The sequence below is a fragment of the Lithobates pipiens genome, unplaced genomic scaffold, assembly GCF_037356315.1.
Source record: "Lithobates pipiens isolate NorthernLeopardFrog02 unplaced genomic scaffold, aLitPip1_a1.2 Scaffold_1, whole genome shotgun sequence".
NCBI lineage: Eukaryota > Metazoa > Chordata > Amphibia > Anura > Ranidae > Lithobates > Lithobates pipiens.
The window spans coordinates 106824919-106897007 of record NW_027507685.1 but is presented as its reverse complement, the minus strand read 5'-3'; the positions used below and the strand labels follow the sequence as shown (position 1 = coordinate 106897007).

General features: G+C 45.4%; 2 protein-coding genes across 2 annotated transcripts in view; both read right to left on the bottom strand.

Annotated features, from left to right (window-relative positions):
- Positions 1-3625, bottom strand: part of NOX1 (NADPH oxidase 1) — a 65190-nt gene extending 61565 nt beyond the window's left edge. The window contains exon 1 of the mRNA XM_077470655.1: positions 3333-3625. Within this exon, the coding sequence (XP_077326781.1) occupies positions 3333-3377 (45 nt within the window). The 5' untranslated portion in view covers positions 3378-3625. The remainder of the gene's footprint in view (positions 1-3332) is intronic.
- Positions 3626-17865: 14240 nt separating this feature from the next.
- On the bottom strand, positions 17866-64279 carry LOC143961272 (endoplasmic reticulum membrane adapter protein XK-like). The gene is made up of 3 exons (XM_077470552.1): positions 63485-64279; positions 58457-58719; positions 17866-24383 (listed from the first exon to the last, which is right to left on the bottom strand). Exons 1-3 carry the CDS (start codon positions 63790-63792, stop codon positions 23659-23661), a joined length of 1296 nt encoding a protein of 431 aa, XP_077326678.1. The 5' UTR covers positions 63793-64279; the 3' UTR covers positions 17866-23658.
- Between the last annotated feature and the right edge of the window lie 7810 nt (positions 64280-72089).

Genomic DNA, 72089 nt, shown 5'->3' with positions numbered 1-72089 from the left:
AAAGGGATGCATGCCTTAGCTGCATTCAGCGACTGAATTGTGAGAGAAGCCTTATATTTCTTGATTGGGCGGTTTGAGTGATGCAACGGGCAAGCCATGGGGTTCCCCTCCAGGTCGACATCAGTCAGGTGCGTGATAACACCGATCACCTCTTGCCAAAAGGGTCCAAGTTTGGGACAATCCCAAAATATGTGGAGCACTGTTCCCCGCGCATTGCCACACCGCCAGCATGTACTGGGGACCGGAGGGTAAAAACGGTGTAGAGCGACAGGGACCCTGTACCAGCGAGTCAAATTCTTGTAGCCAGACTCTCGGTAGTCATGAAGGATTTGGTAGCCATGGAGGACTTCTGGGCAAAGTGAAGAATCTTCTCCCTCTGTGCATCAGTGAATTTGGTTTCAAGGTCTGATTCCCATTTTGAAAGGAACCCAAGCTCATACCTTGTCGCCGGTCGTAAATCAACGAAAAAGGCAATGACGGATCAGCTCCTTCTTGATCTACAGGTCTTCAGACATATTTATTTTGAGTTTTACCATTATGGATCCCAACATCTGAGATATGCTCCATTCAGAGCCAAGTGATGCACTTTTTTCAGCAGAGTTGCAATGCCTTGAATCTCCAAGCTCTTGTTTGCATGTAGTCACCCCTTGTACGGGAACCTCCTCCAATCGCATTGTTCCATTAAACATGAAAAGAGTGGGAACAAACCACATAGCGTAATCTGTTTAAAAATGTATTCCACCCCCCCCCCCCCCCCATACTTAAAAAGTGCTTACCAGCATAAAAAGACAACTCTCATTAGGTATCATAAAGTAGTACTGTTCAGCCCGCATGTGTGATCTCACCGCTACCCTGGTAATCCTGAATCGCGGTGAATCGCGGTGATGCCCGGGTCGAGTCACGAGCTGCCAACAGTGTAGAAGAGGCGTGTGGTCAGGCCCTAACACATTTCGTCATCACGTCTCTGTCATCACAGATGAAACACGTTAGGGGGGTGTTTGGAATAAAAAATTTAAACAGGATTCTGCTATGTAGTTTGTTCCCACTCTTTTCATGTTTGATGAATAAATGCGATTGGAGGAGGTTCCCGTACAAGGGGTGACTACATGCAAAGAAAAGAGTTTGGAAATACAAGGCGTTTTGTATTGGCATTTGTGGTGACTTCGGTACCTTAGGGGAGCGGAGCTCACAAGGAGTGGTGGTGATTGAATTTAGGGATCCCATCTTTCCTTAACACTTTGGTGGATGCATGCTGTATAACCCATCTCTGGGCCTCAAATTCTTAGAAGGAGCAACCCCCATTGAACAGTTTTAAGCACACAGTGTGTTTGGCACCGGGAGAGTGATGCTAATGCTGAATTTATCACGAGTTTCTTTTTTAGCATAGGATATATATGGACTTATTTGGTTTATAGCAGCAGCTTATGGTGTAAAGTGATTTTTTTATCTATTCCACATGGGCGCTGGATTCAGTGACATCCTGTTACTGATGTTTTTGTTTTTACTAAAAAAAATAGTACAAAAATATATATATATATATATATATATATATATATATATATATATATATTACTACATAAAAAATAAATAAATAAATAAATAAAAATACTACAAAATGAATACATATTTCAACAAATATATAAAACAGTAGTACAAACTCAAAAGATAATAAATAAAATAATGCATATTAAAAAAATATATAAGAACGAGTGCACAAAATCAAAAATCAAATGAGTACATATCTAAAATGAATACATATTTTAAAAAATATAAAAAAATCTGTACAAATTCAAATGATAATAAAAAAACACATATTAAAAAAATATATATAAAAACTAGTACATAATCCAAAAATACTATGAAATTGAATACCTATTTGTCATTTGCACAGAACGGGTGAATTGATATTTTTATAAATACGCCACCCCCAAGGGATCAGACTTTAAGAACATTTTAGTGAGGTCATAGATGCAAAAACAATTTCAAGGTATACAAAAGACACATACGATTTTTTTTTTTTTTTGCAAGCAGTAAAAAAAAAAAAAAAAAAAAAAAAAAAAAGACAGGGGTCTCAACCCTTACCTACTCTAAGGCTACATTCACAGCTGAGTGTATTCTGTTACTGATATTTTTGTTTTTACTAAAAAAAATAGTACAAATTAAATATATATATATATATATATAAATTACTACATAAAAAAAAAAAAAATCAAAAATAAATACATATTCAAAAAATAATACAAAATGAATACATATTTCAACAAATATATAAAACAGTAGTACAAACTCAAAAGATAATAAATAAAATAATGCATATTAAAAAAAATATCTAAAAATTAGTGCACAAAATAAAAAATCAAATGAGTACATATCTAAAATGAATACATATTTTTAAAAATATATAAAAATCAGTACAAATTCAAATGATAATAAAAAAAACACATATTAAAAAAAAATATATAATAACTATTACATAATCCAAAAATACTATGAAATTGAATACCTATTTGTCATTTGCCTCATTTGCACAGAACAGGTGAGTTGATATTTTTATAAATACGCCCCCCCCCCCCCCCCCCAAGGGTTCAGACTTTTAGAATATTTTAGTGAGGTCATAGATGCAAAAACAATTTCAAGGTATACAAAAGGCACATTTTTTGCAAGCAGTAAAAAAAAAAAAAAAGACAGGGGTCCCGACCCTTACCTACTCTATGGCTACATTCACACCTGAGCGTATTGTTTTCAGGCATTTTTTAGCGCTTCTTTTTGGGCGTTTTTCCTGTGTTTTTGTACAGTTCAAAAGTTCAACAATCTAAAAAGCAGAAAAAAACTCCTGTAACCTGCCTAAAAAAAGAAGCTTGTGTACTTTTTTGAGCTTCAGGCAACAGAACACTCAGGTGTGAACAGGGGCCATTGAAATGAATGGGATTTCGCTTGTTGGGCAGATTGGAACTTTTGAGATGAGCGTTTTCCCTGAAATGTTTTACGAGCTGAAAACACTCAGGTGTGAACGGGCCCTAAAAATAAATAAATGGCTTTAGATACATTTGGCATCTTTTGCAAGTTTTGGACATAGATACAAAAAAAAATAATAATAGAGATCTGTCATTTACCTCATTTGCACAGAACAGGTTAATTGATATTTTTATAAATACATCTGCAAGAGTTCCGATTTTAATGTTTTAGTGAGGTCATAGATGCAAAAAAAAAAAAAAAAAATGAAAAATGAAAAAAAATCAATATACAAAAAGATACATAAAAAATCTTTTTTTTTTTTTTCAAACACTTTTAGCGTGTTAAAAAAATAAAAAAATAAAGAGATTATTTCTTACCAGAACTACAGCAGAGAACCAATGGTTGACGATCCAGTTTCCCATTGTGGCGCCTTCTTATTTGGGCTCTTCTTGGGTACGTTTCCTGTTCTTTATGCAGAGCCAACTGCTACTATCAACTGCTGCTTTCTAGTCTCCCAATCCCCGATTGTGCCCCAGTACACTTTGACAGGTGAAGTCCCCAGTATGGCCGTGGAGGAAGTCTGCAGGTATTTATCACTGAGTCTTTTACTCCAAAGTGATGCAACCCGATATTTCCAGAGGTTGGCCCTGCCCTCGTCTGACGGGCACCAAGCTTAGAACCACATTGTAAGCATTCTGCATCTCCTAGTCACTCCTCCACTCTCCAACAGGTGAAATCCCCAGCAACACGCTACAGGAAATAATTATTGAATTTACATTTCGAAATGTTAACTCTTGACGTGACAATGTAAATACAGCATGGTATAGAAAAAGTCTCACCCCCCCTCCCCCTCTCCTTTAAAATAATCACATTTTGTTTCTTTGCAGCCTGACAATAAAGACAGACACCATCTTTGTTTTATCCAAATGTATTTACTACAACACACAAGTGAAAGATCTAACACCGACACGTCAGGAAAAAAAAAAAATACAGAAATCACCGAGTTGAAAAAGGATCACCCCCCCCCCCCACCTAAAAATGACTTGTAAACTCCAATAGGTGTAGCTAATCTATCCGAAGTTATGAATTATCCGCAAAGGACGAATGGCGCATCTAAACGAACGTAACGTAACAAATGAATAATAATAAAAACGTATTACTATTATTTATTATTAATTTGCTCCGTACCATCAGTTTTACATGCGCCATACGTTATTTTCCGATAATTCGGATAAATTTGCATTTGTTACGTTTACTGACAGCCAAGTTTGAAAGGAAACTCCAATACCTATAATTTATGTTTCAATGTTTTTATTGAGGGTTTACATTACAGAGCAAACAAAATTCACATCAATGTGGTTCAGTATTGCAACTAGTACAGTGCACAATTAAGTAATTCACCGGTCATTTCTTGGAACTCTTTCGGTAACAGTACAATTTCTACAACACCATCTAGCGACCACTACAACAACCCAACGGGGTCAGCAGTGGGCACCCGTCCGGTTCCCATTCATTAAACATAATTCCAACCTGGAGAAAGACAGTGCAATACCTATAATTTAATGGTTAGTTATTATTAGTTAGTTATTTGTTGTGAATGTTCGGATTTTCTTTCGAATTTACAAATTGCAATCATAATAAATGACCGGAAAAATGTAAAAAAATGAAAAAAATGAATAAATTGACAATTAACAAATTTTTCGGACATAACTTTGCTTTAATCATTTTTATTAAATTAAATTGTATTGCTATCACTAGGGGGTCGAACAAGCCCCTTTGTGATAGATTTGGGCAGGTGACAGAAGTGCCAGGGCAAGGTAATCCAGTGCCCAGAGCAAAGATGGCAGATTGTGCCCCCCCCCCCCATCAGGTATGCTCAATAGAGTCCTCCTTTACATCAGGTGTCACCAATAGAAACTCCCTTTTACATCAGGTGTCCTCAATAGAGTCTCCCTTTACATCACTTGTCCCCGATAGAGTCCTCCTTTACATCAGGTGTCCCCAATAGAGTCCCCCTTTACATCAGGTAGCCTCAATAGAGTACCCCTTTACATCACGTGTTCCCAATAAAGTCCCCCTTTACATCAGGTACCCTCAATAGAGTCCCCCTTTACATCACGTGTCCCCAATAGAGTCCCCCTTTACATCAGGTGTCCTCAATAGAGTCCCCCTTTACATCATGTATCCCCAATAGAGTCCCCCTTTACATCAGGAGTCCTCAGAGTCCCCCTTTACGTCAGGTGTCCCAATAGAGCCCCCCTTTACATCAGCTGTCCCCATGCTCCGAAGTTGTTTACCCCTCCCCGTCTCTACTTTGTACTGGGAGATTGGTACTTACAGCATGTCCACAGATTATAGTCTTTATGGAGACATCAGGGGTCTAAGACCCTCCAAAAGCATCTAATCAAGCACATATCATGCTTGGTTAGCTGGGAACAGTCAGCCAGGGAATGACAGTCTTAAACCAGAACTGACAAAATCATTATCGCTTCTCGGTTCATTCACCATCAAGGAGATCGGGGAACAGAAGTTCCGGACGTTGATGGGTGGCCTTTGATGTCAAGCAGGGCTCTGAATGTATTGGTTTGGTTTGCGATTGTATTTATTTTAGTTTTATTGACCAGAGGATACAATTGTTATATTTGTTTCAATGTTTATTGGCACTTTGTTTTGGCAGCAATGTACACATTGTATCCTATTTGCTCTTTCTACCCAAAGTGTTGCAACCGCCTGACATTTCAAGGGTTAGTCCTTCTATAAAAGTCACACCGGGAGAACAGGTTCCTAGAGAGAATGTAAAACGCCCACAGTTACGTGAAAAAGGGATTTCCCTCGTCATATGCTTTTTATGTCATGCAGAAGAGGAGAGTCGGCGGGGTTCCTTAATTATCTGATGTCATTGGGGGGGGGGGGCTCTGATGTGATAAGTCACCCTTCCATGTTAGAGGCCCCTCAACATGAATTGGGAATCTGATGTGGTGGGGGGACCTCTGACATGATGGTGGGACCTCTGATGTGACGGGTGATCTTTGAACTAAAGGAGGGACTTTGAATTTATTGGGGGGCTCTGACAGGACGGAGGACCTCTGATGTGATGGGTGGTCTTTGATGTAAAGGGGAGGGGCTCTCAATGTTTTGGGAGGACCTCTTAAGTGACGGGGGGGAATCTCTGATGTGATGGGTGGCCTTTGATGTGATGGGGTATCTCTTACATGATGGGAAGACCTCTGTGATGGGTGGCCATTGATGTAAAGCAGGACTCTGAATGTATTGGGGGGGAACTCCTACATGATAGGGGGGACCTCTCATGTGATGGGGTATCACTTACATGATGGGAGGACCTCTGATGTGATGGGTGGACTTTGATGTCCAGTGGGGCTCTGAATGTATTGGGGGGGGGGACTCCTACATGATGGGGGGACCTCTGATGTGATGGGTGGCCTTTGATGTGATGAGGGACCTCTGACATGATGGGAGGACCTCTGATGTGATGGGTGGCAACTAATGTAAAGCGGGGCTCTGAATGTATTGGGGGGGGCCTCCTACATCTGATATGATGGGTGGCCTTTAATGTAAAGGGGGCACTAAAGTAATGGGGGGGCCTCTGACATGTCTGATGTGATGGGTGGACTTTGATGTCCAGTGGGGCTCTGAATGTATTGGGGGGGGGGGACTCCTGACATGATGGGGGACCTCTGATGTGAGGGGTGGCCTTTGATGTGATGGGGGACTCCTGACATGATGGTGCACCTCTGATGTGAATGGTGGCCTTCGGAGTAAAGGGGGTTTTTATATAGAAGAGAGGATGCTAATGTGATTGGGGACCTCTGAAATTAAGATGGCTTTGATGTGATGGGGCCTTCTGATACGATTAGGGGGAACTCTAAAGTATAGGGAGGACGTTGATGTGATGTGGGCCATCAACATGTATGGGGTGACCCTAAAATCAAGGGGAAATCTGATGTAATGGGAGGACCTCTGATGCGATGGGGGGGGGGCTCTGGCATGATGGGTGGCCTTTGGTGTAAGGGGAACTTCTGATGTGATGGGTGGCCTTCGATTTAAAAGGGAATCTGATGTAAAAGGCGGGCTCTGATGTAATGGGGGGCTTTTGATGTAAAGAGGACACTAATGTAAATGGGTGCTCTGATGTGATGGGTGGCTTTTGATGTAAAAGAGGCTCTGATGTAATGAAGGGACCTCCAACATGATGGGGGACCTCTGATGTGATGGGTGGCCTTTGATGTAAAGGGTAGCTCTGATGTGATGGGGGGACCTCTGATGTGGTGGGTGGCCTTTGATGTAAAGAGGGCTTTGATGTGATGTGGCCCCCTGATGTGAAGGCGGTCTCTGATGTGATGGGGACCTTGATTATGAAGGGGGTGAGCTTGTGAAGCAAAGTTAATTTCACCAAGGTGACTGTGCGCATCGTCCTAGCCTCAGGTTTACCATTGATAAGTAACACTTACAAGTTTACATTTTTGGGGTGCCTCAAGATTTTGCAGGGTACCATAGCTTAAAAAAAAGGTTGAGAAATTCTGTCCTAAATAAACAAAATCCGTGTTATGGGGGTAAGTTATTTTAATAGTTTCATCACAATGTAATGCCCGATTGGACTTTCTCTGATGGGGTACTCCCAGGGATGCAACAATACCCTTAATCCAATGCTCCTCCAACCCTGATGTTTTGGGAATGGTGAAAAGAACATTTAGGAGAGTTAAGGGGAGAATGAGGACATGTTATGGCAGCATCATCCTTCTTTTGGAACCAAATCCCTGTCCCTTGAACCCCCCTAAAATGTAGGGAATGGCTGCGAGTGGAGCATATGCTGTTCATGGGTCACCGGCAGAGAACACACACAGAAAAATCATTAAAACAATGAAGAGTTGTTGGCAGAAGAGACATGCAAACCTCAAAAAAAAAAAAAAACTTTGACTTGTAAATTTCTTTTAGCTCCACTTAGTTCCCCAGATGCCGCCATATTGTGTATTGCAAATCCCCCCAAAAAATCTGACTTATCATGTAAAACCAATAGATGGGCTATGCAGTTAGATTTAAACAGAGGCGTACACTCTCTTCCAATTTCTGTTACAAAACCAGCAAATGAAATTATTTCACGCGTGGTTATTTGCTAATTATATTGTTGCTGGTTGTAGTGCTCAGTGACTAGGCCTACATACTTGTAGAGGTCACGTCTTTTATTCATGTACTGCTGGATTAGTAGTCCCCTTTAACTATTTAAAGTGGACCTTCACCCCCTTTCTTAAGGTCCTCTACCCTGTGTCATCCCACTTAAAATTGCAAAAAAAAAAACTAATTTTTAAAATAAGTTAGCACTTTTCTCCTTACATTCATACCCATAATCCTCGCCGACACAAGAATGATGTACACAGATACCACGCACGTGCAGCCATGCCACAAGTCTCTCCGGGAGTCCCTCATGGCTTTTCTGCACAGATCATGAAAACTGCTGCCTGGGATGTCTATGTCAAGGATAACTGGAGTAGGTTGGTTCAAGCAGTGACCAGTAGAACAGTAGGGTGCAGGGCCCCCATCGGGGGGGCAGTCCATACAGATGTAAAGGGGCCCAGGTGTCCTAAGGGGCCCTGATCTGTCTGGATGCCCGGTTCCCAAGTTGGCACTTCTGCCCCCTACACTAGTCCTGACTCCTGCTGGGGCCAACCGGCGCACTGGCTCCTGACTCCCAGCCAGTGGCGTTGCGCGTAGGGGTAGCTGGAGCACTCAAGCAGAAATGTGTGCCATGCCCCCTCCGCAACAAGAACTGTCTTGAAGATATAGCAGTTAGAGGGTTGAGACAAACCATTTAACACTGAGCTGGAGTATAGCTACAATTTGTTTGATGTACTTAAATCGGCTAGTACACCTGCTGTCCAAAAGGTGTCTCTGTTTCTCCTTCATCCAAAGTGGGGGCACTCTAATATAAGAGGTGTGTAACTGACCAGATCACCAGGGGAAAACAAAGTAAAAATCCTAAAAGAAAACAAATGCAGCCACCACATCTAAGTATTGGTAGGCTGTAAATTATATTCCTCTCCATTCACAGTGGATTTGGTGGGATGGGCAATGGGTGGAACCCTGGGGAATGTTGGTGAACAGGCCCCGGGGGCCCAGTACTTAAGCTGTGTAAGGGGCCCCAAAATTTCTGATGGCTGCCCTGGTAGGGTGACTCAGGTAGCTGTAGATGGAGTAGATTGGTTGAGGGAGTGGACAGTAGGATGGCTCAGATAGCTGTATATGGAGTAGGCTGGTTCAGGAAGTGGACAGTAGGACGACTAAGAAGACCATAGATAGAGATGGTTAGTTCAGGAAGCAGACAGTGGGAGGACTTGGAAGGCAGATGGAGTAGGCTGGTTCAGGGAGTGGACCAGTGGAGGCCCGTCCATTAGGGGCACCTGGGCGCTGCCCCTCTCCCATGTAGTCAAAGAAAAAAAATACAAAAATAAAGTAAAAAAAATTAAAGATTTTTTTTTTTAACCACTTGACCACTGGGCACTTAAACACCCTTAATAACCAGACCAATTTTCAGCTTTCGGTGCTCTCACATTTTGAATGACAATTACTCAGTCATGCAACACTGGACCTATATGAAATTTTTGTCCTTTTTTTCACACAAATGGAGCTTTCTTTTGGTGGTATTTAATCACAGCTGGGTTTTTTATTTTTTGTGCTATAAAAGAAAAAATACAGAAAATTCTGTAAAAAAATTAATTTTTCTTCGTTTCTGTTATAAAATTTAGCAGATTAGTAATTTTTTCTTCATAAATTTTGGCCCAAATTTATACCACTACATTTCTTTGGTAAAAATAAGTACAAATTGGTGGATATTATTTGGTCTTTGTGAAGGTTATAGAGTCCACAAGCTATGGTGCCAATATCTGAAAATTGATCACACCTGAAGTACTCACGGCCTATTTCAATTCTTGAGACCCTAACATGCCAGAAAAGTACAAATACCCCCCAAATGACCTCTTTTTGGAAAGAAGACATTCCAATGTATTTAGTAAGAGCCATGATGAGTTTTTTGAAGCTGTAATTTTTCCCACAATTCTTTGCAAAATCAAGATTTTTTTTCCTTTTTTTTTTTTCCACAAAATTGTCATATTATCAGTTTATTTCTCACACACAGCATATGCATACCACAAATTACACCCCAAAACACATTCTGCTATTACTCCCGAGTACGGCGATACCACATGTGTAAGATTTTTACACAGTGTGGCCACATACAGAGGCCCAACATGCAGGGAGCGCCATCAGGCATTCTGGAGCACCCAGGACAATTCTAACATTTCTCTCCTACATGTAAAAATCATCATTTATTTGCTAGAAAATTACACAGAACCCCAAAACATTATATATATATATATATATATATATATTTTTGTTTTTTAGCAAAGACCCTGGAGAATACAATGGTGGTCGTTGCAAATTTTTATCTCACACGGTATTTGCGCAGCAATTTTTCGAACACGTTTTTTTGGGGGAAAAAACAGTTTTGTGCTTAAAAAAAAATTTTTTGCATAATGTGAAAGATGAAGTTACACCGAGTAAATCGATACCTAACATATCACTCTTCAAAATTGCACAGGCTCGTGGAATGGCGCCAAACGTCGCTACTTAAAAATCCCCATAGGCGACGATAAAATTTTTTTTTTTACTGGTTATATGTTTTGAGTTACAGAGGAGGTCTAGGGCTAGAATTATTGCTCTTGCTCTAACGTTCGCAGCGATACCTCACATGTGTGGTTTGAGCACCGTTTTCATATGTGGGCGGGACTTACGTATGCATTCACTTCTGCATGCGAGCACATGGGGACAGGGGCACTTTAAAAAAAAAAAAATAAATTTATTGTTCATTTTACTTTATTTATTTTAGTTTGACATTTTTTTTCCCCAAAAATAAATTTTTTGATCACTTTTATTCCTATTACAAGGAATGTAAACATCCCTTGTAATAGGAATATGGCATGACAGGTCCTCTTTACAGTGAGATATGGGATCAATAAGACCCCGCATCTCATCTCTAAGCTGGGAAGCCTGAAAAAAAAAAAAAAAGATTCTGGATTTGATCGTATTGGCGAGTCGGTAGAAGCACCGGAGGGCGGCGGGAGGGGGGGGGGGGTGTCTATGGCTGGGTATTGCAGGGTATCACCGACTATGGCTGGGTATCTCAGAGTATGGCGTTGCAGAGCATTGCAGGATATTGGAGGGTGTTGCAGAGCATTGCAGAGTGTTGCACGGTATTGGCGGGTATTGCAGAGTGTTGCAGGGTATTGGTGGGTGTTGCAGAGCATTGCAGAGTGTTGCAGGGTATTGGCGGGTGTTGCAGAGCGTTGCAGGGTATTGCAGAGTGTTGCAGAGTATTGCAGGGTATTGCAGGGTAATGCAGAGTAATGCAGGGTATTGCAGGGTATTGTAGAGTAATGCAGAGTATTGCAGGGTATTGCAGGGTAATGCAGGGTAATGCAGGGTATTGCAGGGTATTGCAGAGTAATGCAGAGTAATGCAGGGTATTGCAGAGTATTGCAGAGTAATGGCAGGGTATTGCAGAGTATTTGCAGGGAATTGAGGGGTTAATTTTCGGTGAGCAGCGATGTGGGCACTGCAGATGCAGCCCACATCGCTGCTGACACCGATCTCTTCCCCCTCCGCTGTTCCGATCGGTACAGAGAGGCCGTTTACCGTGATCCGTGACCGCCCAGGGGGCGCGCGAGAGCGGAATTCTGGGAGGACATCATATGACGGCCTCCCAGAGTTAAGAAACCGCCCTGTAGCCGTCATTCGGCTTTAGGGCGGTTATTAAGTGGTTAAACATGTCCCTTTAAGAAAATGTTTTATTTTATTTTAATTTCCCTACCTATGTGCATTGTATCCTGGCGCTGGGCGCAGTACAATATAGGAAGCGTCACGTCTATGCAATCACAAGATTGCAGACGAGGCGCTTCATTTGGCCAAAAAAAGAGCGCTCTGTGGCGCAGCCAATCGCACCACAGGTTCCGGCACGATCAACTGGCCGAGCAAGTGCATAGACTTGCACTTGAGTGAGCGGTGGGCGGTGCTTCCGACATCACTCAAGGAACTGACGTTGGCACGGCATTTCTCTGTTCTGTCCCGCATGAGAGGATCAGGTAAGGGGCTGCCGCATGGCTGCTTACAAATTCAATCTTCTTCTTGATTATTTATTCAGCGCTGCCGCCGGTACCCCCTCCACATCCACAGGGTTACTATGGTGGTCGGCAGCATACCGCAGCATACCCCACCCCCCTGCTAAACAAGATTTAAAGAAAAGGTGTTATTACCGGTGGTCAGCAGCATACCCCCCCTCCAAAGAAACTTTTAAAAAAAAGGGTTATTAATAATAACCCTTTTTTAAAAAAAATCTTGTCTAAGGGAGGGTATGCTGCCGACCACCGATAATAACCTTTATTTTTAAAATCTTGTTTAGCGCGGGGGGGGGGGGGGGGTTAATGCTGCCGACCACCGATATTAACCTTTTTTTTTAAATCTTGTTTAGTGGGGGGGGGGGGGGCAGGTATGGGGGTTAATGTTGCTGACCACCAATAATAACCCTTTTTTTTTTAAATCTTATTTGGGGGGGTATGCTGCCGACCACCAATAATAAATTATCAGTGTTTGGCAGGATACCCCCCCAACAAGATTTAAAAAAAAAGGGTTATTATTGGTGGTCGGCAGCATACCCCCCCCCCCCCCCCCCAACAAGATTTACAGGTTGTAGATATGTGCGATTTACAGAATGCGATTTACAGAATGCAGATATGTGCCATTTACAGGTTGTAGATATGTGTAATTTACAGGTTGTAGATATTGCGATTTGCATGTTGTAGATATGTGCAATTTACAGGTTGTAGATATATGCGATTTGCAGGTTGTAGATATATGCGATTTACAGAATGCGATTTACAGAATGCAGATATGTGCAATTTACAGGTTGTAGATATGTGCGATTTACAGGTTGTAGATATGTGCAATTTACAGAATGTGATTTACAGAATGCAGATATGTGGCAATTACAGGTTGTAGATATATGCGATTTGCAGATTGTAGATATGAGCGATTTGCATGTTGTAGATATGTGCAATTTACAGGTTGTAGATATATGCGATTTGCAGGTTGTAGATATGTGTGATTTACAGAATGCAGATATGTGCTATTTACAGGTTGTAGATATGTGCAATTTACAGGTTGTAGATATGTGCAATTTACAGAGTACAGATGTGCGATTTACAGAATGCAGATATGTGCGATTTACAGAATACAGATGTGTGCTGTTTACTGGTTGTAGATATATGCAATTTACAGGTTGTAGATATGTGCGATTTACAGGTTGTAGATATGTGCGATTTACAGGTTGTAGATATGTGCGATTTACAGGTTGTAGATATGTGCGATTTACAGAATGTGATTTACAGAATGCAGATATGTGCTATTTACAGGTTGTAGATATGTGCAATTTGCATGTTGTAGATATGTGCAATTTACAGAATGCAGATGTGTGATTTACAGAATGCAGATATGTGCAATTTACATGTTGCAGAATGCAGATATATGCAATTTACAGGTTGCAGAATGCAGTTATGTGCGATTTACAGAATGCAGATATGTGCAATTTACAGGTTGCAGAATGCAGTTATGTGCGATTTACAGAATGCAGATATGTGTGATTTACAGGTTGCAGAATGCAGATGTGTGTGATTTACAGGTTGCAGAATGCAAATATGTGCGATTTACAGGCTGCAGAAAAGGTGCCTGATGTGGTTATACACAAGATAGGCATGATTCATCTTCTTTAGTAGAGCCCTGTGTATAATGTGCAGCCTGGTATATGATGTTGATTCGATAAGGGGTGTGGCTTATGAGAAGTGGGAGGGTCAAATATGAAGGGGCGGGGTCTTGCGCCCCCCTTCATCCTAAAACTTTGCCAGGCGCCACTGGAGTGGACAGTAAAATGGCTTGGATAAATGTGGATGGAGAAGGTTGGTTTAGGGAGCAGACAGTAGGATGTCTTATGCCGCATACACACGTAGCGGACTTCCCGCCGGACTTTCCGAATGGGCTACTTGCCCACACACGGCACTTTTTCAGCGGACCAATACGGCGTACTAAGTCCGCCGGACTATCCGCCGGACTTTTGAAATGAATGGACTCGCCCACACACGCGGGAGGAAAGTCCGCTCATTTTGAGCGCGTCTCCAGGTAGCTGGGGCCAGCGAAGGAGGCCTCGCTGGCCCCGTCACCTGGTATGGACTTAAAGGGGAATCCCTACGCCGAAAAATCGGAATGGGGGTGCCCGCCAGGTCCACATCAGACCCTTGTCCGAGCATGCTACCCGGCCGGCCAGGAAAGGGGGGACGAGCGAGTGCCCCCCCTCCTGAGCCGTACCAAGATGGGGGGTGCCTTGTGGAAGGGGGGGCCGCGCGGCCCCCCACCCCATGTTGATGAGGACAAGGGCCTCTTCCCAACAACCCTGGCCGTTGTTTGTCGGGGTCTGCGGGCGGGGGGCTTATTGGAATCCGGGAGCCCCCTTTAATAAGGGGGCCCCCAGATACCGGCCCCCCACCCTATGTGAATGAGTATGGGGTACAATGTATTAAACAGAAAGGTTATGGCGCTAAACCCGATTGGTGGTGTGTTAAATTGACCTATCGCCACAAATTAATATTATTGAAAAAGCGCTGTGTGCAATTAAAGTACAAATGCTTCTTAAAAAATATGATCAATATTAAATCAACATATGTGTCCCATCATATTTGAATCCAAAACCAATCTTGAATCATCATATACGTGTCAACATATTATGAGTGAACCCAAAAATATTGTAAACATTCACTTAGGTCATTGCAGGTATATAAAATGATGAAAAAAACATAAACATAAAAACGCATGTATGTCCAATATTTGTCCAATGTTAATATTTGGCTGAGAATGCTACCACCGCAGACTAATTCTGTAATTGGTACGTGAAATCAATAGGGAACGTTTCATTCACTGATGTTCAAACAGTGCTGGGACTTCAGTTAGAAACCTTCAACCCCGGTGCGTCACTCAGTGCTGTGATATGTAAATGCTCTCACCAGAATTAACGCCCCTTATGGGGCTGGATGGACCTTCACAATGTAAGCCACTGTGTCGCTCTCTGGCTGCTGCTGGTGCACTGGGTGAGGTTTCACTATTCCGTCCGTATAGTCTCCAACGTTAGTTATAAATGAGGAAAGACATATCCATAGTGTAATACGTTCAAAATCAAATCGTTCGTTTATTTGTATTAAAAACTACTCACATTTAGTATTAAAAGCATATGCATGTGATAAAAACTCCGCCGTTAGTCTCTGTCCGTTCAGATGGGTGCACGCAACGTGGCCACGCCCTGCGCGTTTCGTCACTCTGACGTCCTCAATGTACCCCTACCCATTCACCTGTGGAAAAAAGTAAAAAAAAACAACACACAAGGGTTAAAATAGTTTATTGCACAGCTCCGGGGGTCTTCTGTCTTCGGGGGTCTTCTTGCCGGACTCCTCCGCTATCTTCTGCTAGCTCTTTTGCTAGCGGAGGAGCCCGGCTTTCTTCTTCACCGCCGCCCTCTTCTTCCGACTTCGGGGGTCTTGTCCCCCTCTTCGGGGGTCTTGTCCACCTCTTCGGTTCTTCTTGCTGAGCCACCGCGCCTTCTTCTAGCTCTTTTACAGGCGGTGGCCCGGTCTTCTGTTCTTCTCTTCAGATGTTGCCTCGTCGCATCCTCCACTCACAATGGCACGGACGCAGCGCGCGGCGACTTATATATTGACATCACCGGATGATGTCCCCGCCTATTATGATGTCACAGTCCCAGAGGATGCTGGCTACCTGGAGACGCGCTCAAAATGAGCGGACTTTTCTCCGGGCGGGAAAAGTCCGTTCATTTCAAAAGTACGGCGGACTGGCACGCGCACGAAATGCGAGTCCGGCGGTAAGATTGGAGTGCAAAACTACTTTCTAAGTCCGCCGTACTTTTGGGTAAAAAAAAGTCCGCCGGAGGCTACACAAGGGCGGATTGTCCGGCGGACTTGAGTTTGCCGGACTTTACCAACGGATTGTTTGATCGTGTGTACGCAGCATTAGATAGCTGTAATTGGAGTAGGTTGGTATGGGTAGCGAACAGTGGGATGACTAAGGTAGCTGTAGATGGACTAGGTTGGATGAAAGAGCAGACAGTAGGATATCTCAGATAGCTATAAATGGAGTAGGCTGGTTAAAAGAGTGGACAGTAGGATAAGTAGCATAGCTGTGAATGGAGTAGGTTGGTTCAGGTAGCGGACAGTAAGATGACTCAGGTAGCTGTAGATGGAATAGATTGGTTGAGGGAGTGGATGGTAGGATGGCCCATATAGCTGTAGATAGAGTAGGTTGGTTGAAGGAGCAGACTGTAGGATGAGTAGGATAGCGGTTTGGTTCAGGGGGTAGACAGTAGGATGGCTAATGCCGCGTACACACAATCAGACTATCCGGCGGACTTAGTCTGGCGGACTTCTGCCGGACAAACCGCCGTAAAGTCCGCCGGACTGTCCGAACGAGCGGACCTGCCCACACACAGGACCTAGTCCGCCGGACTATCTGCCGTACTTTTGAAATGAATGGACTTGCCCACACACGGAGGAAAGTCCATTCATTTTGAACGCGGCTCCAGATAGCCGGGACTAGCGAAGGAAGTCAATGTCGCCACCTTCGGCGGGGAGATTGACACGTTGCTGGCCCCGTCACCTGGTATGGACTTAAAGGGGAAGCCCTACGCCGAAGCCCCTTATCCGAGCACGCTACCCGGCCGGTCAGGAAAGGGGGTGGGGACGAGCGAGCGCCCTCCCCCCTCCTGAGCCGCACCAGGCCGCGTGCCCTCAACATGGGGGGTGCTTTGGGGAAGGGCATGTTGATGAGGACAAGGGCCTCTTCCCGACAACCCTGACTGTTGGTTGTCGAGGTCTGCGGGCGGGGGGCTTATCGGAATCCGGGAGCACCCTTTAATAAGGGGGCCCCCAGATCCTGGCCCCCCACCCTATGTGAATGAGTATGGGGTACAATGTACCCCTACCCATTCACCTGCCAAAAAAATGTAAATAAAACAAAACACAAACACAAACACAAAATAATTTATTGCACAGCTCTGGGGGTCTTCTTCCGTCTTGGGGGGTCTTCTCGCCGGACTCCTCTGCTATCTTCTGCTCTTTTGCTAGCTCTTTTACTAGCGGAGGAGCCCGGCTTTCTTCTTCGTCGCCGCCACCGTCCGGGGGTCTTCTTACGACTTCAGGGGTCTTGTCCCCCTCTTCGGTTCTTCTTGCCGGGCCTCCGCTGCTTCTTCCAGCTCTTTTACTGGCGGTGGCCCAATCTTCTGTCGCCGCTTTCTTCGCCACCTTCTGTTCTTCTCTTCTTGAGATGTTGACTCGACGTCGACGCTCTCTCTGGCCGCAATGACAGATACTGTAGAAACTCATTCTGGGTTTTACTGCTCATTTTGCCTTTCTTGTCCTGGTGACCTCAGTTACATTAATTTCACGTGTTGGTGTCGCTGGGGTAATAAGTGAGGCAAGTCTCCCCATTGGAGTCAAAGAGTGAGAACATAACAGAGGTCCAATAAGTGAGGCAAGTCTCCCCAATGGAGCCACAAAGATCGAGAACATAACAGAGGTCCAGTGAGGCAAGTCTCCCCAATGGAGCCACAAAGAGCGCAAACATAACAGAGGTCCTAAACCTTTCCTTCACCAAAAAAAAAAAATTGGCCAGTGTTGGTTTCTAGAGTTTATGAACGTGAAGGACACCATGTAGCCCCCCAGAAATAACAAGTTCCAGTTCCATCCTTTGCCCCAAAACGTCCAGGGGGAAAAAGAAAGCCAGTGGCACTCTGAATGAAATTCAACTGGTAAACTTTATTGATTCGGAAAAATTACAAAATATCCTTGCCTGGGAACCCCCTCCTTGTACAGGTTTCATCCACAAGACTGGGATTGATCATAGAGGAGTCCATTTTTCATTTGTCTGGACCAAAAAAAAGGGGTTTAACCAGTTTGACGCTAAAGCAAAAAAATTTTCAATTATTGCACACATGTAAAAATCTTGGCAATAAAACTACTTAAACTCCCCGGAACATTATATATTTTCTGAAAGCAGAGACCTTGTAGAATAAAAAGATAAAATTTGCACAACTGTTTATTAAACACAAATTTTCAAGAAAAAAATATAATAAAATGAATTTTAGTGCAAACACACACAATATAATACTCATTTTTGTGGTAACAGAAAAGATGAGGTTGCGTCAAGTAAATAGATAACAAAAACATGCCCAATCTTAAAATTGCGTGCGCCCCTGATATCACAAAAATGACAGTACCCAAAAATCTCCATAGCCCACGCTTTAAAAGTCTTTACAGCTCATCAGAGTTAACCAGGGGCCCCTGTGCTAGAATTATGGCTTTCACTCTGACATTTGTGGCGATTTGTTACATGTGTGGTGCGACTATGGTTTACAATTGTGTGCGCACCCTGGGCTGCATTTGCACATGTGTGCGGGGCAACAGGGGTTACAGCAATTATTTTTTGATAAATTTTATTATAATTTTAGTTCTTTAAACTTTTTTATTTTATTTATTTTTACTTGATTGCTATTGCAAGGGGTTAATAAAACCCCATGTGATAGCATTGGGCAGGTGACAGTTGATTGTCCTTCAGACTTTAGGAGGGACTGACTGTGGCCATTGGTAGTAGAAAAGTTCCCATCAGTGGGGAAAAAAAACATGCCCCATCCTTGGTGTAAGAGGAATTGTGCCCCTTCATTGATGTCTTTGGGAGTAATTGTGCCCCATTGTTAGGTGTCCTTGGGAGAAAGTGTGCCCCATCATTGGTGTCTTTGGGCCCCATTGCTGGTATCAGTGGGAAGAATAGTGCCCCATCATTGGGTGGAATTGTGTCCTACCATTAGTGTCATTGGGTACCATTGCTGGTATTAGTGGGAGGAATAGTGCCTTGTCATTGGGTGGAATTGTGTGCCACCATTGGTGTCACCGAGTCCCAGGGGATGAAATATTGCCTCAAGGGCCTCATAACTTGGGGCCGCAGTTTGGAGACCACTGGTCTAGTAGACCCCAATGTCTCCCCTGCCCTTCCAACCAAGCACAGATCTTCTTGGTTAGATGTGTCCCTTGGCTGTACCAGTCAGGAGGAAATGGTGGATCTAAAAACCAGAAGTGAGAAAATTGTCGTTGCTTCTGGTTTCTTTGTTTACATGTGAGATTGAAGCATGGACGTGCCTCACCTTCACACCACTTGCCATCCTAAAGCTGGCGGTTGTGGTCCTGGCCTTCCGGTAAGAGCAAGGGAACCCAGGAACCACACAGGGAGGTTGAGGGCACCACCAGTGGGGAGGTGGAGGCCAGCGGGGGGGGGGGGGGGGTGTACTGTGCCTCCCAGTCTGTAAAAGTGATCGACCACATCACTTTCAAGCCTGGAGCCGGCAATTGCAGTAGCAGCCATCAGCTTGTGATTAACAGTTCACAATTTGGACGTACACGTTGCGTCCAAAGAGCTGAGTTGGTTAAGCAGTGCCAAGTGCTGTCAGCTTTCTTTTCCTGGGTTCTAAGGTCATTTTGTTACAATTCTCTGATTGTACATTTTATCATCATCTCTCATACCAAGGAAATTACACAATTCAATAATAACATTACATTTGTTTTCCTTCCCCATCAGATGATGTTCATAAGGCTCAAATGACAAAGAGGAACAAATGACAGTTAAACAGAGAACACGGGGTGGCAAATACTGAGGTCACAGCATTGTATTTCAGATCATTTTCAACCAAAACAATTATTTTTAACAAAGCTGAAATCTTACGTTCTCCTAATTTCGCAAGTGTGTCAGGCTCCAGCTAAAAATGAAGGCATATTGCCAATTTAAGTAAAATTTTCACAACAGCATTCCAACAGCATATTGTTTATTACAATTGCAACACACTTTATTTTTAAATATAAAAAAAAAAACATATTTAAAGCTGAACTCCAGACACATGAACAAAAAAAAATACCCAAATTAACGCAGTAATTATTAAAAAATGCTTAAAAAAGGATAATTCCACGTTTCACAAAAAATAAAAGCAACCATATTGCAAAAATGTGCATTTTTTTTTGCATTAGAACCTGAAAAGTATTGCATCAGCATTCAGTGGATGATGGGTGCGATACTCTGGTTCCTGCAGACGCTTCCCCCAGGGCCTTGTCTGGGACCTTCAGCTACGGAGCTGGAAGTAGTATCAGTGGAATAAAAGTACTATGATGTCACTCACTGTGCTCCATTGACAGCGATAAGTCCTGGTGGCAGATGGGACTGGTAGTGTTTCCATTCACAACTTCCTGTGAATGAATGATGCAGCTGTGTGGGCAGAGCCACATAGATTTCAAATTTGACACGATGCTGCGGGAATATGAAGCCCCCCTATCCTTTTAAAGGAAGGGGCAGTTTGGGGTATGGGGGCTGTGCATGCTGACCTTTGTTTGTGTTACACCCTAAGGCAGCCATTCTTTTTACCCCAATGGAAACCTTGTAATAGATTTCCAGTCTCAGTGAACCCCTACGTTTAGTCCATTAAATAGAACCCCCTAAAATTAGTCCATTGGTGGTGATTGGGAAAACACCCCTTACATCGGTGATGGTCATTGGAAAAATGTCCACTACATTGGTGATGGTCAGTAGAAAAATGCCCCATTCATTGATGATGTTCATTGGAAAAATGCCCCTTACATTGGTGATGGTCATTGGGAAAATACTCCTTACATTGATGATGGCCATTGGGAAAACGCCCCATTAATTGGTGATGGTCATTGGGAAAATGCCCCTTACATTGGTGATGCTCAATGGAAAAATGCCCCTTACATTGGTGATGCTCATTGGGAAAACACCCCTTACATTGGTGATGGCGATTGGGAAAATGCCCCATTTAGTGATGGTCATTGGAAAAATGTCCACTAAATTGGTGTTGGCCAGTGAGAAAATGCCTCATTCATGGGCGATGGTCATTGGCAAAACGCTCCCTACATTGGTGAAGGCCATTGGGAAAATGCCCCATTCATTGGTGATAGCCATTGGAAAAATGCCCCTTGCATTGGTGATGGTCATTGGGAAAATACTTCTTAAATTGATGGTAGCCCTTGGGAAAATGCCCTATTGATTGGTAATGGTCATTGGGAAAATGCCCCTTACATTGATGATGGTCATTGGGAAAGTGTCCCTTACATTGGAGATGGTCTTTGGGAAAATGCCCCTTACATCGGTGGTGGTCAGTGGGAATAATGCCCCTCTTACAGTGGAGGTCAGACTGCCACCCTTAGAGTAATGCTATTACCTTACCGGCTCTGCCAAGTGCTGATGGAACTAGAACTATGCAGGAACTAGTGGCAGCATGGATGCGAGCACCACTGGCAGGCACCATGACATGGGAGGTCAGTTAGCCACAGCTCAAGGAACCCCTAGCCACATCTGAGGAACCATAGGGTTCCACAAATCCTGGTTAAGAATGGCTGCCCTAATGTATTGTTCACCCCATGAAGGTGCACGTTTCTCCGCACTGCCTTTAGTACAGCCCATTAATTTCAACGCCCTATCTATGCATAACAAAAAAAAGTTGCCTGCACCATTTTACAAATTGAGCCAACACATAATATTGCGCCAGCGTACATTTTGGCGCCTGTGAACGCATGTGCGTTGGCAGGATGCCTGGCATTAAGAATTAATGAAATCCAAGGGGGTGGCGTGTTTTTTATGCAATGCAGGAGAACACGTGTTTTATGCACTAGTGCGAAGCATACATATGGGTGTAACATGAAACACGGGCAAAAAAGTTATCTTTAAATAAAAATTTTAAATGCAACAACTACTTGCAATCCCTGTACAGCAGGACTGGGAAAGGGAGGGTTAAGACTAGCAGCCAATCAAGGGTGCTGCATACAAATGTGCCAACAAGGAACATGCCGATAGGAGGGGAGGGCAGAGTGCTCAGAGAGCTGACCTCTACAGTCTGCTGCTGCTCCTTCACTGTATACTCAGCAGGCTGGGGGTAGAGAAATGGCACCACAGGATTTTGTCTTCAGCAGAGACCCCCAAGCTACGGGCCACGGACTGGTACTGGTCCATGGCCTGTTAGGAAACGGGCTGCACAGCAGGGGGCTTGATCTGTTCACATTTTTTTTGTACAAACTTTATTTGAGGTGTACAAAATGTACATTTAATTTCTGGCGATGCACTGCCCTGCTGTATATTGCCACGTCATTCGGCGCGGTGCACTGCGATAAAATGCAGCATGCACCATTTGCTGCATTGCAGTGTAAATGGAACACAAACAATTGTGTGAATTGGCCCTTACAGCCGCTCACTCTACCACCTGAGTTCCGCCTCCTGTCAGATCAATGGCGGTATTAGATCCTCATAGGAGCGCACACCTTACTGTAAACTGCGCATGCAAGGGATCTAGGTTGCATGCTCCTTATGAGAATCTAATGCCCAATGATCTGAGGTAGAGTTGTGGCGATGATACTAGTGCTGGAAATGGCTACAAATGCAGATCTTTAGCACAGAGACGTCTACGAAAACCCTATGGAGGCGAAACGGTGATGCTAGTGCTGGGGAGCGGCTACAAATGCAGATCTTTAGCACAGTGGCTTCTATGAAATCCCTATGGAGCCAAAGCAGTGATGCTAGTGCTGGGGAGTGCCTACAAATGCAGATCTTTAGAACAGAGGCTTCTATGAAAACCTTATGGAGCCAAAGCGGTGATGCTAGTGCTGGGGAGCGCCAACAAATGCAGATCTTTAGCACAGACACTTCTATGAAAACCCTACGGAGCCAAAGCAGTGATGCTAGTGCTGGGAAACAGCTACAAATGCAGATCTTTAGCACAGAGACTTCTATGAAAACCCTATAGAGCCGAAGCGGTGATGCTAGTGCTGGGGAGCGCCTACAAATGCAGATCTTTAGCACAGAGACGTCTATGAAAACCCTATGGAGGCAAAGCAGTGATGCTAGTGCTGGGGAGTGGCTATAAATGCAGATCTTTAGCACAGAAGCTTCTATGAAAACTATACAGAGCCAAAGCGGTGATGCTAGTGCTGGGGAGCAGCTGCAAAAGCAAATCTTTAGCACAGAGACGTCTATAAAAACCCCATTAGTGAGTGGCAAGTGACTGCATCTGGTGGCAGGCCACATCAACTCCCCTAACCCATCCATGGTCCATGGAAAAATTGTCTTCCACAAAACCGGTCCTTGGGACCAGTTGGGGGCCGCTGGTCTACAGTCTACAACAGGGAAAAGTGTGTGCTTTGCATCAGGGCTGTGTAAATATTATAACTGGTGGGACAGAAATACACATATTTCTGGTAAATCAACCCCTTTATTTATACGTCTTCTACGTATCTTGCTCGTCTGCCTGGAGTTCAGCTTTATAAGCACATAAAAACTGTGAACAACTTTGAGGTCTTTGCTTGTAACAGTAGCACAATTGACAGCTGAATGTGCTATTTGCACAGCTGCTCTGCAGTGATAAGACTTGGCATAGGCACTTCTCTTGTTCCTGAGTGAATCATATATCACATTACAGTGTGTGAAAAGACACAACTTTGCTACAGTTATTTCCTGCTCAAGCTGAACCAAACCGAACCTTTATCATACAATGCTCTCTCTTCCCACCATGTGCCTCTGCAAAGGCTTTGTTCTTTTGCAACAAGCACAAGAGAACAAGTCCGACACGTTATGGCTGAACAGCGAACGGCACGGGTGAAAGTACTGGTAGAAAAAGAGCATGAAAAAAATTGCAGCGGCATACCCCACCAACAGCTGCACGACGAGGAGCGGGGAACAAAAATACTCAAAGCCGTCTTCCTTGTAAAAATACCAAAGTAAAATCAGAGCTGCGTTCTCTAGTAATCTGAAAGCGTAGTGGAGGCAGAGTCTTCCCCAATTCTGGGATTGATCAATGAGGTCTCTTTCGGCTAAGTTGAGTTGAACGGCCGACCAACAAAACATATTGATGGAGGAGTACAATAATGTCACTGTACCCAAGACGATCATGGTACCTATCCGGCTGAAGTTTTTCTCCACATTCTCTGGGATGCTGTACCCGCTTCTCCAAAAGTTGACCCATGGCAATAGGAAGAGGGCCACCAGATTCAACACGACCACTATGGCCACCCAAGCTTTCAGAGCTGCGCAAAAGAGCACCAAGACTGTAACACGGGTGGCGATTTCCAATGCCCTCCACAGAATGACGCAGACGAAGGCTGGCACGCTCAACTGCACCTTGTAGTCATCGTATTTGATCTGAATGGCCAAGATGTTAAGAACCAAAGCACCATAGGTAGTGGAAGCTAGAGACATCGCCATGAGGACAGCTGCAAAGACAAAAGAATACAGTATTTAACAACACATAACAAATGTTATGATGTTAAAATGTGATATTACAATACATCATATGGTCAACAATATGTTGATGCCTCATAAATTGCCTCTACTTTATAACCAAAACCATGAGGACCTTCAAATTAGCCTTTTTCAGCCAGGGTTCCTACAGACGTTGCTGGGGATTCCCTTGAGCAATGAGCAACATCTGCCTCTGTAATAAGTTTCCAATGACACCAATAATTCTTTTTTTAGCTCTCTGTAAGGGGGGTAATCTTTCCAATGACCATGTAAGAAGCATTTAGAGCTTCTAAATCAGACCTTTTCAACTAGAATTCCTAAAGACATTACTAGGGGTTTCTGGAGCAATGAGCAACTTCAGCCTCTCAGATTTGTTCCCACTGACACCAATGATTTGTTTTTTTATCTGTAAGGGGGGTCTTTCCAATGACCTTGTAAGAAGCATTTGGACCTTGTAAATCAGCCCTTTTCAACCAGGGTTCCTCTATACATTGCTAGGGGTTCCTTGATAAATGAGCAACCTCTGTCTCTCAGATAAGTTTCCACTGACACCAATGAACTTTTTCGCTAATTGGAAAGGGGGGGGGGGGAATTCTTCCCAATGACCACCCAATGTAAGGAGCATTCATCTCAGTGACCACCAATGTAGATGACATTCTTCCCACTGACCACCAACGTATCTAAAGAAAAAATAGCTAAGAGGTAGGGATGAGCCGAACACCCCCCGGTTCGGTTCGCACCAGAACTTTTGAACGGACTGAAAAGTCGTAAGAACTTTAGAACCCCATTGAAGTCTATGGGACTCGAACATTCCAAATAAAAAGTGCTAATTTTAATGGCTAATATGCAAGATATTGTCCTAAAAAGGGGTTGGGGACCTGGCTCCTGCCCCAGGGGACATGGGTCAATGCCAATTTTTTTTTTTTAAACTGACGTTTTTTCGGGGGCACCGATTTAATGATGATTAAAGTGAAATATTACTTTAACCCTTTCATGACTAAGCCTATTTTTGGCATATGGTGCTTATAAGTTAAAATCCATATTTTTTTCTAGAAAATTACTTGGAACCCCCAAACATTGTATATATTTTTTTAGTAGAGACTCTAGAGAATAAAATGGCGATTGTTGCAATATTTTATGTCACATGGTATTTGCACAGCGGTGTTTTAAACGCAACTTTTTGGGAAAAGGGACACTTTCATGAATTAAAAGAAAATGAAACAGTAAAATTAACAAATTTCTTTGCATAATGTGAAAGATAATGTTATGCCGAGTAAATAGATACCAAACATGTCACACTTTATAATTGCACGCACTCGTGGATTGACGACAAAGTACAGTACCTAAAAATCTCAATAGGCGATGCTTTAAATTTGTTTTACGGTTACCAGGTTAGCGTTGCAGAGGAGGTCTAGTGCTAGAATTATTGCTTTCGCTCTGACGATCGCGGCGATAACTCACATGTGTGATTTGCACACCATTTACATATGCAGGCACGACTTCCGTATGCGTTTTCTTTGCTTCGCGAGCTCGCGGGGACGGCCGGCACTTTAACCAGTTGCCGACCGCCGCACGACGATGTACGTCGATAGCATGGCACGGGCAGGCATATTGGCGTACATGTACGTCCCTTGCCTCCCGCGGGTCGGGGGCCCGATCGGGCCCCCGCCCGGTGCCTGCGGCGGTCGGTATTCGTGCGGGAGCGATCCCGGACGAGGGGACGGCCATTCGTTCATGGCCACCCCCTCGCGATCGCTCCCGACGAATAGGAATCCCCCGTGACATCACTTCCTCTCCTGTAATGTAAACACAGGAGAGGAAGTGATGTATTCTCTCCTCCGTGTCGGTATTTTTCGTTCCGACACGGAGGAGAGCGGATCGGTGAGTTGCACCAACACTCTACACACACAGTAGAACATGCCAGGCACACTCACACCCCCCCTTTACCCCCCGATCACCCCCCCAATTACCCCTGCCCCCCAGTCACAGTGACACCAATGTCATTTTTTTTTTTTTTTTTGCATTGGTGTCATTTGTGACTGTAATAACTGTTAGGGCAGTTAGAGTTAGCCCCCTTTAGTTCTAATGTACCCCCCTAACCCCCCCAATAAAGGTTTAACCCCGTGATCACCCCCCGTCGCCAGTGTCACTAAGGCTGGGTTCACATTGCAGCGGTTTATGAGAACGAATGTGATTCGCACCGCACTGCAGTGCAAATCACATCCGATCTCTGTGCAATTCGAGTTCAGCCATTCGCCGCACCCGCCGCACCCGCCACACCCGCCGCACCCACCGCAAATTCGCACGGGACCCTTTTTTTGGCCCGCAGCAGAATCGGATCGCATGGGTGTTCACACCATGCGATCCGAGTTTGCAGATCGCACTGCGATATGCGAACTGATCTGGGGGTGTCAGTAACATTTCACTGACACTCCCAGCAGTTCGCATAGGGCAGTGTGAACTGCCGCCGGGAGGCATGCGATGCGGGAACCCGCCGCGGATTTGCGGCGTTTCCGCATCGCTCCAGTGTGAACCCAGCCTAATAAGCGATCATTTTTCTGATCGCCGTATTAGTGTCACAGGTGACGCTAGTTAGGCAGGTAGGTATTTAGGTTCGCCGCAGCTTTTTATAGCGCCAGGGACCCCCATATACTACCGCATAAAGCCCCCTGATTGCCCCCTAGTTAACCCTTTCACCAGTGATCACCATATAACTGTTACAGGTGACGCTGGTTGGTTAGTTATTTTTTATAGTTTCAGGGCACCCGCCATTTATTACCTAATAAAGGTTTAACCCCCTGATCACCCGGCGGGTGTCATTTGTGACTAATAACTGTTAGGGCAGTTAGGGTTAGCCCCCTTTAGTTCTAAGGTACCCCCCTAACCCCCCCAATAAAGGTTTAACCCCGTGATCACCCCCCGTCGCCAGTGTCACTAAGGCTGGGTTCACATTGCAGCGGTTTATGAGAACGGATGTGATTCGCACCGCACTGCAGTGCAAATCACATCCGATCTCTGTGCGATTCGAGTTCAGCCATTCGCCGCACCCGCCGCACCCGTCACACCCGCCGCACCCGCCGCAAATTCGCACGGGACCCTTTTTTTGGCCCGCAGCAGAATCGGATCGCATGGGTGTTCACACCATGCGATCCGAGTTTGCAGATCGCACTGCGATATGCGAACTGATCTGGGGGTGTCAGTAACATTTCACTGACACTCCCAGCAGTTCGCATAGGGCAGTGTGAACTGCCGCCGGGAGGCATGCGATGCGGGAACCCGCCGCGCATTCGTGTCGTTCCCGCATCGCTCCAGTGTGAACCCAGCCTAATAAGCGATCGTTTTTCTGATCGCTGTATTAGTGTCACAGGTGACGCTAGTTAGGCAGGTAGGTATTTAGGTTCGCCGCAGCTTTTTATAGCGCCAGGGACCCCCATATACTACCGCATAAAGCCCCCTGATTGCCCCCTAGTTAACCCTTTCACCAGTGATCACCATATAACTGTTACAGGTGACGCTGGTTGGTTAGTTATTTTTTTATAGTTTCAGGGCACCCGCCATTTATTACCTAGTCTCACTAGTGTACCCCTAAATTTAGGGGTGTCTACTTTCCAAAATGGGGTCATTTGGGGGGGGTTTGTGCCATCTTGGCATTTTATGGCCTTCAAAACTGTAACGCCCTTAGAAAGCCTGAAGGCGGTGCTTGGTTTTCGGGGCCCCGTACGCGGCTAGGCTCCCAAAAAGTCCCACATATGTGGTATCCCCGTACTCAGGAGAAGCAGCAGAATTTATTTTGGGGTGTCATTTCACATATGCCCATGGCATGCGTGAGCAATATATAATTTAGTGACAACTTTGTGAAAAAAAAAAAAAAAAAAAAAAGTTTGTAATTTTCCCGCAACTTGTGGCAAAATATAAAATATTCCATGGACTCAACATGCCTCTCAGCAAATAGCTTGGGGTGTCTACTTTCTAAAATGGGGTCATTTGTGGGGGTTTTGTGCCATCTTGGCATTTTATGGCCTTCAAAACTGTAATAGGTAGTGAGAAGTGAACTCAAAAATTTACGCCCTTAGAAAGCCTGAAGGCGGTGCTTGGTTTTCGGGGCCCCGTACGCGGCTAGGCTCCCAAAAAGTCCCACATATGTGGTATCCCCGTACTCAGGAGAAGCAGCAGAATTTATTTTGGGGTGTCATTTCACATATGCCCATGGCATGTGTGAGCAATATATCATTTAGTGACAACTTTGTGAAAAAAAAAAAAAAAAAAAAAAAGTTTGTAATTTTCCCGCAACTTGTGGCAAAATATAAAATATTCCATGAACTCAACATGCCTCTCAGCAAATAGCTTGGGGTGTCTACTTTCTAAAATGGGGTCATTTGTGGGGGTTTTGTGCCATCTTGGCATTTTATGGCCTTCAAAACTGTAATAGGTAGTGAGAAGTGAACTCAAAAATGTACGCCCTTAGAAAGCCTGAAGGCGGTGCTTGGTTTTCGGGGCCCCGTACGCGGCTAGGCTCCCAAAAAGTCCCACATATGTGGTATCCCCGTACTCAGGAGAAGCAGCAGAATTTATTTTGGGGTGTTATTTCACATACGCCCATAGCATGTGTGAGCAATATATCATTTAGTGACAACTTTGTGTAAAAAAAAAAAAAAATTTTTTTTTTTGTCATTATTCAATCGCTTGAGGCAAAAAAATAAAATATTCAATGGGCTCAACATGCCTCTTATCAATTTCCTTAGGGGGGTCTACTTTCCAAAATGGGGTCATTTGGGGGGGTTTTGTACTGCCCTGCCATTTTAGCACCTCAAGAAATGAGATAGGCAGTCGTAAACTAAAAGCTGCGTAAATTGCAGAAAACGTACCTTAGTTTGTAGATGTGACAACTTTTGCGCAAACCAATAAATATACAATTATTGACTTTTTTTTTACCAAAGACATGTGGCTGAATACATTTTGGCCTAAATGTATGACTAAAATTGAGTTTATTGGATTTTTCTAATAACAAAAAGTAGAAAATATCATTTTTTTTCAAAATTTGCGGTCTTTTTACGTTTATATCGCAAAAAATAAAAATCGCAGAGGCAATCAAATACCATCAAAAGAAAGCTCTATTTGTGGGAAGAAAAGGACGCAAATTTTGTTTGGGTACAACATTGCATGACCGCGCAATTACCAGTTAAAGCAGCGCAGTGCCAAAGTGTAAAAAGACCTCTGGTCATTTACCAGCAAAATGGTCCGGTCTGAAAGTGGTTAAAAATGTTTTTTTATTTATTTATTTCAAAATGAATAAATTGTTTAAAAAAAAAAATTTGATCACTTTTATTGCTGTCACAAGGAATGTAAACATCCCTCGTGACAGTAATAGGTGGTGACAGGTACTCTTTATGGAGGGATTGGGGGTCTAAAAGACTCCCCACCCCTCCTTTACACTTCAATGTATTCAGATTGCCGAAAACGGCGATTCTGAATACCGTATATTTTTTTTAAACCGGCACCATTGGCAGCCGAGTAAAGGGGAAGTGACGTCATGACGTCGCTTCCGTGTTTACTATTAGGATACTGGAATGAAGCCGATTACGGCTTCATTCCAGTTCCTCCCCAGCAGCCGGAGGCATCGCATCGTGCATCGGTGCTCCCGATCGAGCAGGAGCACCGGTAACAGTGGCGGGAGGCAGCGGAAGGGGGGACGTCCCCTCCCGCTCCTCCGGCATAACAGCCGAGCGGCTTTATGGCTTATGGCTGGATAGCCAATCGTCTGCTGGAAAAAACGGTACCAGGATGATGCCCGCACCTGCAGGCATCATCCCGGTATACCCCCCCGGAAGCCGAGTACGCACATCTGCATACGCTCGGCGGGAAGGGGTTAAATATCGTGCCTGTGGGGGGGGGGGGGTCCATAGTATGCCTGTGAAGTGGCACGTGTTTCCCGTGTTTAGAACAGTCCCTGCACAAATTGACATTTAACGGAAAAAAAGTCATTTAACCACTTACAGACCGGACCATTTTGCTGGTCAAAGACCAGACCACTTTTTGCGATTCAGCACTGCGTCGCTTTAACTGACAATTGCGCGGTCGTGCGACGTGGCTCCCAAACAAAATTGACGTCCTTTTTTTCCCACAAATAGAGCTTTCTTTTGGTGGCATTTGATCACCTCTGCGGTTTTTATTTTTTGCGCTATAAACAAAAATAGAGCGACAATTTTGAAAAAAAAAAAAAACGCATTATTTTTTACTTTATGTTATAATAAATATCCCCCAAAAATATATCTAAAATTTTTTTTTTCCCTCAGTTTAGGCCGATACGTATTCTTCTACATATTTTTGGTAAAAAAAAATCAATAAAAAAAAAATAAAAAAAAATCACAATAAGCGATTATTGATTGGTTTGCGCAAAAGTTATAGCGTTTACAAAATAAGGGATAGTTTTATGGCATTTTTATTAATATTTTTTTTTTTTACTAGTAATGGCGGCGATCATCGATTTTTATTGTGACTGCGACATTATGGCGGACACAGCGGACATTTTTGACACCATTGTCATTTATACCGCAATCACTGCTATATAAATGCAGTGATTCCTGTGTAAATGACACTGGCAGTGAAGGGGTTAACCAGTGGGTGGCAGTGTAGGGGTTAAGTGTTCCTAGGGGTATGTTACTAACTGTTGGGGGCTGGGCTTTAATTTAGTGAACACTGATCTCTGCTCCATGTGATTGGAGCAGAGATCAGCGTCACTAGTTGCTAGGCAGAATGGAGAAATGCTGTTTACAACGGCATTTCTTCATTCAACCGCTCGGTGAGACGATCGCGGGTGTGCCCGCGGCGATCGAGTCCATGGGTCCCGTGACCAGACTCACAGGGGTCCCGACCAGTGCGGGAGCGCGCCGCTGCCGGCGTGCTCCTGATGGCAGGGCGGCAAATTTAAAGGGACGTACAGGTACGCCCATTTGCCTGCCCGTGCCATTCTGCCGACGTACATCGGCGCGCGCTGGTCGGCAACTGGTTAAAACTGCTTGCGATTTTAATGTAATATCTGGTTCCGGCAATATGGATGAAAATCATTGAGAAAAATGGCATGGGTAGCCCCCCCCTGCCCATTACCAGCCCCTTTGGGTCTTGTACGGATATTAAGGGGAATCCCGTACCCATATTAAAAAAAGGAAATGCGTGTGGCCCCCAGGCCCTATATACTCAGAACAGCAGTATACAGGCGGTGCAAACAAGACAGGGACTGTGTAGGTTTGTTGTGTTAAGTAGAATCTGTTTATAATTTTGAACTGGTACATTTTTAAAGTGTAGCTCAATAAAGAATAGATACAGGTGTATACTGTGCTGTGTTGGAGGCCAATTCTAGCTCTCCTCGCTGCCGGTGCTGTGATTGGCCAAGCATGTGGGGTCACAGTGGATGCTTGGCCAATCATGAGCCAGCAATGGGCTGTGAGTGCCACACGAATTTGGCGCGAATGGCCCACAGAGTTCTGGCTTCGCCGAATGGGCAAACAGCCGGTGTTCGAGTCGAACGTGCGTTCAACTCGAACACCAAGCTCAGCCCTACTAAGAGGGTACCACATCCATATATAGACTGTTTAAAAGTTATAGGACATTTTGAGCGGACATCACCGGTACCAGAAAAGGAACACTAAATAATTTTACGAAATTCAGTTTATTACAAATATATTCCAAAAATAGATTCTAAAAATGAGTACAAGATAAAAACAAGAAAATTGGAGCTCTCATTGATATAACCACATAATGTATATAACATATTAAATCCCTATTACTGCTTGGTCAAAGAGGTCGACCTTATTTCCCCGACTGTAAGCAGAGGGATTCTGTGTAGAAGAGAAAGGAGGGAAATGTTCCAAAAACGGAACTCAAGTTTCTCCACATTCAACTCTTCAAATCATGTGTTTATTGAGATGCTGGTTGAGAAGACCTGGCTCACTCCCAAAGTTGTTCCAGGTCAGGGCTCTGTGCGCGACACTTGAGTTCCTCCACACCAGACTCATCAAGCCACATCTTTATGAAGCTGCCTTTGTGCAGAGGAGCACAATCATGCTGGAAAGGGTCTTCTCCAAACTTGTACCAAAATACTGGGAGAGCACAATTGCCCCTAGGCTGTGGTCCAACCGCCTCAACTACGCTGTGGTCCAATCGATTCCCCTAGGCTGTGGTCCAACCGATTCCCCTAGGCTGTGGTCCAACCGATTCCCCTAGGCTGTGGTCCAACCGATTCCCCTAGGCTGTGGTCCAACCGATTCCCCTAGGCTGTGGTCCAACCGATTCCCCTAGGCCAGTGATGGCAAACCTTGGCACCTCAGATGTTTTGGAACTACATTTCCCATGATGCTCAGCTACATTGCAGAGTGCAGGAGCATCATGGGAAATGTAGTTCCAAAACATCTGGGGTGCCAAGGTTCGCCATCACTGCCCTAGGCTGTGGTCCAACCGTCTCCCCTAGGCTGTGGTCCAACCGATTCCCCTAGGCTGTGGTCCAACCGTCTTCCCCCAGGCTGTGCTCCAACCGCCTCTCCCCCCAGGCTGTGATCCAACCGCCTCCCCCCCCCAGGCTGTGATCCAACCGCCTCCCCCAGGCTGTGGTCAAACCGCCTCCCCCAGGCTGTGGTCAAACCGCCTCCCCCAGGCTGTGGTCAAACCGCCTCCCCCAGGCTGTGGTCAAACCGCCTCCCCCAGGCTGTGGTCAAACCGCCTCCCCCAGGCTGTGGTCAAACCACCTCCCCCAGGCTGTGGTCAAACCACCTCCCCTTGCTATGATCCAACCACCTCACCTATGCCATGATCAAACCAACACCAGATACTTTTTGATTCTGTTACAAGTGTTGTGGAAAATTTGATTGTATAACATTTTATTCTAGGATGTGTGTTTTATAGTTTGCCATCTGTCTCCCTGTGTCCGGTTTGATCGAGGAGCGCTCTATCAGAGCGCACTTGGGTCAAATCGAGACCAGTGGTAAAAAGTCAGTATGAAATCCTTCTCATCGGATTTGAGACGTGATCTCTGTCTGTTGATGTTTGTAGGTACCAAGCGCAATGCGCTGGGCTTCTTGCCTTCAAATGAATATGGGCATTAGAGAAGCGAAGTCTACATAACGAGATAGACATATTATTTTATCTCTGTGTGGCTACGTTATCCTTTTTGGATACATATCTGCTTTAATGAGAGGACATTGGTATCTGCCTTGTTAATATACTTGTACCGTATGTTAACAACACCAGTAGCAATGTCCCCGCAGATTGTCTCAAGCTTTTAAGAATCATAATGAGCTCACCCCATACTGTTTACTTTGAAAGCACTATGGTCTGTGCTCCATTCTGACTAAAAGGGGGCGTGTGCATTTCCTCTTGTGAATGCCCTCCCCTTTAATGTATGTCATTTCCTGTGATGTCATTTTCTGTACTAAGGGAGTGCCTGCCTATTGGGGGCAGGACTTCCTGTTTGTCATTCTTTGGGAGATAATAAAAGGCGATGTTGAGCCCCCGGGGGGGGGGGGGGGGGGGGCAGAAGCATGGAACTGAGAACGTAGAAGGATGGTTGAGTCTGTTCATTGGGATGAATGTGTTGGAAGGTAACCTAAAGCATTATATCATTAAGACGGAAATGGGTGCTTATTGGAAGCACAGCGGTAGATGGGGTTGTGTGCATAGCATATAGCCAAATTTCTACGACACAAGTTATAAAATGTATACAACATATACAGATACTTAGGAAGAAGTCATATTATAGACACAGGGCTGCCTTGGCATGTCACATGACAGGTAGTGCATTACAACATCTCATGAGGAATTTAAGGCAACAGATCAGCCTTCGTTAACATTACCTTATATTGCCTATATGTTACATTTTTGAGTTTAGTGTTAAATAACTTTCCAGGAGAAAATGCTGATTCAGCCTCCTTCCAGTGCAAACTGCATTACCAAACCTTTGCTAAAGATAACAATCAAAAGCAAATCTCAGTGGCTGCTCAGCTAAAAAATGGACAAAATGCTGTAATTCTGCAAAAAAATAAAAGGAAAAAAAGCCACACAGTTATTTGGGTAGAATGCAAGGAATTCTCATGGAGGCCCTGGGATGTGAGATCAGGAAAAATAAGCTGCGGAGCTACTGAGGATGGAGCGATTAGCTGGAAATTGAAGGTTACAAGTTAAATCCATGCACTGATGCCCCTCCCACCCCATCCCACATCTATCCACAGCGCTGGATCCGAAGCGGGAAAGTTGCTGGGGAAGCATCAACATTTTGCTATAGGGCCCCATGAACGGCCGGTATTCGTCTTTTCATTTTTTTCTGTAAAAGTAAATTAGGACTAACTGCTTCCCACCCGGGACATTGTAAAATCATTTGGATGGGAACCCTATTGTTCTGGGAACACATCATATGATGTCCTCACGAGAACGGACCGCGTGATCTATCCGGTGGACACAGCGAATGACTGATCACTGCACCGGTCCGCTGCCAGTACCATGTGATCACTGTGACCAAGCACAGCAAATCACATGACGGCTGTAAACAATGGGTGGCTTCCTTTCATGTCATTCATTGAGTACAATTGTGTTGCTAGCTCAGATTGATCACAGTGTTCACATGGTACCAGACAGGGCCAATCACTGCCCATCTGTATCATGTGATTAAGCTGCGTCCAATCACAGCAAATCACATGACAGTTGTAAACAATGGAAGGCTTCCTTTCATGCCATTGTGTTGCTAGCTGTGATTGGTCACAGTGATCAAATGGTACAGACAGGGCCAATCATAGCCCATCTGTACCATGTGATTAGCTGTGGCCAATCACAGAAAATCCCATGACAGTTGTAAACAATGAATGGCTTATTTTCATGCTATTCATTGTGTACAATTGTGTTGCTGGCTCTGATTGGTCACAGTGATCACATGGTACAGACAGGGCCAATCATAGCCCATTTGTATCATGCGATTAAGCTGTGGCAAATCACATGACAGTTGTAAACAATGGATGGCTTCCTTTCATGCCATTGCGTACAATTGTGTTGCTATCTCGGATTGGTCACAGTGATCACATGGTACAGACAGGGCCAATCATAGCCCGTCCATACCATGTGATTAGCTATGGCCAATCACAGCAAATCCAATGACAGCTGTAAACAACAAATGGCTTCCTTTCATGCTATTCATTGTGTACAATTGTGTTGCTGGCTCTGATTGGTCACAGTGATCACATGGGCTGTGATTGGCCCTGACTGTACCATGTGATCACTGTGACCAATCACAGCCAGCAACACAATTGTACAAAAAACTAAAAGCCATGCCTCTTACTAAATACCTTGGACTGTCTCCTTTCCAAAAAAAAAAGGGGTCATGGGGGGGGGGGGGGCTATTTTTACTGTCCTGGCATTTTCGGACCTCAAGAAATGAGATCGGCCATCAGGATTAATCCATTTGTGGACTCTTTTCTAAAGACTAAATAATAATATACACGATTTGCTTTTATTTCATCAAAGAAATAGAGCAGGATACATTTTGGCCTAAATTTACGAAGAAAGATTATTTATTTGCAGAATTTTATAACAGAAACAACATTTTTATTTTTTTTAAAGCAAAAAATAGAAAGCCCGGCGGTGATAAAATACCACCAAAAGAAAGAAAAAAAAAATGTAATTTGGGCACATTTACACGACCACGTAATTATCAAAGTGTGACAGTGCTGAAAGCTGAAAACTGGCGCCTGGGCAGGAAGGGGATAAAAGTGCCCGGTATTGAAGGGGTTAAAATATGAACTCTAGAAGCCTTTTTTTTTTTGCAATATGTCAATTTTATTTCTCCGGAAAAGTGCTGATATAATCTTTACCGATTATGAAACCAAAAAGGAGAGGACAGCGATTACAGAGAGCTGTGCAAACCACCATTTCCTCTTCCCTAGCGATCATACAAAACATTCTGTACATGAGTATCACACGTGTCCTCACCCGCTCCTGACCCCCTATGCCAACTGTTTTATTGTAGCTACAGCCTATGCCGGCGACACAGAATTCCAGACCCGCAGGCAACGCTGGAATACACACAGGCAGGGCTGGTTATATCCCGGGTAACACTGTTTTCTAGACATGTAATGAGTGAAATATGAACAAAGCATATCCCTCTATAGCATGTACTCATGTCAGTAGAGAGCACCAAGGCTGCATTCACACCTGAACGGAGCATTTTTCAGCGTTTTTTCCGGAGTTTTTTTTACAACATTTTTGAGCTTTGGGGTTTTCTTTATAGAGAAAAACCATCATCTGTTACATCATTTATTGCTAGGTTTTATAGTTTCTCCCATCAGCTTTTATTTCTTTTTTTTTAATTATTATTCTTCATGTATAATAATTTTTTTTTTTTTTAGGGTGAGGGGTTAGCGTCAAGGTTAGGATTTTTATTATTTATTTGTTTTTGTTAGGGTGTTCATACTACTATAACTAGCTTTTCCCATAAGCTTTTATTTCTTTTTTAAATTATTATTATTCATGTATTATTTTGTTAGGGTAAGGTGTTGCGTTAAGGTTAGGATTAGGGGTTATAGTAGTATGAACACAATAACAAAAACAAACAAACAAAAAAAAAATAATAATAAAAACCCTAACCCCCTAATCCTAACCTTAACTCTAACCCCTCACCCTAACAAAAAAAAAAAAAAAATAATAATACATGAATAATATTTTTTTTGTTAGAGTGAGGGGTTAGAGTTAAGGTTAGGATTAGGGGGTTAGGGTTTTTATTATTATTTGTTTGTTTGTTTTTGTTATTGTGTTCATACTACTACTACTACTACTACTAGATTTTCCCATCAGCTTTTTTTTTTTTTTTTTTTTATTATTCATGGATTATTTTGTTAGGGTAAGGGGTTGCATTAAGGTTAGGATTAGGGGTTAGGGTTTTTATTATTATTTATTTGTTTTTGTTAGGGTGTTCATACTACTATAAACTAGTTTTTCCCATCAGCTTTTGTTTTTTTTTATTATTATTAAATAATACATGAATAATAATAAAAATAAATAAATAAAAGCTGATGGGAAAAGCTAGTTATAGTAGTATGAACACCCTAACAAAAACAAATAATAATAAAAACTCTAACCCCCTAATCCTAACCTTAACTCTAACCCCTCACCCTAACAAAAAAATAATTAAATAATATACGAATAATAATAAAAAAAAAAGAAATAAAAGCTGATGGGAAAAGCTAGTTATAGCAGTATAAACACAATAACAAAAACAAATAATAAAAACCCTAACCCCCCTAATCCTAACCTTAACTCTAACCCCGCACCCTAACAAAAAAATGAAATAATACATGAATAATATTTTTTTTTGTTAGAGTGAGGGGTTAGAGTTAAGGTTAGGATTAGGGGGTTAGGGCCGGTTCACACTGCGACGCGACACGGCTCGCCTCGCCTCGCTCCCGCAAGTCGCCCCCATTCAGTACTATGGAACCGTTCTGAGAGGAGCGACTCGAGTCGCTCCGACTCAGAAAAAAGGTTCCTGTACTACTTCGGGGCGACTTCGGGGGCGACTTGCATTGACTTCTATGCAGAAGTCCTCTGCAAGTCGCCGCTGAGCTCCCCGCAAGTCGCGGCGAGGTAAGTCGGAGACGCCTCGCCGCGGCTCGCTGTGTGAACCGGCCCTTAGGGTTTTTATTATTCTTTGTTTGTTTTTGTTATTGTGTTCATAATACTACTACTAGCTTTTCCCATCAGCTTGTTTTTGTGTTTTTTGTTTTTTTATTATTTATCATTATTCATTTATTATTATATATTTTTTTAGGGTAAGGTGTTACAAGTTAAGGTTAGGATTAGAGGTTATGTTTTTTTTATTATTGGGGAGGGGTACCTAGTTTTGAAAGATACCCGCTCCAACTTCCACGTAGTTCCAGAACATCTGGGGGGTGCCAAGGTTCACCCTCACTGGTCTAGGCGATCCAAGCGGAAGTTCTCCCCCTCCCTACCTGCAATCTTCTGGAACACATCACAGGTCCCAGAAGATTGCCCGGCCATTCAGGAGGCACAGCCCATTTCGCAAGCTGTCAGAGCTGGGTGCCCACAGTTGTAATGCCGGTGCAGATGGAGAGGAGACAAAGAGAACCAAGGGTTCAGGAGGCCACATCGCTGGATCCTGGGACAGGACACTTTTAGTAGCTGCTGACTTTTATTAAATACAAAAACTAGTCTTTCTGTAGGGTAAGAAAAAATAATATTGTAGCAAAACACCCCAATTTGAGCTCAAAATTTGCACTCATTAAAAATACAACATACTTTAAGTCCAGTCCAACATTCTACGCGTAACCAGCAAACCTTCTACGCGTAACCAACCTTCTACGCATAACCCGCCAACCAACCTTCTACACATAACCCGCCAACTAACCTTCTACACATAACCCGCCAACTAACCTTCTACACATAACCCGCCAACTAACCTTCTACACATAACCCGCCAACTAACCTTCTACACATAACCAACCCTCTACACATAATCCCCCAACCAACCTTCTACACAATTCCCCAACCAACCTTCTACACATAATCCCCCAACCAACCTTCTACACATAATCCCCCAACCAACCTTCTACACATAATCTACCATCCTGCCAAAAACCAAACCCAGTTGGCCAAAATAGAATATCTATACATCGCTGCGCTAAAAAACTAACGCTGCTGCCTCTCAGCTAGCGTTCCTCCAGACATTTCTAGAGTTGTGGCTAGTTGACCAATTTCATAGTGCCTGCATAGCTCCAGGTAAAATGCCAGAGCCAGCTGGCAACCACTGTAGAAGATCATCTTTCCCACTGATCACCAATGTAAGGGACATTCTTCCCACTGACCACCAATGAAAGGGACATTCTTCCCACAAGGGATGAGCCGAACACCCCCCGGTTCGCATCAGAACGTTCGAACGGACCACAAATTTGTACGAACTTTAGAACCCCATTAAAGTCTATGGGACTCGAACGTTCGAAATAAAAAGTGCTAATTTTAATGGCTAATATGCAAGATACTGTCTAAAAAGGGTTTGGGGACCTGGCTCCTGCCCCAGGCGACATGGGTCAATGCCTAAAATGTTTTTAAAAATGACCTTTTTGGCGGGAGCACTGATTTTAATGACGATTAAAGTGAAAAAAAATAAAAAGTAAATATTCCTTTAAATATCGTGCCTGGGGGGTGTCTATAGTATGCCTGTGAAGTGTCACGTGTTTCCTGTGTTTAGAACAGTCCCTGCACAAAATGACATTTAACAGAAAAAAAGTAATTTAAAACTGCTTGCATTTTTAATGTAATATGTAGAACAGCAGTATACAGGCAGTGCAAACAAGACAGGGACTGTGTAGGTTTGTTGTCTTAAAGAGGAAGTAAACCCTGATGGGTTTACTTCCTCTTTCATTCCCTGCAAAGGCAAAGCATAATGGACTACTATGCATCGCATAGTAGCCCATTATGTGTCACTTACCTGACACAGGAGCCAGCGAAGTCGCCGCTGTCCCCTGTAGTCCGCTGCATCCATCTTGCTGGTGGCGTCTCGCAGCTCCACTGCTGTCATTCGGCGAAGCCGCGATGACGTCACTCCCGCGCATGCGCACGGGAGTCGACACGCGCGGCAGCTCCATTTTTGGAAATGCCGCGCTCAGTGCGCCTGCGCGCCGCTGTCTACGGCGCATGCGCCGTAGACAGTGGTGCCCATTTTCTTGGAAATATCTCCTAAACCATATAGGTTTAGGAGATATTGCTTGGACCTACAGGTAAGCCTTAATCTAGGCTTACCTGTAGGTCAAAGTGGTTTGTAAGGGTTTACAACCACTTTAAGTAGAATCTGTTTGTAATTTTGAACTGGTACATTTTTAAAGTGTAGCTCCAGTCAAAAAATCTATTTTTAAGATTTTTGGAAAACATAGGGAAGGGTTATCACCCCTGTATAATTTGTTTTGCCGTCCGTCTTTTTTCATCTCACTTCCTGTTGTCTCCTTCCATTTGCAAGTAGGAGACGTTTGTAAGTTGGATGTTTGAAAGTAGGGGCCTGCCCTATATGCTCTGCAGAAATGGCGGAACAAGGTGTTGGTGTTGCCACAACATTGTAAGCCCTCAAAGTGACTCTGGGTGGGCGCTGGAGCACCCTGCTGTGAACGATTATATCAAGAATTGTAATTACATGCCATTGTTGAACAGTGGTAGAAAAATTGGGCCTTTGGTGGTTGTGGTGCTGGTGCCACAACACTATAAGTCCTCACAGTTACTCTCGGTGGGCACAGGACTGGGCCCTGCTGTGAAATATTATAACAAGAATTGTAATACATGCCCCTGTTAAACAGGGACTGAAAAATTGGGCCTTAGGCACTGGTGCCACGACACTGCAACCTCTCCCATATACTCTAGTTGTAGTGCAGGAATGAGCCCTGCTGCAAAGCATTGCATCAAAAATTCTAATTGAACGCCCCTGTTAAACAGGGGCTGAAAAATTGGGCTGGTGGCACTGATGCTGGTGCCACGACACTGCAATCTCTCCCATATACTCTAGTTGTGGTGCAGGAATGAGCCCTGCTGCAAAGCATTGCATCAAAAAATGTAATTAAACGCCCCTGTTAAACAGGGGCTGAAAAATTGGGCTGGTGGCATCACCCAGAACCAAAAATGTTCTTCCAACATATCAGAGGAGGAGGAAGAGGATAGACAATCAACATAACAGGACAGTCACTCAGCATCAGCATAGGCAGTCTTGAAGGAATGTGATATTTAAAAAAAAAAAAAAAAAAATGATTTGGTTACATCAGCTTCAGGTGCTTGGTAGCTGTGGGTGATTCAAGACTGATTCATCTTTATGAAGATCAGTCGATCAACCGAGTCGGTGGACAGGTGCACCCTGTGATCGGTAACAGCCACCAGCAGCACTGAAGGTGCGTTCCGAAAGAACACTGGATGTAGGACAGGCCAGTAGCTCAATTGCATACTGTGCAAGCTCTGGCCAGTGATCCATCCTCAAGACCCAGTAAGCCAGAGGATTTTCGGTGGGAAAGGTGTCCAAGTCTGACCTTGCCCCTAGGTATTCCTGCACCATGTAAATCAGACGCTGGCAATGGTTGCAGTTCTTGGGCAGGTTCAACTCCTTTTGGAGCTCAGCCTGCCGAGCACAGGCATTAAATGATCGGCGGAAATGCACACAGACTTTCCTGCACTGCTTCAGGACATCCTGTAAGCCCGGGTACCTGCCCAAGAACTGCTGCACCACCAGGTTAAGGACGTGAGCCACACAGGGCACATGGGTCAGTTGTCCCTGTCGGAGGTCGGAGAGGAGGTTGGTGCCATTGTCACAAACCACTATTCCTTGCTTAACCTGGAGTGGCGTCAACCACCTCTCAGCCTGCCCCTGCAGAGCTGACAAAATATTTGCCCCAGTGTGAGCCTACGGAGCACCGCTGGTTCTGAGGACAGAGCACTGGAAGAGGCCATGGAGGAAGAAGAAGAGGAGGGGGTGGAGGAGAGAGTTGTGTCACAACCAATAGTAGCATTTTGGAGGCGTGGTGGTGGAACAACCTCCAACACTACTGCACCTTGTCCTGCATCCTTCCCAGCTGCCAGAAGAGTGACCCAATGGGCCGTGAAAGACAGGTAACGTCCCTGTCCATGCCTGCTGGATCATGAGTCAGCGGTAATATGCACCTTACCGCTGACCGCCCTGTCCAGCGAGGCAAGGACATTGCCTTCCGCGTGCTGGAAGAGAGCCGGAATCGCCTTCCGTGAGAAAAAGTGGCGTTTGGGGACCTGCCACTGAGGAACCGCACATTGTACAAACTCACAGAAGGGGGCGGAGTCTACCAACTGAAAAGGCAGCAGTTGAAGTGCTAGCAATTTAGCCAAGCTAGCATTCAACTGCTGGGCATGTGGATGGCTGGGAGTGAACTTCTTTCGACGGTCCAGCAGCTGGGGCAGGGTAATTTGCCTATGATTGGACGTGGGTGTACTGCTAGCAGAGTGCCCGGAAGCACTTGGCTGTGACACACTTAATTCTACACCTTCATTCCTCTCAGAGCAGGTTTCAGAGAGGACTGAAGGTCTAGTGGGGTTGGAGATCCCAGCTGATGAGGAGCAAGGAGAGGTCCGCTTTGTTCTTTGGTGTGGGTCTTTGAGGTACGCTTGCCAACGAGCTGCATGGCAGGTCAACATATGTCTGGTCAAGCATGTGGCGCCCAAGCGGCTGATGTTTTGGCCACGCGAGATACGCTTGAGACATATGTTGCAAATAGCAGCGGTGCGATCTGATGCACTCATCTCAAAAAAGGCCCACACCAAAGAACTTTTAGAATAACGCGCAGAGGCAGCGCCCTGCACAGGCGGAGCTCAGTCGGTGTGCTGCCTCCCGGAGGGCATCCTGCCTCATTGGACATGTGCCTCCTCCTCCTGTTCCTCCTCCTCTCTAATACCAGGCACCCACGTGGAGTCAGTGCCCTCATCATCCCCTCCCTCTTCATCTCTGGAGCAAACCTGGCAGTATGCTACAGCTTGTGGAACATGACTGCCAGCTGTCCTTCTTGAGCATCCCCTCTCTCTGTGCTCACGCTACTGCCTTCCTCTAGCTGAGTATCATCATCGGAGCTTACAAAACACTGGGCATCCTCCTGGAGCATGTACCCAACACTGTGCTCAAAGAGTTCAGGGGACTCCTCAGGAGGACGTGGTGGGTCTAGGGAAGGAGTCACTGATGATGACATGGAGACGAGGGAAGACAATGCGTTGGCAGCTGCTTTGCTAGTACCCTGAGCCTGGGTGAGAGAGGATGAGGAGGATGAAGAGGGCTTGGTCATCCACTCTACCAAGTCTTCGGCATGATGCGGCTCAACACGTCCAGCTTCCCGGAAATAAGGACAAGCGTGTCCCATGGCCACGTGCTGATGATGACGATGCACCGCGTCCACGACCAGAACTGTTGTCTCTAGACACAGAGCCTGCTTGCCCTCTTTTATCGGCTTGTGCCCGTCTGCCTCTCCTTGTTGGCCTTCCAGACATGGTAATGGCCTGAAGGGAGATGGAAAAACCAGCAATTGGGTAGTGTATATTGTGCTGGAGGCACACAACACCCACTAACTCCTGCAGATTGCTCAATTAGAGAAGAGCTATATCGGTGGATATAATGGTGTATAGTGTGGTCAGGGCACGCAGACAACACACACAATCTCCTACAACTGACTGAAAGCTCTATTACAGAAGAGCAATATAGCTAGCTATATAGGTGGATATAATGGTGTATACTGCGGTCAGGGCATGCAGACAACACCCACAAACTCCTGCAGATTGCTAAAAGCTCAATTACAGAAGAGCAAGAACGCTAAATCGGCCGATAACGAGCGGTGTATACTGTGTTGAAGGTACACAGAGAACACCCACTAACTCCTACAGACGCCAGCACACTACACAAGGCCGCCGCGCTAACGGCCTTATATAGTGTGGGGCGTGTTCTACACAGTCTGAGCTATGATTGGCCACAGGCATCCTGCCTTTGGCCAATCATGGCTCTCCTCGCTGCCGGCGCTGTGATTGGCCAAGCATGTGGGGTCACAGTGCATGCTTGGCCAATCATGAGCCAGCAATGCACTGCGATGGCGCAGTGCATTGTGGGCCGTGAGCGCCACACGAATTTGGCGCAAACGGGCCATAACGTTCCGTATTCGCCGAATGTGCGAACAGCCGATGTTTGAGTCGAACCTATGTTCGACTCGAACATCAAGCTCATCCCTACTTCCCACTGACCACCAATGAAAGGGACATTCTTCCCAATTTTTCTTTATTAAAAGTCTTGCAATCAATAAGCATAAAATCACTATATATAAATATATACACATTTACATAAATGAAAATAAATATAGCAAATCTGCTCTCAAATAAAAAAGACTTTACAGCAAACTATAAATCCTATTACGACTCACACCACTACACCAGACATCAAACTTGTTAGGTCAAGAAACAAACCACACCCATTATGCATGCAGCCCTTCTTCAAAAAAGAAGATACTAACGAACAAAAGCTAAGGGAGTGAAAGAAACAGAAAAAGAAAAAAGAGCTCCTCACCCAGAGATGGGCAGTTCACCAAAGGCAGGTCTGATATTTCTCCACGCCCTTATCCAGACTGCCCGAGGCTCCCTGCCCCTCTCAAGACCCCGAATTTTCCCAACCTCACCCAGAATATCCTGCACCACCAACTCAACAGAGAGGACTTTCTTCTGCAGGGTAAACTGGCACTGTGCATTCCATGTGAAGTAACAGACAACTATACTAACTAAAAACAGTGTATCAAAATCAAAATCCCAGTGAGTCGGGACTGCCCCATACACCCACTCTGCATAACTCATCCGATAGAAAAAGGGGACGCCTAGAGCCCTCCCCACCCTTTTATACACCTCTATGTTAAAGGGACACTGCAGAAAAAAGTGGTCCATAGACTCCACTTTACCAACACACTCCGCTCTAGGACAATGTTTCAAGTTCCCTCTCACGTAGAGCCTTCCATGGAAAGCGAGCCAGGCTTGATCCCTAAACTTCAAGGGGATTCTTTCTGCCGAAGTATTTTCAGACACAGGGCAACATAAGCCGGGAGCTTGCCATGTCGGACTCTCAGACTTTTCACTGGCCCGCCATCTTCCCAGCATCGCAGAAAAGGCCTAAAATAAGATTAAAAAATACCCACCCATCCCGGCGGGTTCTCTGCTAGCATGTTACAAAGATTGAACTTTAAAAACAGCAGAGAAAAGAAAACTATTGGGCTAACCATTCCTAGGCCACCCTCCCACCTAGACAGGTAAGTTACATTGCATTTGATCAGGTGCAGCCTGTACACCCTTGCATAGAGAGATACTGGCAAGATGCAGACAAAGCTGACATATAAAAAAATTGGGACCAGATACATTTTGATCAAGTCAACCCTCTCCCTCAAGGAAAGCTTCCATTTCTTCCAGCTTGCTACTTTGGCATTGGCACACACCAACCTGCTTTCCCAATTACGATGACCATAGTCACCAGGACCAAATTTGATGCCCAACACTTTAATTTCCTGCTGGGGCTCTGGGAAGGCATCTGGAAGCTTTCACCCTCCTCACCCATCCAGTAAACTTCGCTCTTTTCATGGTTGACTTTAGAACCAGAAGCCTCCGTGTACTGCTCTATCATAGAGACCACCTCCTGCGCCTCCTCCGTTCCAGACACAATAACAGACACATCATCGGCATAGGCCACGACCTTCAAAGGCAGCACACCAGCAATGCCCAAAGGCACCCTGCACAAAGATCCACTCTCTAGCCTTCTTATGAAGGGGCTGATTGCGAATACATATAACAGGGGGCTCAGAGGACATCCCTGGCGCACACCAGAGCCAACCTCAAAAGGCCGTCCAACCCAACCATTAACCAGTGGGAAGCTCTCAGCCCCTCAATATAATGTCTTCAGCCAATCTATAAACCTCCCCTGCAGGCCGTATCTACCAAGTAGCAAATACATGTACTCGTGATTGACTCTATCAAAAGCCTTTGCCTGATCCAATGCCAACAAGTACTTTCTCCATCCAGCAGCCCTGCATCGTTCCAAAGCCTCCCAGACAGCTAAAACCGCTGAAAAGGTACTTCTACATTGGACTGAGCAGTGCTCATGAATGGACAACAAATCGCCTGCCACTGATGACAAGTGCCAAAAAAGGATATTCGCCAAGATCTTTCTATCAACATTGAGACGACTGATGGGGTGCCAGTTCTCAATCATTGAGGGGTCTTTACCTTTTGACAGAAGAATCACAGTGGATTGCCTCATGGAGGGAGGGAGCGAACCCTCTTCTAGACAGCCGTTATAAACCTCTGCTATAAAGGGAGACAGAATGGATTTAAAACACTTATAGAATTCAGCCGTCAACCCATCTGGCCCATGCGATTTTTTTGGTAGCCAGCTTCTCTATAGCATGAACTACCTCATCCACTGAAATTGGTTCTGTCAAATCCATCAAAGACAATGTACCACTTCCCAATCCTGGAGTAGAATCCAGAAAGCTTTCCATCTTGTCCCGACAAAGGTCCTTTCTTCCCAGAAGGTCTGCGTAATATGATATGAAGATCTCCAGGATCCCTGATCTGGACTTCACCAGGGAACCCATACTATCCCTCAGGCCTATGACAGTCTTAACTGCTATGCCTTGCTTACAGTTCTGGTAAGGATCAGGCGAGTGATATTTTCCATAATCCCTCTCCAGAACCAAGGAGGCATGCCGGTCGTATTGACACTTTCTAAAAAGAAACTTCACCTCAGAGATCTCCCCTGGATCTCCTCTATACGAGACAAAATGATCAAGCTTCCTCCGCAAATGCTGGTAAGGCAATGTACATACCAAGCTGCTTCTTCTTACTTATGGCCTTGAAAAGTCCAATTGCCCTTTGTTTCACAAGTTCCCACCAGTCTGACTTACTGCTGCAAAAGTACAGAATAGAAACTTGTGCCTGAAAAAAAAAATACCCCTTCCCCTGGGTGGAGTGTCCGAGGCATTCAGAGTCACAGACAGCATACAGTGGTCAGAGAACTCCACCGCCCTCAACTCAGGAGCCGAGAAAGCAGAGTTCTCCTTTAAAAAAAACAAAACAAAAAAATAAAAAACACCTATCTATCCTACTCTGACTATTCCCTCTCTGAAATGTGAATCCCGTGCTGCCAGGGCAGTGCTTAATATGCACATCTACCAGGCCTGCTTGTCTCACCATATCTCTAAGAAAAACGCTATCGTAACCCAACCGGTCTATGGAGCCTCTCCTGTCTTCAGGCCTAATTATGGTGTTAAAATCACCTCCAAAGACAACCTGCTGGGACGTAAAAAGGAAGGGCTTGATCTCTGTGAGGAGAAATTTCCTACCCCATTTTGACTGCGGTCCATAGATATTGATCAGGCGCAGGTCCTGCCCCCCAACAGAGACGTCCAAGACAATGCATCTCCCCATTTCTACCTCAATTACCCGCCGGCACGTTACCATATTAGTTTTAAAAAGGACCGCAACTCCGCTGCAGGGCTCAGCCGCAAGAAACCAAAAGGAGGGACCGCATCTCCACTGCCTTTTTGCTAGATGAACATCGGCCAAAGTATTGAGCCAGGTCTCTTGCAAAAATTAAATCTCGGCATAAAACTCGCTGAGCAAAAATAAGGCAATATCACGATTTCTCTTGCAGATTTAATGTTGGCGGCATTAATGGTCACCACCTTTATCGGAGTGGGAACTGCCATTAGGATGATTGGTGTAGTCGTTTCTTAATCTTTACCACACTCTCATAACCAGAAACAGCTCTCTTCCAACTATGTGACTCCCCCTCATCCATGGATGATAAAGAAAAAGATATATCAGATATCTCATCACCTGACAAAACTGAAAGGGTGTTGCCAAGAGGAACCCCTCCTGGGTCCGACTCTGAGGAAGAAATAACCACTTTACTTGTCTTCCTCTTCTTTGTTTTCTTCCTCCTAAACTTCTCCCACCCCTCATCACCCGAATGCCCCCCAACAGAGGGTGAGACATGGGATATGGACGTCCTTCCATCAGCCCCATCCCGCACCCCCACACTCCCTTGACCACGCTGCTGAGGGACAGGGACTGGAGGCTGAGTGGGAATATCTGCTAAACCTGCCCCCCCAGCAGCTTCTGCTAGTCTGGAGGATCTACGTACAGCAGGACCAGGGACCACCAAAGGAGGGACAGACTCAGGGACCACATCACTAGGGGAAACAGAATTCGAAACAACAGATATAACAGACACAGGAGGGACAACAACAGTTTCAGCGGCCTCATCCTCCTCATCTAGCCTCTGCATCTCAGCCTCCAATCCTGGCAAGTTATGTAAAGCCTCCGGGCACTGACTATAAGGATGACCGAGCTTTTGGCACAAATTGCACTGAATTTCGGTACAATCCTTAGCCAAATGGTCCAGATCCTGGCATAACGAACACTTCTTATGGGTACAGGTAGATGCAAAATGGCCTTTTTCACCACATTTATTACAGACTTTGGGCTGACCCTGGGAGAATATTGTCAGCCAAGCTCTTCCCAGAAAGGCTGAACAGGGCAGATGCTGAACTACATTTCCCAGCATCCCCAATTTTAGTAACACTGTTCAGGCCCCTGTCCATATCCCATGTTCATCCAGGACCTTCCGCAGTGGAATGAGGACCTCACCATATCGGCGTAGCCATACTATTAAATCAGCCTCTGGTATGGATTCGTTACGCACCAGGATCGTAACCGATTTTATCAGAGGCTGCCTGGAAATCACCTTTGGCACCAAACCATTCCACTGCGGAAGGGCCTTGCACCTCCTATAATCGCTCCCAAAATAAATCCAGACCCTCAGGCTTTACAAAGGATAAATCAAATTCATAACTCCCCACTGGGCAAATCAAAGCAAATATATCCGAGGCTTTAAACCCCATTTCCAAAACCAACTCAGCCACCCTCCCCCTCACTGGTGGGGTCCCCTCCCCCTCCCACTGAACCACATTCCTCCTCCTGTACCCACCAACCATCCCACCACCAAACCTCCCCAAATTGTGACCACTAACATTTACAAAAATCCCCCCACCCTCCTTGGTGCGAATCCCCAAAACTGACGCATAAATGCCCACTTTCTTCCCAGCAGAAAAAACATTTGTGTGTTTTGAACCATCTGACACATTTCTAGCAGATATCGATTGTGTATACCAAATCTGTACAAATCGATGAGTCTTTCCTCTGCTGAGCAGAGAGAGAAATTTCATTTTTATTTTCCCAGCAGTATTAACCCCTTCACCACCACGCACCACATTCACTGTTTTATCATGACTGTCATTCTTAATACCTGCTGGTATATTCAAACGTCCTGCAGTCTTCCCAACAGTGTCAGTTCCCACTGCTGTGCTGGTGGAATCTTCAGCTGGCCTGTTCTCTTCCATCAGGATAGAACTTTCTGCAGAGGACAGTGCAGGCTGGACTGACACATCCATGGCTTCCACTGCACATGGTGCAGCATTCTGACCCCCTCCCCCACCAACATCAATCAGCTCTGCTGGAACACAGAGAGGCTCAGGTGAGGCAATCACATTGTAGGTGTCAGCCATACTGTGTGAAACACATGCAGCAAATTTGGTAGTGGAACTACAGGTCTCAGCAAATGCAGGCTTAGTAACATCCCAGTTCAGGGGGTTTGGTGCAGGTCCATCTTCATTCCCTGGTTGATTTTTCTTATCATCAGGGACCTCTGATGGTTTATCAGAAATGGCAAACTTGTCTGCTCTCAGGGGGACTCCATCTGCTGGATGAAGGTCAGGGTGCCATGCTCACTCTCTACCCCCTGGCTGGTTGCCGCTGGTGATTCCAAGGCCTTACATGGGGGGGGGGGGGGAGAGGTGCAGAGGCAGATAGACCCAGGTCATCCATTACATGGGGCTGATCCACTGAACATGCTGAGGACTGGCTGACAAATCTCCTCTCATTGTCAAATTTTTCTTGAAATACTCCACTTTTTTCTTTCAACTTCTCCAACAATAAAGTTTGCTGCTTTAACCTTTCCTCCAAATCCTGTAACTCAGGCTTCATGGCTGTGCGCTTTTTACTCCAGGCCTGGAAGCATTTGGCTTTGAAGTTTTTATGCTCAGCTTTCAAAACTTTAAGTTTCTCCTCCGCTCTCCCAATCGCCTTAAAGCGATTGACAACCTTCTGGCTGAAAACACTGACATCCACACCAGGGCCCCGGACCCATAGTCAGATCCTCCACCGCCTCCTCACTGGGCCCTGTGTCATCAGGGGGATCCCTCCCAGGGCCTCCCCCAGGATCAGGCATTATTCCTGGGCCAAGCTAGCAGGCAAGGCCCAGGCTGGAAAAGGGATGAATCTCAGACAGAGCTCTTTGGGTGTGTCCTCTTCCTCCTTCAACCTGACCTACAATGTAAGGAACATTCTTCTCACTGACCACCAATGTAAGGGACATTTTCCCAAAGGACCATGATGGACTAATCTTAGCATGGTTCCCCTGAGGTAAAAAGGTTGAGTAATATATGCACAATGTATGCAGGACACAGCCCCAACTGCCAATTGCAAGAAAACTAGATCAACCCTACAAAATTGATGGTAATGGACAAGCCTGAAGCTTCACCTAAACATTCTCACCCAAAATTCTTGAAATCCTGGACTCCATATCTGACCCACACACCATCCCCCCCAAAGCACAAAGAATTGATTTCTGACAGCCACAGGCATGACTCCCAGAGTCAGAGGCATGATGGGATTTGTAGCGTCTCCATAGCTGGCATGCCCCATGTTGACTACCACTGACTGTTTTTATTGTTAATTTTTTTTTAAAGGGTTTTTGTGATTTCAACTGTCTTGTGATTGGCCCAGTCTTGTACAATAACCCCTACCGTGAAGTTTAACAGGCCTAACTAGCATCATGTAGAATTTAGGTGACAACAAACAGCAAATACTGACTTGATGCCACATGATCCGAATAAGGAAGCATGCACACAGACTTTCTCAGGTCAGATGCTCCTGAGGAAGTCTGTGATGAAAGGCATTGGGTGGGGCCCTGTTTATAGTGATGTCATCACACTCACAAGAAGCATGTCTACAGACTCTCTCAGACCAAACGCTCCAGAGGAGGTCTGATAAAAAGCATTGGGTGGGGCCATGAGCATGGTGACATCATCACAGAGGAAATATACCCACAGACTTTCTCAGTTCACATGCTCCAGAACACGTTTGTTATAAAAGTGTAGGGTGGGCCCATGTTCATGGTGAAGTAATGAAACTCAGAGGAAGCATGCACATAGGCTCCTCAGGGGCAGATGCTCCTGAGGAAGTCTGTGGCAACAGACACAGGGCGGAGCCATGAGCATTGTGATGTCACACTCAGAGGAAGCATGCACACAGGTTTATTCTGGCCAGATGCTCCTAAGGAAGTCTGTGATAAAAGGCATTGGGTGGATCCAAGTTCATGGTGATGTCATCACATTTAGAGGAAGCATGCACACAGATTGTCTCGGTCAGATACTCCTGAGGAAATCTGTGATGAAAGACATTGAGTGGAACCATGTGCATAGCGAGGTCATCACACTCCCAGGAAGCATGCACACAGGCCTCAGGGGCAGATCCACCTGAGGAAGTCTGTGACAATAGGCACAAGATAGAGCCATGAACATTGTGATGTCATCACACTCACAAGAAGCATGCACAGGGGTGGACTTCTCCTGAAGAAGTCTGTAACAAAAGGTTTAGTTAGGTAAGGGCCATGACTAGGGAGATGTCATCACATTCACAAGAAGCATGCACAGACTTCCTCAGGGCAGACTGCTCCTGAGGAAGTCTGTAACAAAAAGCATAAGGAGGGGCCATGACTACGGTGATGTCATCACACTCAGATAACATGCACAGGCTTCCTCAGGGGTGGAAGCTCCTATGGAGGTCTGAAATGTGGTGCACAGCCTGCACTGGTAGACGTAGAGAATTTCAAATTCTTCGGCAGGTAAAATCTCTCCCATATAAGTATTTCAATGTCTGCCGGGAGGTCAGCTTTATTAATGAGAATATCACAGAGAACCGCGGCAGATTTCCCAGATGTTATTTCATGTGAGGTGGGGGGGGGGGGTGGCAGAGGGGGTGGAAAATGATTTGTGCTAGGAGGGATGATTGGAGGTTATTTGTGCTGGAGGGAAATTTTTTGGGGGAGGGGGGGTGCTAGCAGGGGTGATTGGAGGGGAGAGGATTTGTGCTCAAAAGGGACTTTTTTTGGGGGGGTGGGTTTGTGCTAGTAGCGATGATCGGGGGGAGGGGGTATTTGTGTTGGGAGAGGAAATTTGGGGTGAAGAGAGAATTGTGCTAGTGGGGATGATTGGAGGGTATTTGTGCTGGGAGAGGGAATTTAAAAGGAGTAGAGGAGTAGAGGATTTGTGCTAGGAGAGACTTTTTTTGGAGGGGGGGGGGGGGGGGTGTTAGGAGGGTGTTAGGAGTGGTGTGCTGGGAGAGGAAATTTGGATCGGGAGGATTTGTGCTGGGAGGGGAATTTGGAGTGGGGGGGGGTAAGGGAGTTGGGAGAGGATCTGGGCTCTGAATGGACATTTTTTCCGGGGGGGGGGGGGGGGGGGGGATTTGTGCTAGCGGGGATGATCGGAGGGTATTTGTGCTGGGAGAGGAAATTTAAGGAGTAGAGGATTTGTGCTAGGAGGGACATATTTTTTTTGGGGGGGGGGGGTGTTAGTAGGGGTATTTGTGCTGGGAAAGGAAGAGGATTTGGAGTGTGTGTGTGTGTGTGTGTGTGTGTGTGTGTGTGTGTGTGTGTGTGTGTGTGGGGGGGGGGGGGTAGTTGGGTGAGGATCTGAGCTCTGAAGGGACTTTTTCTGGGGGGGGGGAATTTGTGGTAGTAAGGATTATCGGGGGGTATTTGTGCTGGAAGAGGAAATAAGGGGGGGCGGAAGGTGGTAAAAATTGCTTTAGTAGGGGAAATTTGGAAGGGGGTGGAATAGGAGTTTTGCTAGGCAGGGGAGATTGCTGCTAGAACAGGTGATATGTTGGGGGGGGGGGAATTTGAGGGGTATTTGTGCTGGGAGGGGGGATGGGGTGCAAATCTTTGTGCTAGAGGGGGGGGGGGGGGGGATTTCAGCAGGGGAGCGGATTTGTACTGGGGGGAAGAGGGCTTTATGCTTAGGGGAAAAGCATGCAGATCAGCACTCGATTTATTTTTTTGCTCATACATCTGGTGGGGGGGTGTTGCGGGGGTAAATAGTATCAGTCTATGCCCCGGAGCCGAGGACAGTGGATGAGCTTGTTTTTCCTGACGCTCTGGGTGACACCCCCCCCCCCCCCCCCAGGGTCCTGCTGCAGGCAAGTTGTGTCTTCATTACATAAAGGTCATGGGAGGATGTACACATTGTAATTAGAGGACGCCGGGTGTGAGAACTCACCTTCCCCCCCCCCCCCCCCCTTGACATTCTCATTCCTGTACAATGAATCATCACAGATACCGAATGAGGAAACCAGAGTCACGCCAAACCTCCCAAAACCTGAGCGAGGGGGGCAGGATTATCAGCCCCTCGCTCCTCATTTTCATTCTTTGCTTAATCCAAGAGATGCTAATCTCCTGTGGCCTCTTTGCAGCCACTTCCGTCTATATGCACCGTGGTGATAGCTGCGTAACATTTCCTGAGGGAGGGTTTTAGCAGTGGATCACTGCCCCCCTGTTGTAAAACGTAAACTGTTGGCGCCATGTACAGTGCCTTGAAAAAATATTCATACCCCTCGAAATTTCACACATTTTTCACAACCAAAAACTTTAAATGTATGTTATTGGGATTTTATTTGATAGACCAACACAAAGTGGCACATAATTGTGAAGTGGAGGAAAATTATAAATGATACAAATAAATATGTGAAAAGTGTGGGGGGGGGGGGGCATTTGTATGGCGCCCCCGGGAGTCAGTACTTTGTAGAACCCCCTTTCTCTATAAGTCTTATTGGGGCTGTCTCTACCAGCTTTGCACATCTAGAGGGACATTTCTGCCCATTCTTCTTTGTAAAATATCTCAAGCTCTGTCAGATTGGATGGAGAGCGTCTGTGAATAGCAATTTTCAAGTCTTGCCACATAATCTCAATGGGATTTAGGTCTGGACTGTGACTGGGCCATTCTAACACATGAATATGCTTTGATCTAAACCATTCCATTGTAGCTCTGGCTGGATGTTTCGGGGCGTTGTCCTGCTGGAAGGTGAACCTCCGCCCCGGTCTCAAGTCTTTTGCAGACTCTAACAGGTTTTCTTCTAAGATTGTCCTGTATTTGTCTCCATCCATCTTCCCAACTCTGACCAGCTTCCCTGTCCCTGCTGGAGAAATAATCCATCCCCACCACATGATGCTGCCACCACCATATTTCACAGTGGGGATTGCGTGTTCAGGGTGATGTGTGGTGTTAGTCTCCCCCCCCCCCCCCCTACAAAATAGCATTTTGCTTTTAAGCCAAAAAGTTGAATTTTGGTCTCATCTGACCAGATCACCTTCTTCCACGTGTTTGCTGTGTCCCCCACATGGTTTCTCACAAACTGCAAACAGGACTTCTTATGACTTTCTTTCACCAATGTCTTTTTTCTTGTCACTCTTCCATAAAGGGCAGATTTGTGGAGAGCACGACTAATAGTTGTCCTGTGGACAGATTCTCCCACCTGCAGCTCCTCCAGAGTTACCATGGACCTCTTGGCTCTTCTCTGATGAATGCTCTCCATGCCCGGCCGGGTGAGTTTAGGTGGACGGCCATGTCTTGGTAGGTTTGCAGTTTGCCATACTCTTTCCATTTTCCAATGATGGATTGAACAGAGCTCCGTGAGATGTTCAAAGCTTGGGAGATTTCTTTATAACCTAACCCTACTTTATACTTCGCCACAACTTCATCCCAGAGCCGTCTGGCGTGTTCCTTGGCCTTCATGATGCTGTTTGTTCACTAAGGTTCTCTAACAAACCTCTGGAGGGCTTCACAGAACAGCTGTATTTATACTGAGATTAAATGACACATGGGTGGACTCTATTTACTAATTAGGTGACTTCTGAAGGCAATTGGTTCCTCTAGATTTTAGTTAGGGGTATCAGTGTAAACAGGGCTGAATACAAATGCCCCTCCCCCACACTTTTCACATATTTATTTGTATCATTTATCATTCTCCTTACACTTCACAATTATGTGCCACTTTGTGTTGGTCTATCACATAAAATACTTTTTTTTTTTGGTGGAGAATGCGGGCAACGATCTCGCTACTATAAAATACATTTACGTTTTTGGTTGTAACATGACAATTTATCCCAAGACCAATTTACACAGTGTGCGGTGACAGATACACAAGGTCGAATTCCGAATGAATTTTCTTTTGAAAATCTGAAGGAAGAGCGGCCGTAGAATTTGTGGAAAATGTTGGAAATTTTTGGAAAAACAAAAACGATTTTCTAATCGATGATGGGAGAATTGTACGAGAGTTGTAATCAAAAAAGAAATGCGCAATGGCGCAAGAAAAGAAGTTTCCCCCGTCACTAAAATTATTTTCTGTAGGAACAAGGGGTGAAATTGAAGGCTTTGGTTGGTCGAATTTCGAAATCAATGGTGGCACCATCCGATCACAAAAAACACACTAAAATTTCTGAAAGGACATTTGCTCGATATTTGACCCATGGTACAGCCTGCATTAGCGGTGCAGCAAAATTTTGGCCGCTAAAAATAATTGCCCAAAAAATAAGGGTTTTCAGTGTTGTCCTGAAAGAAAAAAAAGGGCGGCAATAATGGCTGGCAAATACACCTGCGATTTTGCCACATTTTTAGCGTTCTTATGGTGTGTTTTTTCGTAGGTCATGTGAAAGTCCCAAAGAATGCATCAAAAACAGAACACAGCTGCATTTTTGATGCATTCTTAATGCATTTCAATGGAGAGGTGCGCTTTCGGGGCATTATTTTTTTTTTAAATGACCAAATATGAACCAAAAACACAGCGAGCGGGATTTTTAACACCCTTCAAAAGGTGCCGATAATAAAATTCACATTCATGATATTAAAAGTCGAATATAATATAATTAATATATATATATATTTTTTTTTTTACCACGCGCCTGCCCACAGTCAAATGACGGCTCTCGTTCTGGCAGGACGTCATACGAAGGCACCCCAGAATGTATGCATAACGTGGCGATCGCGCCCTGTTGCTAGGACACAACGCTCTCTGTAAAGATCCAATGACGCGACTCTTCACATGTAAATATGGAAGTCCCGGTAACGGGCCCTCCTCGCCTCACCCTGGCAGAGTGTGTGGTGAGATGAGACGATCAGCGGCATCTCCTCGCAGGGGAGAACAAGGCAGGTAATGAGGGCACTGATCATCAGTGTCCCGGATTACAGTAAAGCCCCAGCAGTGCCACCAATCAGTGCCCATCAGTGACACAAATCAATGCCCATTACTGATGCCAGTCAGTGCTGGGTTTAGTGCCCATCAGTGCCCATCAATGCCACCTATCAGGGCTGCCTATCCATGCCCATCAGTGTCACCTATCAGTGCGGCCTATCAGTGCCACCTAATCAGTGCCCACCAATGCTGCCTATCCATGCCCATCAGTATCGCCTATCTATGCCTATCAGTGAGGCATATTAGTGCCTCCTCATCAGTGCTGCCTATCAGTGCACATCAATGAAGGAGAAAAATTACTTATTTACAAAACTTTACTGACAGAAACTAGGAATACCTTTTTTTTTTGTAAAAAAAAAAAAAAGAAAAGAAAAACAGCAGAGAATAAACGCCAAAGGAAAACGCTATTAGTGTGAAAAAAAATGATAAAAATGTCATGTGTGTACAGTGTTACATGACCGTATAATTGTCAAAGTGTGACATCCCTTAAAAAAAAAAAAAACGAAAAACTGCCCTGGTCAGGAAGGGGGTGGGGGGGGATTAAAGTGCCTGGTATTGAGCTGGTTAAACAATGTAAATTTTGCTTTCGCTTTCAGGCGAGTGTATCCGGAATGTTTTCTCTTTCGGCACCAACATTTTCATTTCGGCACACAACAGTAGTTTTACTGCATTGTTTCCTTAGGTGTCCCATTCACAGGCTGCATTTTATCGTGCCGCTGCTACGTCATGCTACTGTACATTTGCCGTACATGAAAGTGTTTGGTTTTGTAGACTTAAAATAAAGTTTGTAAAAAATTTTTTATACATATACATATATATATATATATATATATATATATATATATATATATATATATATATATATATATATATATATATATATATATATATATATATATATATATATATATATATATATATATATATATATATATACACACACACACACACTTATTTATTTTTGTTAAAGTTTTTTGTATATTATATTTTTTTTTCTTCTTGTCATTACACATAATCAAAAACCCTCCCTGTGTTTTGTGAGTACTAGTTGATTACAACAATTTATTATAAAAATGGACAAAAGGAGGATACGAGAGATGGATAGAGTGTAAGAGATGCAACAGAAGATGGTCATGATGATGGCCATGCTATAGGAGATGTGTAGAAGACTATAGGAGATGGTTAAAGGTTATAGACCTGTTACAGGAGATAGACAGAGTGTAGAAGGCTACAGGAGATGGTCATAGTCATAGTCAGTCAGGTTGAATAAAGACACCAGTCCATCCAGTTCAACCTGAGTGAGTGTCTACAATTGTCCCTATCCTTGTACATTGCACACTCACATTGGTCCCTACCCTCAAGGAGCCCACAATCCAAGGTCCCCATTCATATACTAGGGCCAATTTTGGACAGAAGCCAATTAACCTACCTGCATGTTTTTGGATTGTGGGAGGAAACCGGAGTACCTGGAGGAAACCCACGCAGGCACAGGGAGAACATGCAAACTCCAAGCAGGTAGTGTCGTGGATGGTCATAGAGTGTAGACATGCAAGGGGAGAAGGAATTGCAGGAATTCTATAGAAGATGGACAGAGGGTAAACATGCAATAGGAGATGGTCAAAGACTATAGGCATGCTACAGGAGATGGTCAGAGACATACTAAAAGAGATGGTCAAAAACTTTAGCCATGCTAAAAGATGATCAGAGGGACTAGGGACATGCTTCACAATATAGTTGTTGTGCAGAGACCCATTACATGAGATTGCTGGAGATCACTGTTATTATGGGGCAATACGGAAACAGACTACTATGTTCAGGGGTCCCAAGGGTAGCAGGTTGGTTATCAGGGCCTTACATGCACTTTTATCCTCCTGCATATTCCGTAACCATGTTTTTGTAGAGTTTTTAAAGAGCCTTGTGATGTGCTGAATTGTGCACCACACTGCCCCCTACTGCAGCTGGCAGTGGACAGTAAAGCACTCCGGCAGCTCCCTGTTGACATGTGAAGCCCAGTTCCTAGCTGGCCACAGACTTGGTACCATTTTCACCCAGTCAACTATGTGCATGCCGAAAAATGATAGTAACGGCAAATTTACCATAACAAGCTTTATATTGCTGAAGGTCTCACCTCGTGCGGGGGGTACGTATCTCTCCAGGACGGTGACATACAACTGAAGGGTGAGTTGCGGTGTGGAGCCGAGAAAAGCTTGGATGACGGCAGTCCGCTTGAAGGCATTCCGATGTGTGGCCATTCTCCGCAAAGTGTGTCCTACCTCCCGTTCTTCTTCTTCAAACACCCCCCAGCTGCGGTGATGCTTTTTTCGGGAGATGCTCACGTAGGGTTCTTCCTCACGGCCCATCTGACAGTAGACCATTAACGCCTCCACACATCTGGGGGTGGGGCAAAAGAATAAAAACATTTCTTTATTAGAGTAATACAGACGTTAGGGCCTCATTTATGTGAGTGCTGTGGCCCGTACGGGAAAAGAACAATCAAAAGTGAGGTAAACGTGCAATAAATCGTGAATAAAAAAAAATGTATAAACCACATACAAAATATAAAATTAGAGCACATTTTGGTCACAGACTTCCTCAAGGGCATCAACTCCTGAGAAGCCTGTGTGGGCTCGCCTTATCAGTGTAATGACATCACTGTACTTGTGCCCTACCCTACGCATTGCGTCACGGACTTCCTCAGGAGTATCCATCCACCCCGAGGAAGTCTATGTGCACACATCTCATTTGACCTAATGCCACCCTGTACTCGTGACCCACCCTAGGAGTTCACTGGACTTTCTCAGGAGCATCTGGTCCTGAGGAATCTGTGTGCTTGTATCCTGTCAGGGTAATGATGACACGACATTTGTGGTCCTGCCATACCTGTTTTGTCACAGACCTCCTCAGGGGTCAGTTACTCCTGAAAAAAAGTCTGAGATGAAAGGCATAGGGTGGGACCATTCCTCAGGAGCATCCACCCCTGAGCAAGTCTGTGTGCATGCTTCCTGTGAGAATGTGATGACATCATCATGCTCATGGCCCCACCATATGCCTTTCATCATAGACTTCCTCTGGAGATGTCTAGGCCAGAGGCAGTCTGGCATACTACTTGTGAGTATGATGACATCACCATGCTCATGTCCCCACCCTATGCCTTTCATCATAGACTTCCTTAGAGGCATCCACCCCTGAATATGTCTGCGCATGCTTCCTGTGAATGTGATGACATCACCATGCTTGTGGCCCCATCCAATGCCTTTCATCACAGACTTCCTCTGGAGATAATCAGGCCCGAAGGAAGTCTGGCATGCTTTTTGTGAGTGACTTCCACCAGGAGGTGGGGCCATGAGCATGGTGATGCCATCACATTCAGAGAAAGCATGCTCATAGCCATCCTCGGAGGCAGATTCTCCTGAAGAAGTCTGCAATGATTGGCATAGGGTGGAACCATGAGCATGGTGATGTCATCGTACTTACAGGAAGCATGCACAGACTTCCTCAAGGGCCGAGGCTCCTGTGTAAATCTGTGATGAAAGGTATAGGGTGGAGACATGAACATAATGATGCCATCACACTCACAAGAAGCAGGCCAGACTTCCTCAGGGCTGAACTTCTCCAGAGGAAGTCTGATTAAAAGGCACAGGGTGGGGCCATGAGCATGGCGATGTCATCATACTCACAGGAAGCATGCACAGACTTCATAAGGGGTGGAGGCTCCTGTGGAAATCTGTGATGAAAGGCATAGGGTGGGTCCATGCTCATGGCGTGCTTACTTTCTATCAGTTGGGATGTGGTCGCACATGCGCAGTGTGTGTTTTATGTCCTTGGGCATACTGGAGTGTAGTGAAACAACAGTAGCCGACTTAAAGCCATAATCCACTTTTTGCCATGGGTGTGTGTGCTCCCAGGGCAGCTTCCCCTCCTGCCCACCCTTTGTTCTGGCCCTGGGTAGAAAATCTGGGCTCACAGAGATGAGTTTTATTGCAGAGGAGGAATGCAGTTTGTTTTTCTAGTCTCTTTAGCAAAAAAAAAAAAAAAAGTACTGAACATTAGAATGTTTATTCATTTAAATTAGGGCTGCAACTAACGATTATTTTCATAATCGATTAGTTGGCCGATTATTGTTTCGATTAATCGGTTAATAACCTTAAAAAAAAAAAAAAAAAAAAAAAAAAGTGTGGTGTATAATTTAGTTAATATGTAAAGTTTTAAAAAAAGGCTATTTATTCTTAAAGATCTCTATGCAGTAGTAAATATAAATAACCAACTATATGGTTAGGGAGCAAAATATCGAATCCACTCTGAGAATAACAGACAGAAGAGATATACTGTATATATATTAGAGGGGATATATACTATATATACTATTATAGGAGAGAGATACTGTATATACATTAGAGAGATATAATGTATATACTATTAGAGGGGATATACTGTATAAACTATTAGCGGAGATATACTGTATATACTATTTGAGGAATGATATAGTGTATATACTATTAGAGGAGAGATATACTATTAAAGGGTCAATCCAGTAAATATCATCAGACTCATTAACTTTAACCCCATGTTGTTACTGGCCGATTAATCGATTATGAAAATAGTAATCGATTAATTCCATAATCGATTAGTTGTTTCAGCCCTAATTTGAATAAGTCTTTCAATGCAGATGTTTTGTTAATCCACGTTTATGGAGGAGGCCACCGAGACACGTCATTTGGCTCTCCTGGCTTTTATCAGAAGACGGTTATTATCAAATCAGCCTATCGTGACTCATCGTTTCAGTTCAGCGTGTAACTGTCATTTCATTTCTGGAACCCTTTCCTGTCCAGGAGGCTCTAAAACTTTTGTGACAGCTCCGAATTCGAAGGTTTTGATTATTTCATTATTTTTATTATTTAATTCTAAGGTTCTAGGGAAGGGGAAGGGGCTTCATTTGTTCTTTAACTTCAATGAAGATTTATCATAAGCAAAGGGAAAAAAAATTTATACAATACTGTTCCCATTTTTTTTTCTCTAATTATCCCTATAAGGGGATCTCCGATAATGTGCAGGTTCGATACATAATATGTCAGTGAAATATAATCACTAAACAAAGGGAATATATTATTGACGTCTGAATATTAGGCAATTTCCAGGACTGTGCTCTTAAATCTGAAATCTTGCCTTGCCTGGTCCCCCCAACACGCTAATACTTTCCATTTTTATTACATTTCCTGTATTTTAGTCTCTGTGCTCCTCTATGCAATGCAGGCAGATCCTGTCTGGTGGGAGGGGCCAGCAGGGTGCTATACATCTCTTGGGAGGAGTTACGCAAATCAGCGGTGGCTAGTGGTATATTTTCGGGGGGGGGGGGGCGGCAAACAATGCACCCACAGCCACACCCCACCCACCCACTTCTGTGCACTGCAACAGTGTAAACCTTGCGTGCTCTGTGTGTTGGGGTGTCCTCGGTGGGGTGGAAGCCCTCTGGTATTGTGTGCCCTATGTAGCAATGTGCACCTTGCATGCCCCTTCCCCATGCTGCTCTCCTCTCTGTCACCCCGCCCATGCAGACCTCTCTTTCTCCACACCCATGTAGACCTCCTCTGTCTTCCCACCCACGCTGACCTGTCACCTCCTCCCCATGCAGACCACCTCTCTGTCATCCCACCCATGCAGACCTCTCTTTCTCCACACCCACGCAGACCAACTCTCTGTCAACCCACCCATGCAGACCTCCTCTCTTCCAACATGCCCATGCATACCTTCTCTCTGTCACCCCCCGCCCATGCAGACCTCCTCTGTCACCCCTCCCCCCAATCAGACCTCCTCTCTGTCACCCCCCGCCCATGCAGACCTCCTCTGTCACCCCTCCCCCCAATCAGACCTCCTCTCTGTCACCCCCCCGCCCATGCAGACCTCCTCTGTCACCCCTCCCCCCAATCAGACCTCCTCTCTGTCACCCCCCGCCCATGCAGACCTCTTTCTCCACACCCATGCAGACCTCCTCTCTGTCAACCCGCCCATGCAGACCTCCTCTCTGTCTACCTGCCCATGCAGACCTCCTCTCTGTCTACCTGCCCATGCAGACCTCCTCTCTGTCTACCTGCCCATGCAGACCTCTCTTTCTCTCCAGCTACGCTACCCTCCTCTCTGTCACCCCACCCATGTTGACCTCCTCTCTTTCTCCACACCATGAAGACCTCCTCTCTGTCAACCCTCCCATGCAGACCTCCTCTCTGTTTCTCCACCTATGCTACCCTCCTGTCACCCCACCCACACAGATCTCCTCTCTTTCTCCACACCCATGCAGACCTCCTCTCTGTCACCCCGCCCATGCTGACATCTTCTCTGTCAACCCACCCACGCAGACCTCCTCTGTGTCTCCACCCATGCAGACCTCCTCTCTGTCTCTCCACCCATGCAGACCTCCTCTCTGTCAACCTGCCCATGCAGACCTCCTGTCACCCCGTCCACACAGACCTCTCTTTCTCCAAACAGGCAGATCTCCTCTCTGTTACAGTGCACCATGCAGACCTCGCTTTCCGTCTCCGCAGCTACACTGACCTCTCTATGTCCCCACCCACTCAGAACTCTTCTCTGTCAACCTGCCCATGCAGACCCCCGTCTCCACACCACACAGACCTCTTCTCTCTCTCCCCACTCACTTTGACCTCTCTTTCTCCACTGCCATGCAAATCTCCTCTCTGTCAACCTACCCATGCTGACCTCCTGTTACCCCACCCACACAGACATCCCTTTCTCCACACCCACGCAGATCTCCTGTCACCCCACATCATGCAGACCTCTCTTTCCGTCTCCACACCCACGCAGATCTCCTGTCACCCCACATCATGCAGACCTCTCTTTCCGTCTCCACACCCACGCTGACCGTCTCTCTGTAAACCCGCCCATGCAGACCTCCTCTCTGTCACCCTGCCCATGCAGACCTCTCTTTCTCCACACCCGCAGACCTCCTCTGTGTCTCCCCACCCACCCTGACCTCTCTTTCTACAAACCCATGCTACCCTCCTCTCTGTTACCCCCACCTTCCCCAATCAGACGACCTCTCTATCACCCCCAACCCCCTCCAAATCAGACCTCCTCTCCGTCTCCCAGACCTCCCTTCTGTCGCTCACTCCGCCCACTCACCCCCCTGTCCATTCCCCTGCAGTACCTGATGATGGGTCCCAGCTGTAACAGATGCATGAGCAGTACGAGGGGGCGGTCCCGACCCAGGTCCCGGTGGATGAAGGTCAGGGTGAGTTGGACCATGATGGAGGGGATCAGCATGAAGACAATAGTCAGCGCCATCCACACACCGTCCTCCGAACGCCCGTACCCCGCCGCCATCCAGCAGGCGGCCGCCGTCTCCGCACAGAAGAGGAGGGTGGAGAGGAGGATGGAGACCGGAGGTCTGCTCCGGGACCGGACCGACACATAGTCCTCACCGGGGGGGCCGCCGGCCTCATACACGTCCTCCATGGTCCGAGAGATCGTACTACATTCTACCGAGGGGCCCCGATCTCCTCTCCTACCGCCACCGAGGGGCCACGAGCTCTTCTACCGCCACCGAGGGGCCCCGAGTTCTTCTCCTACCGACACCGAGGGGCCCCGAGCTCTTCTCCTACCGACACCGAGGGGCCCCGAGCTCTTCTCCTACCGACACCGAGGGGCCCCGAGCTCTTCTCCTACCGACACCGAGGGGCCCCGAGCTCTTCTCCTACCGACACCGAGGGGCCCCGAGCTCTTCTACCGACACCGAGGGGCCCCGGGAGCCGCCTCTCAGCAACACGTCTACAGGATCGTGATGTGTGAGAGCAGGTGTGTCCCCCGCCCTCCGCCGGGTCCTAGAGCTCGCCAGATACACCCTTCTACTGCCGACACAAACACAACTGTCCTTCAGATCCCTTCTCAACTGTCACTCCTACATTCCCCGACTCCCCTTATCAACTGTCCTTCCCCAATTCCCTGGCTCCCCTTATCAACTGTCACTCCTGAATTCTCCTGTCCCCCTCCTCAACTGTCCTTCCCCAATTCCCCGACTCCCCTTTTCAACTGTCACTCCTGAATTCTTCTTCCCCCCCTCCTCAGCTGTCCTTCCCCAATTCCCTGAGTCCCCTTCTCAACTTTCACTCCTGAATTCTCCTGTCCCCCTCCTCAACTGTCCTTCCCTAATTCCCTGAGTCCCCTTATCAACTGTCACTCCTGAATTCTCCTGTCCCCCTCCTCAACTGTCCTTCCCTAATTCCCTGAGTCCCCTTATCAACGGTCACTCCTGAATTCTTCTGTCTGCATTCTCAACTGTCACTCCTGAATTCTCCTGTCTTCCTTCTCAACTGTCACTCCTGAATTCTCCTGTCTTCCTTCTCAACTGTCACTCCTGAATTCCCCTGTCTCCCTTCTCAACTGTCCTTCCCCAATTCCCCGACTCCCCTTATCAACTGTCCCTCCCTCATTCCTTGGCTCCCCTCATCAACTGTCCTTCCCTAATTCCCTGAGTCCCCTTATCAACTGACACTCTTGAATTCTCCTGTCTCCTTTCTCAACTGACACTCCTGAATTCTCCTGTCTCCGTTCTTAACTGTCCTTCCCCAATTACCCGGCTCCCCTTATCAACTGTCCCTCCCTAATTCCTTGGCTCCCCTTATCAACTGTCACTCCTGAATTCTCCTGTCTCCCACTTCAACTGTCCTTCCCTAATTCCCTGCCTCCCCTTATCAACTGTCACTCCTGAATTCTCCTATCACTCCTGGTAGACATGTGGACTACCGAAAAATTTGTTTATTTTCGTTTATCGGATCATTTGTTATGATCAGCATTCATTACTTTAGATAATTCATCATTTCGAATGCATTCGTATTTGTGACGTTTACTAACAGTTACTTTAGCCAAATTTCTATTTTTATTTCTCCTGTCCCCTCCCTCGATGGTCCTCCTCCAGTTCCTCAGCTCCCCTTCTCAACTGTCACTCCTGAATTCTCCTGCCTCCCTTCTAAACTACCATTCTCCTTTTCCTGGCTCCTCGTCTCAACTGCTCAGCTATCCTCTGTTCCTGTGTTTTCCTACTGTACCTTCTCAATTCTATCCTCCTCAACTGGTCTTCTCCATTTCCCGGGCTTCTTTTCTCAACGGTCACTCCTGAATTCTCATTTCTTCCTCCTCAGCTGTCCTTCTCCAGTTCCCCAGCTCTTCTTCTCAACCGTCGTTCCTGAATTCTCCTGCCTCCCCCTTCAACAACTGGTCTTCTCCATTTCCCGGGCTTCTCTTCTCAACTGTCACTCCTGAATTCTCCTTTCTCCCTCCTCAGCTGTCCGTCTCACGTTCTCCAGCTCCTCTTCTCAACTGTCACTCCTCAGCTATCCTCCTCAGTTCCTGTGTCCTCTTCTATTGTACCTTTTTGTTCTGTCCTACTAAACTGATCCTCTCCAGTTCCCTGGCTCCTCTTCTCAACTGTCACTCCTGAATTCTCCTGCCTCTCTTCTCAACTGCCAGTCTCAACTTCCTGGCTCCTCGTCTCAACAGCCACTCTTCAGCTATCCCCAGTTCCTGTGTCCTCTTATTGTACTGTATCAATTCTATCCTCCTCCTCAACTGTCTCTCCAGTTTCCTGGCTCCCCTTCTCAACTTTCACTCCTGAATTCCAGAGTGACTGTCTTCCTCAACTGTCCTTCTCCAGTTCCCCAGCTCTTCTCAACCATCACTCCTGAATTCTACTTTCTCCCTCTTTAGGCTTCATGCGCATGAGACGCAGTTAAATGCGTGTTCAGAGGCAGTTGGACACTTTTTTCAATTGCCTCTGAACTCATTCAATGTTATCCTATGTGTCCATGTACAGTCTCGTTTTTTGCCATTTTTAGGCAGTTGTGTTTAACCTCATTTTTCCAGAAGCAAAAAAATGGGTTCAGATGCAAAAGTTTCCACGTTTCAGTCTCAATACGCCACTACCGCGCTTTGCCGCGTTTTCGCTTATAAGCAAAATGATGAAAAAACATAAAAAAAAATAATTTTAAACAATTGCAAGTGGACAATCCACAACTTGTGGCAAGTGACATGGCAGGTGGCAAGTGACGTGGCAAGTGACATGGCAAGTGAACAATCCACAACTTGTGGTAGGTGACATGGCAAGTGACCTGGCAGGTGACGTGGCAAGTGGACAATCCACAACTTTTGGCAAGTGGACAATCCACAACTTGTGGCAGGTGACGGAGCAAGTGGACAATCCACAACTTGTGGCAAGTGGACAATCCACAACTTGTGGCAGGTGAGGTGGCAAGTGGGCAATCCACAACTTGTGGAAAGTGACGTGGCAAGTGGGCAATCCACAACTTGTGGCAAGTGACGTGGCAAGTGGACAATCCACAACTTGTGCCAGGTGACATGGCAAGTGGACAATCCACAACTTGTGGCAAGTGACGTGGCAAGTGGATAATCCACAACTTGTGGCAAGTGACATGGCAGGGGATGTGGCAAGTGGACAATCCACAACTTGTGGCAGGTGACGTGGCAAGTGGACAATCCACAACTTGTGGCAAGTGACCTGGCAGGTGATGTGGCAAGTGGACAATCCACAACTTGTGGCAAGTGACGTGGCAGGTGGACAATCCACAACTTGCGGGAGAGTGGACAATACACAACTTGTGGCTGGTGACATGGCAAGTGGACAATCCACAACTTTGGCAAGTGACGTGGCAAGTGGACAATCCACAACTTGTGGCAGGTGACGTGGCAAGTGGACAATCCACAACTTGTGGCAGGTGATGTGGCAAGTGGACAATCCACAACTTGTGGCAGGTGATGTGGCAAGTGGACAATCCACAACTTGTGGCAGGTGATGTGGCAAGTGGACAATCCACAACTTGTGGCAGGTGCCGTGGCAAGTGACACGCTAAATAAAAGTACACTGCTGCTCTCACAGCTGCTGCTACTCACTCTGGTCTCACAAAATTGCTAAAATAGTTAACAATACTGTTTTTTTGAGCTTGGGGAGGGTCTATGATGTTTAGCTTAACTAAATGCTTCTAGACGCAAACGCAGTAAAACACAGCTAAATTGCGGTAAGAATTGAGGCAAAACGGGTGTTTCTAAATGCCGGTTTCAGCTTTTAAAAACGTGTTCAGCAGAGTTTGCATCGGCGTCTCGTGTGCATGAAGCCTTAACTGTCATTCTCCATTTCCCGGGCTTCTCTTCTCAACTGTCACACCTGAATTCTCCTTTCTCCCTCCTCCGCTGTCCTTCTCAAGTTCCCCAGCTCCTCTTCTCAACTGTCACTCCTCAGCTATCCCCAGTTCCTGTGTCCTCCTATTTTACCGTCTCAATTCTATCCTCCTCCTCCTCAACTGTCTTTCTCCAGTTCCCAGGCTTTCCTTCTCAACTCTGACTCCTGAATTTCAGAGTGACTGTCTTCCTCCTCAACTGTCCTCCAGTTTATCAGCTCTTTTTCTCAACTGTCACTCCTGAATTCTCCTGTCTCCCTCTTCAACTGTTATTCTCCATTTCCTGGGCTTCTCTTCTAAACTGTCACTCCTGAATTCTCCTTGCTCCCTTTTCATCTGTCCTTCTTAAGTTCCCCAGCTCCTCCTCTAAACTGTCACTCCTCAGCTATCCTCCTCAGTTCCTGTGTCCTCCCCTTCTATTGTACCTCTTTGTTCTGTCCTCCTAAACTGATCTTCTCCAGTTCCCTTGCTCCTCTTCTCAACTGTCACTCCTGAAGTCTCCTGTCTCCCTTCTCAACGGCCAGTCTCCACTTCCTGGGTCCTCATCTCAACTGTCACTCCTCAGCTATCCCCAGTTTCTTTGTCCTCCTATTGTACCGTCTCAATTCTGTCCTCCTTCTCAACTGTCCTTCTCCAGTTCCACAGCTCTTCTTCTCAACCATCACTCCTGAATTCTCCTGTCTCTCTTCAACTGTCCTTCTCCAGTTTTCTGGCTCCTTTTCTCAACTGTCACTCCTCAGCTATCCTCAGTTCCTGTACAAATGTGCACCTTTGCTTAGGATAACCTCCGCCCGTTAGCCACGCAAATAAAAGGCGCTCAGCATCAAAAAATATGCTTTCTACCTGGGAGCTGTGGAATTTAAGCAGCTGTTCTAAAAGGTATTAAATCAATAAAACCACTAGAAAACGTTAAACAAAAATCTGCGAGGTGAATGGATAAATCAATTCACCCGTAGAAACAACAGCGCATAATACTCAATAGAAAAAAAGAAATTATATGTGATTTGTGCTAGTGTAAACTATTGTTCTACGGAAAAACATGTATATCTTCCCAAATGTAGTCATACAAAATAGGTATTGTCCATGATCACTGTCCATATATCCAGATTATACTGAGTAATCAAGATGGTTTCAGGGAAAAAAACTGAAACGGAATATCTATTTCAGTCCATAAACAGAAAATAAAAAGCAAAACTGAAACAGTGTCCTGGTACAGAGTGTACGATGCAATCCTTCCTTAACATGATTAAACTTCCAACAGTAAAATGCAGTGATCCCGAATTTGCTGGGGTGCAATCTCAAGCATGAGGTGACCCCCCTTAGTAATATTCTTACCAGATGTGCCTGGTTACATAGGCTCTCAGATATTACTCCTCATCGGCTCGATAAGAGGAGGTAAGAGGAGTAGAGCACACCGCAGGAGAGGAGCGGAGAACACCGGAGTGGAGCACACAGTCATCAAGATCTTGAATCACCCGGCACTTATGAAGTGGATGAGATCCAGCCGATGAGTAATATCTGAGAGCCCGTGTAACCAAGCACATCTGATCGTGTATTACCTGGCGCTTATGAAGCGGATGAGATCGAGCCGATGAGGAGTAATATCTGAGAGCCTATGTAACCAGGCACATCTGGTAAGAATATTACTAAGGGGGGTCACCTCATGCTTGAGATTGCACCCCAGCAAATTCGGGATCACTGCATTTTACTGTTGGAAGTTTAATCATGTTAAGGAAGGATTGCATCGTAAACTCCTTATGATCTGTACCAGGACACTTTGTTTCAGTTTTGCTTTTTATTTTCTGTTTATGGACTGAAATAGATATTCCGTTTCAGTTTTTTTCCCTGAAACCATCTTGATTACTCAGTATAATCTGGATATATGGACAGTGATCATGGACAATACCTATTTTGTATGACTACATTTGGGAAGATATACATGTTTTTCCGTAGAACAATAGTTTGCACTAGCACAAATCACATATAATTTCTTTTTTTCTATTGAGTATTATGCGCTGTTGTTTCTACGGGTGAATTGATTTATCCATTCACCTCGCAGATTTTTGTTTAACATATCCTCAGTTCCTGTGTGCTCCCTTGTACCTCCTCAATTCTATCTTCCTCCTCAACTGTCCTTCTCCAGTTCCCTGGCTCCTCTTCTCAATTGTCACTCAGTACTCGTGTCCTATTGTAGCTCAGTTCTTTCCTCTTCAATTGTCCCTTCTCAGTTCTCCTGTCCCCCCTTTCAACCATCCTTCAGTTCTGGTCCTATCCTCGCTTGCCCCTTCTCAGTTCCTCTGGCCCCTTTCTCACCCGTCCTCCTTCATTTCACCTGTCCCCTTTCTCAGTTATACCTATTTAATTCCCCCGTCCCCTGCTCAACTGTCTTTCAGTTCCAGAACACAGCGCGTCCCATTCAGAAAGCGCTGCGGGACTCGCGCATGCGCAGTAGCTGCGGGACTCGCGCATGCGCAGTAGGAAACGGGCAGTGAAGCCATAAGGCTCCGCTGCCTGTTTCCCTTACAAGGGATGGCGGCGCCGAGAGCCGAGGGACGGGTCGGCCTCGGGCGGCCGACATCGCGGGCGCCCTGGACAGGTGAGTGTGTTTATTAAGTCAGCAGCTGCAGTGTTTGCAGCTGCTGACTTTTTTTTTTTTTTTAACCGGCCCTCCGCTTTAATTGTCCATTCTTAGATCCCCTGCCCCCCTTTTCAACTGTGCTTCTTTCAGTTCTCCTGGTCCTATCCCCACTTGTCTCTCTTAGATTCCTCTGGCCCCTTCCTCAACTGTCCTTCATTTCTCTTGTCCACTTCCTCAGTTGTCCCCCCTCAAATCCATTGTCTCTGTTCAACTGTCCTTTAGTCATCCTGTCCCTTTCCTCAAGTCGTCCTTTTTTCATTTCCACTTCCTCAATCTCTGTTTTCCAGTTCCCCTGCCCCCTTCCTCGATTTTGCCTCCTTAATTCCCCCTGTTCCCTCTCTCAACTGCCATTTATTTCTGCTGTCCCCTTTCTCAATTGTTTCCTTAATTACCCTGTCCCCCTTCTCAGCTGTCCTTCAATTCTCCTGTCACCTTTATTCAACTGTCCCTTCTCATCTCCTCTACTCTCTCCCTTACCTGTCCTTCAGTTCTCCTATTGTCCTCAACTGTTCCTCTTTAATCACTCTGTCCCTCCCAACCTCCTAAATTGCCCTGTCCACCATTCCCATCTCCACTTTCCCTTTTTTCCCTCTTTTTTTTTTTTTTATAACTCTTCCTCTTTAGTTCCCCCAATGCTTATTTCATTTGTCCCACTACAGCTTGCTCTACATATGGCCAGAGATGAATAATTGGACCCCCCACATGGACTTTTATGGGGTTCAGCGCTGTTCATGAATTTCAAGCCTCAAAACTGTTTGCAAACCAAACCCAGGCAGAGCCACTCATCCTTACTCTTCAATACCCTTGTCTGCCCCCCACCCCTCCTGCTTCAACCATCCCTCATGTGGTCCCTTGCACCCTTATCTTTCTTCTTAACTGTTCCCCCCCATCTACTGTTCACTCCTCAGCTGTTACTCCACTGTTCCCCATCCTCCCTATTTCCAAAGACATCCTCTCCTATTTTTCCTTAAAGGTCTCTCACCATTTCCCCTAACCCACATTTGCTCCTCAATCCTCCTTTTTTGTTTCCATACCCTCCACGTATTCCTCAACTGTCCTTCAGATCTCATGGCCTCGTTTTTTTTTCCCCCTCAAAACTCCCACTCCCTTTTCCGTTTACCTATGTCCCCCATTTTCTCTTCAACTTTCTCTTTCGTTACCCTTGCCCCTTTTTCCTCAGAAGATCTCTCTTCGGTTTCCCTGACCCCCCCCCCCCCCCCCATTTGCTTCTCAAATGTAACTTTTCAGTTCCCTTGTCCCCCATTTCCTCCTCAAGTATTGTTTAGTTCTCATGTTCCCCTTTTGCCACTTCAATTTACCCGTACCTATACCTGCTCAACTGTCCCTCTTCAGGTTCCACTTCCCCAGTTTCCCCTTCCGTTTCCCAGTCCCCCACTATCTCACGGAGCTCTGTTCAATCCATCATCGGAAAATGGAAAGAGTATGGCACAATTGCAAACCTACCAAGACATGGCCGTCCACCTAAACTGATAAACCACAGCGGGAACGAGCTGCCGGTGGTGACACGCGCTCACGCTCAAACCCAGAAGTTTAGAATCGTGTAATATATATAGATATATATATATATAAAAAATATACACACACACACACGTAGATCTGCTATGGGGCGATCATGATGGATTTAAAGCATTTCCAAGGAATAGTAATATGGGAGGATATAGGACTACAGAAATAGGAAGTTAGGATACTTCAGTTGGGCTTAGGCTTTCATCTACAATAAGGGGGAAAAAGTATGTGATCCCCTGCTGATTTTGTACGTTTGCCCACTGACAAAGAAAGGATCAGTCTATAATTTTAATGGTTGGTTTATTAGAACAGTGAGAGACAGAATAACAAAAATATCCAGAAAAACGCATTTAAAAAAAAAAAAAAAAAAAAAAAAAAAAAAAAAAGCTATAAATTCATTT

Excerpts from the sequence above, each read along its gene's own strand:
- LOC143961272 (XM_077470552.1), bottom strand. The coding sequence starts at position 63,792 with ATGGAGGACGTGTATGAGGCCGGCGGCCCCCCCGGTGAGGACTATGTG. Across the intron at positions 58,720-63,484 it reads CAGCTGGGACCCATCATCAG|ATGTGTGGAGGCGTTAATGG; the intron begins GTACTGCAGGGG and ends CCCCACCCCCAG. Across the intron at positions 24,384-58,456 it reads ATACGTACCCCCCGCACGAG|CTGTCCTCATGGCGATGTCT; the intron begins GTGAGACCTTCA and ends TTGTCTTTGCAG.